Consider the following 70820-nt stretch of genomic DNA (forward strand, 5'->3'; position numbering starts at 1 on the left):
ACAACACTTGGTTTCAAGCACTAAATTCACATGTTGATTTGAAACGATTCTGTGTCTTCTCTGTGTTTTAATGATTATAATTTTTAAGTGGCTCGGGATAGGTCGAAAACCAGCTTCCTGTTTAATTTCTTGTGTCCACCATGATCGTTCTTGACTTGCTTTGCCAAGGGGAAGTTTGAATCTTCCTGTCAAGTTCTGGAAGACATCTTAATGAGATTTAGCATAGTACCGCACTGAATTTACAAATTAAGATTTAACACATCTTTACCACCCTGAATACAGGATTAATAGTTAAATACTAATTCAGTCATGTGACATTCTGCTGCAGAACCACTCCAATCAATGTTGGACTAAAGTTGAAACCCTTCGAGGGCTAAGGCTGTAGCTCAGTAACAGAGCACTTGCTTAACATTCATGAGGCTTTGGGTTCATTCTTTAACATGGCCCCAAAATAAAGGGCTCTTCGGTGTCTGATTCTCAGATCTTGCTTTCCTAGCTTTGGTTTAAAAGCTCTCCCAATTAATTTTCCTATATTTTTATTCGCAACATTTTTCAAACAAACTAGTATACATATTCTATTCTAAATAATTCTTCAGTCTCAGGGCTAAATATAGAACACAATTAGAGAGAGAAAACAGATACATCCTTTCTCCATATAACTCAGTCTGAAGCACCAACATTTTGTGTCTTCACAAGATCTACTATTAACCCTTGACAAAGCAGGAATGAATATGATTTCTTTACTAATTTGTGGGGGGGTGCAGGTCATTCTATGATTATATAACTTATGGTAATAAGCTGTCTCCCCCCATCCCCCAAGATTCCTAAGAGAGAGAAACTTACACGGGGTTTGAAATATAAAGAAACCTTGCTGGGTCCGAACTCGGCATGCATCTATGCTGCATACATCTCTGACAGGTAAGGGGCATGGTAGAGAGGGACGAAGAATGCTAAAGTGTCTGAGTTATTAATAATAACCCCAGAGGAGAAGACAAACTGCAAGGGACTTCACATCCCATCAGTGTTTAAAACTCAGAGGAGCTGAGGCAAAGAAGGATTCCGAGATGCCGGGAACCGCACTGCATTACAGCAGAGCGGCCACATCGAGGGGGCAGAGGATCAGGAATGGCGAGGGGTCAGGGTGGCCACATGAGGGTAGCAGAGAGCAGGCTATGTTGCGATCAAGCAAGTGACCTGGGTAAAAGTGAAGACATTGGAACTGTGAATCCAGGTGCACATGCAGTGCTTTATATTAAGACAATGGGTACAAGACAAGACTCCGTGCAAGACAAACACAAAGCAACAGCCCTCAGGCAGCTGCTCCAAGGTGAAGGAGTCAGAGAGGGAAGTAATGAGTGTGTGCTCAGTTTCATGCTAGTGTTACGTGAATGCGCTCACTTCATAATCTTCAGAGTGAAGCTGTGAGATTGACTGTAGTAGAGCCTAATGTTTAGCAAACGAAAAAGACCAAATGCAAACACAACAGCACAACATGTATTTTAGTTTGGACTGAGTCTACCCTCAACCCCATGTGTTTCCATGGGCTGTCTTCTCATCAGTCCTAAGCTTCTCCCCGAGGCTGGAGCCAGGACCCCGTGAGCTTTCCTGGGGTAGAACATGCATTCACTTCCAGGTCTGCACAATACACAGGAAATCCCCCCCCCCCCCCGCGACTTCACATGAACTTACAAGAACACTCTGAACACATCCCTCTCCATTTCTGATTTACCCATGGGAGCCATAAAGAAACGCTGAAATGAGGAAATCTGGTGGGAAACCTCAACCCGTCTCAGCTGGCAAAAGGGATACTAGTCTAGTGGTAGCAAGCTCTTGAACTTTAGGTTTTAAAAATATCTTGGAACCAAAATGGACCACAAGCTGGCCATGCATTTGAGGGAGGGAATGGCTTAAAGATAAGGAAAAAAATGTGCCAGAAGACCTAGAACAGCATTTCATGTTCAACTCATCACCATCAGCTGTGACCTTACTAACCTACTGTGGCCCATCCTGAACCCAACTATCCAAGAGAAAGGGATTAGACACCAGGTGCTGAAATGATAAAGGAACCAGCAGAAGGTTATGAATTGGGGCACTTCTTCTGTTGTACAAGAGGCTGTGGGGCAATTTAATAACAGTTTAAACCCTCCAGAGGGACATTACATAATGATCAGAAAAAAGAATGAGATGTCCTCTCTCAGGAACCAGAGGGAAGAGCCGCAAACAGCAGGCAGAGGTTTGCTTTGGACCTAAGACAAAGGTTCTTGAGGATAAACTCAAATGCCTCTTCAAATGTGACCAGGGAATACAATCTGTCCCTTGCATCTATTCAACCAGGATCTACCAGCATGCTCTAGCCATCGGTGTTACACACACCATCTTCCAGCTCTTGGCAATACTACGCTAATCAAAATTGACAAGGTTTCCTTCCTTTTGGAGCTCACACTTACTCTGAGAAAGAAGCTAAATGATGAATAAATAATAGAAGACAGATTTATCAAAATAATAAGTGATTGCAAGAAAATAAGTTATTTCCAAACGAGGCAGTACCTAAGCTGAGAAGCATATGCAAGAATAATAGCTCAGCACAGAGGACAGGAGAAGCACTCCAGTTAGGAAGGGTTTGGGATGGGCATGAGCTTGGTGTCTGCCTGTTAGGAACAAAAGACTGGAGGGCACAGCCATGAGGCTGTGTGAAGCCAGAGAGGAAGGCATGGCCATGGCCATGCTGTGAGCTCTTTTAGGAGATTTGCAGCCAGTGGAGAGAAAGCACTGAGAAACTCAATGTCAAAAGGCACTGGTGTTTCTTAGTGTGAACTGTTCTAATGAGGTATTTACATGGTTTCCTTGGGAATCAATGAACTTTGTCAGGAGATGCAGCCTGTACCAAGTAGTTTCTTAGGGTTGTCAGGGGCTAGGAACAACCCACGAGCATTTAGCATTAGAAACAGGAATTTTCATTATTAACTCACGGAACCAGAGTATCCTGAGGGTCTGAATTATTTGAGTAAGTACCTTCAAGTCAGTCTTTTTTGATCAGGTAGTGAAAGATACGCTGGAATGACCAGAGGCTTTCAAGACACTTAACATTTCTAGAACTCACCAAATTAATGAGTTCTATGTTCTAGTAAGAGACCTTGCTGCAATATAAGGTGGAGGATAGTTGGAGAAGAAATCCAGCATCAACCTCTGGCATCCACCTGCATGTGTAAGCACACACACGTGAATGTGAGCATGTATACACACATACACACCAAGATATCACCCTCACTACTTAACATAAAATTTATAGGAAACTACCAAATTGCTCAAGTCACAAATTCCTCATCTGTAAGAAGGAAATAATACTGCTTACATGCCATAAGGCTATGCATAAAGAATACATAATATAGAATATGCAAAATGCCAGGCACACAGTAGGCATCCCCTGAATGCTGGATAAATAAATGTATGTATGAATATATTAAAGCTACACATGAGCGAAAAGTGTATACATTAACTTTTCACAGTGCTTGTTGTTTGAGCCTAAAACATTCTTTACCATCAAAGAGAGCTCAGAATCTCAGAGAATGAAGATGGAATCCAGGACTAGTGACCAACCTCCCTCTTCTGTTTGCTACTTGAGTTTTCAACTCACCTTCCATTCAATTGGTCTAGCTATCACCCCTAACTCTTGTCACTGCTACTGGCCATAAACAGAAAATAATTCACTCAGTTTTCTCCTTGTCTCTCCAGTTTGCCTTTGACTTGACTCATGGTCTGGGCTACCAGTGCTGCTGAGTGCAGACTACTTCTTCCAGGAACTGAAGTAGTGACCAGACATCCCAGTTTTAGCAGCAAATGCTCTGTCCATGGCAACTGGAACAGTCAGTCTTACTACTAATTCTACTTCACAAAATGTACGTTGCTGTGAACCAATGTCCATGTGCACAAGCCTTGTCTACACCATGTATTAGCTCCAAGTCCTATTATGATGCTCTGGGTATTTTCTCTATTTTACCCATGCAATCTAAGACAAGACCACACTCAGCGGGTCTTATTTTGTGTCATGGTACTGTTTTTGTGGTACCCGGGGGGGGGGGGGGGGGGTGGTCAGGCTTTTGCAGCTCTTATCCATCTATCCAGCCCTGCCAGTGTTATCGCTCTAAAATGGAAATCTGGCTCTGACATTTCTCTGCTTAAGCCCTTCATTGACTGCTTGTGTGCAGAATAAAGAACAACCTAGCATAAATTCCCTTCGAGTGTGGCCACAACTTTGGTGTTCCCTGCTTCACCATTTCTGCATACGCTAGTCGCTCCTTTGTGTCTTTCATTACTTTGACACCTGGACCATTCCTTGTCTTGGTGCTTTTCTTACGTTTGATTTTCATCTCTCCTCTGCTCTTTCTGTACCTCATACATATATATACATTCTACCACACCATCTTGTCATGTTCAATGTGTGTTTGCAAGCTTGCCTTCTCTTTTGGATTATGAATTCCTGTAATGTGGTTTTCATGACTTACTCATTTTTGTATTTTGCTTACCAAACACTGACATTTTGCAACAGAATTTTAAAATTCGCCCTCACATAAGGATTTTCAAAAGCAACCATTTCTGTTAGAATGGTCTCAGCTATCAAGTATTGGTGTCCCCAAATAGTAACCTGTCTTTGACTCTTGTATTATTCGTCACAGTAAATATGGTTCAAAACTGGAGTGGAGCTTGGAAATGGGATAAGAAAATTGATCTACTGAGCATTTCATTTTGTAATTTAAAAAAATAAAAATCTAGCTAGGCACGGAGGCATGCGCCTGTAATCCTGGCACTTGAGAAGTAGAGGCAGGAGAATCAGGAGTTCAAGGTCATTTTCAGATAAAGAAAATATTAGAGGCCAGCTTGGGCTACTTGTAATGCAGTTTCAGAGAGGGGGAGAGAGAGAGAGAGAGACAGAGAGAGAGAGAGAGAGAGAGAGAGAGAGAGAGAGAGAGAGAAGAAAGGAAGGAAGGAAGGAAGGAAGGAAGGAAGGAAGGAAGGAAGGAAGGAAGGAATTGTTTATATAATTTTTTAAGAGGCTACAACAAAATACCCAAACTCTTTCAACCAGTATTGTTCACCGCATAGAAACTCCTCAACAAGCTTCTGGAGAGAAGTTGGAGTTGTTCTTACACAGCCTGGGCATGTTTGTTCACCAGATGTGCTTATAAAGGCTCTTGCTGTATTTAGTCTATATTTACAAATGCAAAAGAATGTAACTGTTCAGAAGTGTTCTAGAACTCTTCTTTGGGAATTCCCTTAGGAAGCAACACATAAATCAGCCAATAAGCCAGTGACTATTATTTTCAGCCAGGTCTTAGTTTTTGTATTGCTTGGAATGAACCACCAATTTATATACAAAGTGTGCATCCTTAAAGATATTGGCCTAAATTTCAAACGATGTTTAAAGGATGAGTGATTGCCACAACTACAGCAATACAAAAGAAAGTTACATGCAGCTAGAAATGTAGCTCAGTGGTAGAATGCCAGGCTAGCAAACTCAAGACTCCAGGTTAGAACGCCAGATGACAAACAGACAAGTGGTAGATAGATAGGCAAGTAGCGTGCTCTAACATCAATTATAATCATTATAAAATGTATCCTATATAGACAAAATTATTTGTGAATGTATACTAGAATCCGTCTAATCAGTTTATAAATGGAATATCCATATAACCAAATGCATGCATACCTGTGTGGAATATGCCAATGAATTATGGTTAAATGCACGTATGTACTTATGTGGAAGATGGTTTATTGAGCCTGTTTATAAATCTGTCATTTGGCTTAATTCAGAATTAAATAAAATTAGTATATTTTCAGTTTCTACACTGGGAGTAATGAATTCATGAAATATCACTCCCTCAAAGAGTACGCAGTTAGAGAAGAAAATTATTGCGAAATCATGGCAACACAGTGAGAGAATTGAAGTATATATTACTTCATACATACAATGGTAGCACCCAGAAAGATAAGCTCACCCTCGGGGGGAAGGTTTTACACAGGTGGTAGCACCTAATCAAAGTCTGGGTGGATAAACACAATTTTCATCAGGCTTGATGAGATGGGCAATCCAGGTATAGAGAGGAGTATGTGCAAAGACACTGAGGCATGAAACAACAAAGTGTGTTTGGGAAATTACAAGCAGCTTGATAATGCTGGAACACAGACTCAAGGTGAGCCATGTTTGGAAATACTTCACTGGAGAGGCTACCGATCCCCATGCAACTGAAAATGTGCATTTTTGTTTGCAGGTGATTATATATGTCTACTGTCTTTCCATAATACATCAATCAGCCTGTAGCTGGAGCAGTGGTGACACACAGATTTATTATATGATTTTATTTTTGCTTGAATTTATCACAAAACAATCTCCCCTGTCCCCGCTCATATTTGTTCTATTTCCCGTCTGCTCTCTCACCTTTTACTCACATTCCCTCTGTAATGTAGTAATCCAGGTCCCTTCCCCCTTACATAGTCGCCTCCTCTATCAATCTGAGACTATCGACAGCCTCATAGGTCATCTTCTTGTCTAATGTCAGGCACCTCCGCTTCTCTGACATTAAGAACTAAGCCCACATGACCTTCAGAGCCAAGCCCTGAGCAGCTTGTCTGGCTAAGCACAAAGTTAAGAATGTAGACTTGGAGGCCTGGTATGTCTGTTGTTCCCATCACTGTGCAAACCGGGCTTCCTCAGGCCCCCACTGTCCTCTTCTGTAATAGAGGTGACGAATACTGCACAGAGGACATGTGAATATTAAAATGTGCAATAAGTGTAGAGAATTTAGCTGACAGTCTGGCCCTTAATAGTTATTGCTAATTATAAATTCGAAGTGTCTAGTGATTGTCATGCCTAAGTCATACACATACACAGGGCGATTGAATTTGGTAGCTATTTACCTTGACTTTATCTGCTTGCCTGGAAAGCTGTGGGAGGTAGTGCTGCCATGTTACACAACTCCAATTAGAACGATGCCCCCCTGGGGTTGTGCAATATGGCTACTCCGAGAAGGCGAAGGCGAGGAGGCTTTTCTCTGCAGTTAGCTTCTTTCTATAGTCTGAATATTTTAACTTCATCAATAAATTACTTTAATGTTTCAAAGTGCCAATAGGGTCTGTGGGCAGGGACATGCAGGGATTTTGTAATTTGCTCTATCTCTAGTTTGGACTGTTACTTATTTAAAAATAAAACAAAACCAGTATTGATATGTAGAAAGAAGTCAAACCAGTGGGTATTAGTTAAGATTTTAGGAGAACCTGGGTCAGAATTACTTGTTGGCAGAGAGGAGGTGAGCACAGGGTCATGGATCAAGCAGGCCTGGCTGTGGATCCATTGGTTATGAATACAATCATGTTACACCCTGTTTTGCATTGGTAATGGAACTAATGAATTAACCACATTAGGTAGCTTCTGGTGCCCACATGAGATACTGTGTGTATAAAGCACTCAGCACGAAGGCTGTAAATGATGGCTTCTCAATCTGTGAAATCTGTGACCATTTTTTTTAATCGTATGCACGTTGCTTTCCTGGTCACCAGCTCAAACCTGGCTAGAGTGAAGCTACTAGTTAAAACTGATAGTTAAGTTGAGGGTGCTATTAGGACTGGTAGTTAGAATCGTTAATAGATTAGGGTTAGGATTAAAATTAGAATTCAATTAAGGTTAGAATTAAAATTCGTACTGAGGTTATTATTAAGGATGGTGTTAATTAAAGCTGGATAATAGAAGTAAGGGGTGGTATTGCCAAGTACTGGTTTAGCTGGGTGGAAAATTGAAGAGGAAAGCAGTGTGGGAACCTACATAGAGTCTATTGATAAAAGTCAGAGAGGAGAAGGGTCAGCGTGCAAGGAGGGATGTGGGTGACAGTGATGGCTGGCTCACACCTTTTCAAGATGTGTTTTTCCCTACAGGTGCTGCTGGTCCCTTCCAGAAGAACACAGAAAACTCACCCTCTATAAGCTGAGTCCCTTCTCTCTCCCCTTTGAGCAGAAGCTGCGTGGGGAAGGAATGCCCAGGGCCCACACAGCTGTGTCTAGCCCGGCATCAATGCCAGTATCACATTCCACACCCCCAGATACCCAGTCTGTTGCTGAGTGGACAAGGGCATGCAGGAGGCCACACTTGACCTCTCTCCACTTCCCTTTCTGTCTCTCCCCAAATTTCACTGTAGCTGCCAGCTCTGTCATCCCACAGACAATCCACCTCAGACCTTGTGCAAGTCTCTGGGAAATGCAAATTGTATGTCATAGCAGTTTCGAGTGGAGAGTAACCATAGAGATCACAATCCAACATAGATACTTACGTTCTACCTATTTTTATGAGAGGATAATCCTTGTAGGTCAGTCTTTCTTTGAAAAGCCCTTTTCCTAAGCAAATGACATGCATGTATGATGCAAAGGGCTGATGCAGACAAGGCAATAGAAGAACTGTAGAGAATGGGTTCTTCTAAGTGTCATGCATCCTCTGTAGGAGACACTACCATTCTGAAGTAAACAGGAAAAGGGAACTCTTCAAATTGGACAATGCTTTCAGTTTCTGGGTCTCATTCGCCTCATCCCTCCTGCCTTCAAAGGGTACTTACTATCTGTCCTTCCTCCAGTCCTGTCAGCCTTCACTAGCTAGCTGTTGAACACAGACAGCCACTTGGCTTCTGAGCTTCATTTTCTCATCTGTTCAACAAAGACCCCATTTAAAGGGATGATCCTAAAGGTCCTTTGCAGCTCCAATACGTTTTTATTCCATAATTCTAAAAGCCAACGGCAACTTCGCATCACCAAGAAAGACCTAAAAGGCTGCCAAACTCATGCTGATGATGCAATGCAAGGAAGAGGAGCCAGTGGAAAAAGAGCATCCCAGAGTCTCATTTGCTAGCCTTAATACTGTCTCTCCCAAACAGCTCTCCTTCTTCCCTCCCGCCCCTAGTACCCACCCCTTACAGTAGAGGGCGGGGCCAGAGCAGCAATCATCAGAGAATTAAGGACAGGCAGAAGGGGATCGCTGTGTTGCAGCAGATGGAAAAGATGGTTAATTAAAGGACTTCGGGACTTAATCCCACATCCCGCCTACCCCCACCTAACTCACCTCCACACCCCCTTACCCTGCCCTCTCTAAATCCCACTTAGTTGATAGCTAAGGCTGACGTTTCTTCTGGCTCAAATGTAATTACTCCTTATCCATCAAGAACCTTTTAAATAGAAAGGGCTGATCTTTCCCACCAAGGCTGATAGTTTGTTTTATTTCGCTTCGTTGTGTTCTGTTGTTGGGTTTTGTTTTGTTTTACCACACTCCTTCCTTTTCTTATCACAACCAACCTCATACCAACCTGGTCCCACCTCCATCAAGAAGTGTAATCTCCCTACAATCTCGCCTCACCCTGGCCAGTCTCCTCGATCTCTTAACATCCATGTCTTCATGTCCCTGCAGTACATGTTACACCATCTTCACTGCTCAGATTTCAAGATAGTAGAGATCTCAGGGAGGCAACTGATGGAGTCACCAACTCAGGTCAAATCAGACCTTGATCAATATTGTCTAGGAAAAAAATAATAACCACCCAGACAGTCAAGAAGTGTCCAAGAGGCAAGCAGATTTCTTCTTCAGAAACTATAAACTCCAGAAACAGTAAGAGAAAAATCTCAGAGCAGACTCAGACCAGCCTGCAGGGGTTCCCTGAACAGTATACTCTCAGCCCCAACCTCACCGCCTGTCATTTAGACAAGACTTTACCCGTTACAGGGTATGCTCTGCAGGCTATCCTCAAGCTCTTAGATGACAGGGACATTAACTACATCACCATCAAGAGTTAAGAAACCTTGACATGAGGAAGGAAAGATTACCCAAACGTTAAAGACTAGCCCAGGAAGGCAGCACAGAAGATGGACTGGAGGTGTTATTAGAGACACCCACTCACATCCCACTTCCTGAATGAAGCACCATACACTCTTCCACATGATGCCCTGTGCTGTGTCTTCTGCATCTAAGTGAATATGAAACCTGACTTAGATCTCCTAACTTCCTTTGGGTTAGATCAGGGTTTTTTTTTTTGTTTTTTTGTTTTTTTGTTTTTAGAACTCTTAACATACCTAAAATTGCCTGATTTTCAGGATTCTAAAATTTAGAAACTTATTCCTCAAAGCTAAATTCCGACAAAACTAACCCAGAAAGATCCTTCCTTTTCTGAAACGTACCAAAAACTCTTCCAGGGATAAACTCGAAGAACAGCAAACCCTAGGGACTTGGGACCCTTGAGTGTAGCAAGCACACTGTCTTTCTCATCCATCTTCTATATAGCCTTGGAGATAAGAGCTGCATTCCTTACAACGTTTCTTGGTCTGTAAGAGGGTTTGTGGGTCTGTCTTTCAACATGGGTTCTTACTAGCTAAAAGCTGAGAAGATAAGAGTCTCGAAAAGACTGAGAAGAAGGGGTATTGAAGGGTAGCTGGGGGTAAGGGGCCCAGGAGAGAACACTAAGTTACTTTGCAGGACGCTTCCTTGCTTTAGTGTTTGGGATGGATGATGTCTTTGAGGAAGGCTTGAGAGAGATTGAGTCCCGTGGCCTCCTTGGGTCTGCTTTGCAAAGGAGGTTACCTGGAGCCACAAATTGTTGCTGGACAGATAAGTAGAGGATCTTGAGGAAGAGGAACTAAGGAAGTTAACTCTTAGGAGAATGGCTTGAGTAAGGAGGTACCCTGGGGAGGTATCCTTGGTCACAGTGCTGATGGGCTGTCCTAGCTTTGGGGATCCCGGTTGCCTAAGGAGAAGGCGGGGCCGGAGGATCTCGGGCTAGTAGGCACGCCCTTGCCCAGGCCTGCAGTGGACGCTCTCGCCAGCTGGCCCACCGCCCTGCCCACCTCCCCTCTCTCCACCCCAAGCCTAAGAGGGGTGCGCGTGGGGTCCTACTGCTGAGCCAGCTCCCTCCCTTTGCTCCACACCCGAGTGGTGCTGGAGGAGCTCCCGGGGGAGAAGATGGAAGGCACCACAAAAGCGCGGAGGGGGTGTGGGAGGTGGGGGGGAGTAGGGAATGCGGCATCCAGGCCCCCCCGCCACCAGCCCAGCCCCCCGTCACCCCCCCTCCACCTCCAACCGAATGGTTTGCTCCGAGCGCCCTATTTAATCCCGGCGACTGCAGCAGCGCCGGCTCCCTCCCGGTACCCGCCTCGGCCCCGGGCTTCTTGGAAGCCGTTCCGGGGGCGCCCTTTTGGACAACGACGCCGTCAACCTAGTGCCCCCGGCCCCAGTCCCCGGAGATCCAGGCTCGCCAGCGCCCAGCCGGGGAGGTGGCCAGGAAGCGCGATGGGGGCCCCTTCCGCCCTGCCCCTGCTCCTGCTTCTCGCCTGCTCCTGGGCACCCGGCGGGGCCAATCTTTCCCAGGACGGTGAGTGAGGGAGGGGGCGGCGCCAGGGGAGGTGACCAGTGCCCCGAGGTGGGGGTTCAGATTGGGAGTCGGGCGCAGGGAGCCTGTTGGCTTTGTTTGGAAGCGAGGGTTCAAGTCGCCAGCCTCTTGGAATACCCTTGTGTCTGTCTCCGAGCATCGCTGTCTCTGAGGACCGTGGGGTGTGCCGGCGTGTGCACCCTCCTATGTACACGGCCGACTGTGTGTGTGTCTGTGTGTGCAGCAGGGGTCTGGATCTCGGGGGGTTGCTGTCTATTTTGAGCAGCCGGGGTCTGGATGTGTTGATGTCCGTGTGTGTCTGGGTGTGCGCGTCTATGTTGGTGTCTGGTGCTGCGTTTCTGTGTCAGAGTCTGTGTGTATGTCTGTGTCAGTGTGTGTTGGGGGCGGAGTGAGATTTGTCGCTGTTTCAGTCAGGGCGTGTGTTGGGTGTTTGTGTATGTATGTCTGTAGGGGTTGGGTGGCCAGAAGGATCCCCCAAACTGCTGTATGCAAACATTTCTGCTCCCCCGCGCGTCCCCCACCCGCCGCGGAGCTCTGAGTGGGCAGGGAAGGGGGCCTGGGTGAGGCTGTCGAGGGGGGCGTGGGCAAAGGAGAGGGGGCTTCTTGAAGCAAAACAACAACACTGGGCGGAGGGGGCCCCAGTTTGGCTCTAGTCCTGGTGGTGGCAAATCTGGGAAAGGAAACCTATACTTGGGTGCGGGGCAGCAAAAGGAGAGAGCAAGATATTTGGGGAGAAGGATCGATGGAAGCCCAGAGCTTTCCTGGGCTGAACAGCAATTTCTCCAAATTTAGGGTGGGGTAGCATATTAGCTTCTTTGCCCCAGTCTGTAACTGAACCCTTTTTGGGTTTGTAAAGGTAAAGAGGTGAAGGAAGGGAGTTGGGGGTGAAGAAAGGAGGCGGGGCCAAGGGAGAGGGGACTTGGGGAAGAGCCTCTCCCGCCCCAGGCCAGGCTATGTAGGTCAGCGCTGTGGGGGCACCTCAGCCTTCTTAAAGGCTGCTGGTGGTTAATGGGGTGGCTTGAAGAACTGTGTAGAGACGAGAAGAAGGGCGCCCCAGCTCGGAGCCTCAGGTCCCCGGAGGAGGGAGTACTGGCCGTGGAGGGACTAAAGGAATGCATCTTCCTCCTCTCTTCGTCGGCCTGTCAGAGGTGGGCTGGGTGGGGGAAGGGGAAGGGAACGGGAACCGGACCTCTGCGGAGCAAGGGGAAGTAGGGAGAGTAGAGGGAGGGTGGTGGCTATGCCCGGCCAGATGCCAACGAAAAAAACAGAAAGAACCGCAGGGGAGGAGAAAGGGAGGTGGTTCCTGGGCGATGGACCCAGTGGCCAGCAGGGATGGGCACAGGGCGGGGCGGGGTGGAGAGGGGAGGGGTTGGAACTGGGAAGGATGATGTAGAGAATTTCATCTCAGGAAAGCCGGCTGGGAGCCAGGGTGCTGGAGGAATAATAGCTCCACCTTGCCTGACCTCCTCCCCTAATCCTGTCTCCATCCTGGTGAAGGAGTTTCCCCTGGTGTGGGGACCCTGGGGATCCCCTCTCTATAGTTGGTTGACTGACTCCTTCCACTCTGTACTCCCCAAACTCCCCGAAGGGAGTTCCTACTGTCACCACAGAGATGGCAGTCTCTTCTCCTGTACATGGAATCCCCGTCCCCAGAGGACTGCACTGGTGACCCTACTCACAGAGGAGATGAGCAGTCCTGGGGCACAGTGGGTTTAGCTGTAAGGGAAAAAAAAAAGACACTGGGTGTTTGTGCCTCAATAATGAGTCTCCTATAAGGCCTTAACTTTCAGTAAAGCCCCTGGCTTCTCCATACTCACAGCTGGATCAAAGAGGCAAGTCCCCCAACTACAGTCCCTTAGCAATGGGAGCTAAGAGTGCCAGCCTAAGCTGAAAAGAGGAAAAGATCATGTCAGTAAGCCTCAGGCCTTCCTCCTCTAGAACATAAATGGATGAGACTGGAGTAAGCCTGTTCTGTGACCACATCTTCCTTCACCCAGTGCATGATGGCTCTTTCTTGGTCTTCAACTTGGGAGCCTAGCCCCTAACTGGTCTTCAAGTCCAGAGACAGAGAGTTGTTCTATTCTCAGCTAAGAGCAAAGAGGGAAAAGTAGTAACTTCTGTATGAGGAATTAAAGAGAATGGGTCAGGAGAAGGGAGAGAGAGAGTTAGAATACCCTTTTCAAAGAAAAATCCAATCAAGCCTCCTGAACTGTAGAGTGCAATACTTGCACTGATATCTGAAACATAGCCACCAGGTATCCTCTATTAAATTAATTCTGTACCTTGAATTCTGAATCTAAGAAGTGAGCCCCCCGGTGATGGGAAATAAGTGCATAATTATACACTCATGGATGCCAGTCCTGAAGGCCATTCTGATTAGCATCATGAAGGTGTGTCTAGCACCCCTGAGTTCGCTTGGGGCTCCTGAGCAGGGTACTAGGTAATACTTAACTCAACCTGTCATGTTTGACTCAGACTAGGAGAGATGAAGTATGAAGACTTCAGAATAAAATAATACAGCACACTGAAGGTTAGATGGTCAAGGGTGCTATGACTGGGAGGCTAATTCCACTGAGAATAAGAAAAGCAAACTTCATGTGCTGTTGAGGTATAAAGCTCCCTTGGGCACAGGATAAATATTTAAGACTCATAAAGATGAGCAGGATTGAGAAGCCGAAATAAGGCAGGGCCAGCAAATGCTATCTGAACCTGGCCATTAGTGCTGTGGCCACAAGCTCAGGAATTTGCCACCTGCCCGCCCTTCTGGTCTTTCTCCACTAGTACTGGCAGACGTTGGCAGCTACAGTTTGAGAAACACAAGGCCTGTGAACTTAAGGCACCCTGTGGTCATGTCTCTGGTGAGCAGTTTGACATTCAATATTGTGACCAGCCTTCTTACAGTTCTTTATTCCCCGGTTATTTTCAGTACAGTGATTTAACCCAGTGGATAGACAACCCTGCTTTGCTTCAGCCCAGGTTACAGAAACTTAACCTTTAACTGTCCCCCACACACATTTTTTTCCTTCCCAATGACCTTCTGTCCACTGCCATGCATTCTGCAGCCCCCTGGCCAGATGCCCAGTGTGGAGATCATGCCCAATGTGCCGGAGAAGCCCAACATTCTCTGTAGTGCTGCCCACGGATCTGCTTGGCAGATCTGCTCCATTGAGTTTCTGTTCCTTGTTATAGCTGTAAGAGTTCTGTCTGTTTTTATTTCTGTTCTCTTCTTGGTTCCAGCTAGAACTCTTGGGAAGGACACACTCTCCCTTAAGATTTGTACATCATCTGACACAAGGAAGCGGAGGCCATCAGAGAGACACTAAAATGACATAGTTAATTCACTGAATATTCGGTTTGTCTAATGTAGGATGCCGAATGGCTACCCAGAAATTATGACCAGACACCTTATCCTAAGTTTGGCCTAGGCCTAGATGGCACTGTTGGTTTTGATAGTTTTCTCTGGGACCCTGATTTCTCACTCATTAAGAAAAACAGGCCACAGGAGAATTACTGACATTAAGATCTGTCGCCTCTGCCCCGTTCTTGGCTTCTCTGTGTTCTTTAAGCTACACCTAGCTTTTTCTACAGTCCAAAATTCCCTGCCCTCCACTGAAAGTCAGCTGGGCCATCAGAGCACGCTTAGGCCTCCTCTCTTCCAACTGAGGAAAGAAGACCTGGTCCAATTTCAACATTGACATGTTGGAGATATTCAGCATCCACTTGAAGTGGGTGACTCATAGTTCTGCAGCCATAAAATTCCACAGATGGCATCTTTTGGGTGTTCTGGTCATTTTGAAATAGCAGACGGGACATGATGCCATTGCTCTGTGAATCCTTAGATTGGTCTTAGGCATTTCTGGCTGCTGCTCACTGTACTTTTTTTTTAAATCTAATATGTAGAATGGTGTTTAAAGCTGCTTTTTCTCAAGTCATGTGGTAGGGAAAGAATCTCACAGTTGTCAGAGAAAAGAAAACCCTTGGGGCTGTGCCTAGTCACATCCTTCACTGTTTCCTACTCTGGTGGAGCTGCCTACTGGCTCCACAATCTTTTTTTTTTTTTTTTTTATCTGAGTCTCAGTAAAGAAACGTCATCTAAGGATGGCAGTCTAGGCTCCTGATTCTCCTGGAAGCAGTCAGCTTTTTGCTGAATGAAAAATCCAGAGTATTAGAAAATTGGAGTAATTATATCTTCTTTTTTTGTTTCTTTCTCTGTAGTTTTGGGAATTTAACCTGTAGACTCGTGAATGCCAGACAAGCTCTCCACCACTAATCTCTACTCCAGCCCAAGATCTTCTTCTATTTTTAGTGTTAGAGTCTAGTGCTTCCTGTTTAACCATTGGCTATGGGCCAATATACTGGAACATTTTGCTTCCTGTATGGGGTCGTGTCCTAGATGTCCATCCATAGACTGTGAGAATAGCAATCCCCATAGGGATGCATATAAGACAGAGGGAGGGGAGGAGGGAGGGAGGGAGGGAGAGAGAGAGAGAGAGAGAGAGAGAGAGAGAGAGAGAGAGAGAAGTCTGGCAAGCCACTAGGAAAAGTTTTAAGTCTCTAAAAACACAGTCAAATTAAGGATAAATACTCTATATCATTATAAAATGGAGAAGGTTGTGTCTCCAGGGCAAAGACCCATCTCTGCTGCCGGGATCAGCAGTAGGGATTGTTCTCTATAAGGTCAGAAGCAGCTGGTGCTCAGGCTCTTACAACTATGCAAACAGAATCCCAACCCAGCACTGTTGTACATGACAAGGAGGTCCATTCATTCATTCTGATTCTGAAAAAGAAAGAAAGAAAGAAAAAAAAACCTCTCAGGAGTAGACCCCATACAACTATTGAGATACTTTTCCACACATAGTGGCTCATTAAAGCTACATACTCATCATTGAACCAGCAAGTATTACAAACTCACTTACTAATTCATCAAAATTTCCCTAAGTATAAAGCCAGTGACTAATTTCTCAAGTAAAACAGAGGGCTTTTAAGCCCTGGTGACACCATTATCATTTTGTTTTGTTTTTTTGAGACAGGATTTCTCTGTGTAACAGCTCTGGCTGGCCTGGAACTTACTTGGTAGCCCAGGCTGGCCTGGAACTTACGGCGATCCGCCTGCCTCTGCCCCCGGAGTACTGGGATTAAAGGTGTGTGTCACCACTGCCTAGCAGGCACCACTCATCTTAAAAGGCCTGGTCCCATGTCTCTTCTCCTTGTATCACCAAATATTAACTACTTAGAGAAAATTGGAGATAATCAAAACATCTGGGTATGCCGTATAACCTATCTGATGGTTACACACATTTTGGCTTTCTTGTATCCTAGTGTTTCTGGAGGTCATGGGTCACAGGAACTGTATGTTATTTCCTTCATTAGACAACAATCCTAATAACTATATTTTTAATAACTTGTAGCAAACTAAAACCTCTTCATCATCACTAACACTTATTTGCTAATGATCAAAAACTAAGTCTGCTGGTGGTCCTCTCAATCCTGGGTGCATGCAGCAAACTGGAACGAAGTCTGTTAGGAAAAAAAAGATAGATGTAGCATGATCCTAACAGAAATCGGGTGTTAAGTTCTGTGGGCACCAGAGCCTTAACTTGTGATGCCAAGTCCCAAGTGCTCTTTCAAATCAACTACCTGTGCTTTGAGCTCTCCATGGTGCTGGCCCCTCATGGTGACACTCCAGGCACTTCTTGTTGCTCTCCATGGTCCTGCTCTACCTTTCGCTTTATGATCTCTGCTCTGGCAGTGCCGTCCTCAGAACTGGCTGAACTTTCCCTCCCCCTGTCAGAAACACATGTGGCCCTGATATTTAAAGGGGAGTCCAAGCCATGTTACAGAGATATGGTGAGTCCTCATGACTAATCATCTCTAGGAAGGAGACAAAAGTAATTCTCAGGTTATAGATGTTCAGTAAACTGGGGTCTACAGTGTCCTCAGGTGGCCTTGAAATAACTGTGTGTTTTCCTGTAGCTGGAACTACAGTTTAAAGCAGAACTACAGATGTTGAGCTTTAGGTTGAGATGGCATTGCAACTGTACAATAATCATGTATACTGCACAGATGTGGAGTGTAGAATGAGTCCTCCTCAGTCATAAGCAAGCAGTCCTCAGTGGCACCATGAATCTGATGCCAGCTCTACCTGTCCCGCTATAATGCCTGCTTTTTTTTTCCTTCTGTCCTCAACCTCACCAATGCAAACACGACATGTAATAATGTTTGAAACTAGGTAATAGAGAACCCTAACATATGTGAGGCATAGAAACTAAATATCAGAACCCTGAGTCATTTATTCCACTTTCATAGCCATCTTTTATGGAGAAAAGTTGCCTTAAACATAAATATCCCATCCTGCGTTCATGTCCTTTGCCAAATCTCAGTAGCTGCATCTTTAAGATGGACTCTCCTACACATCTGCCAATAATCTGATGACATCAAGTGCCACCCACCTAGCCAGCCTGTTCATCATATTACATCAGATCAGGGCAAGCTCCTCTTCCCCTGAGTCTAAACTGTCCCATGTCAGTTTCTACACGAATGACCTAGAGAGGTGTCTAGGAAACAGGATATCCAAATGAATTTCCAGGGTGTCTCCTTCATTTCCTCACTTGAAGCAAGAAGACGCTTCATTCATCAAGGGCAGATAATGTAAGTGATTTATCTCTATGAGCCAGCCTTCTGGAAGATAGGGCTGGGGTTACAGCAACAGCTGGAGTGTCTTGCATCCACTCATTTCCCTGAGCACTCTGCTCTAGTGAAGAGCAGACCTGTTTCAAGAAGGATTCAAATGCAGAGATTCTAAGATTTTTCAGTATGCCCTTCATCCCTGTGTGAAATCTTACATCTGGGAAGGTGTCCAGGAGAAATATATATATTAGGCTGCATTTGCTAAAGACTTATGTTTCTCTTCCCCAGCTAGACTTGTACTAATTGTATATTGATTGCTAATTATAAACACCTTTAGATCATTTACTTCTAGCTCAGGGTCAAGAAGGTCAGGAGTATCACCTTGCCCTGGGGAAAAGAAAATGTGATGGAAGCCTGTGTCCCAGCCATTAATCTATAAGTTGACCACTACCTGTCTCTCTTCCTTGTCTTCAAAATTGTCTCAAACATTATAAGATGCAAGTTGGAGGGCGCACATATACTATGTTCTTTGGGAAAATGTCCAAATAAAGTAGCATGAAGAGCTAGCACTTTAAATATCAGGTAACATTCAGAATAGGCAGCACCTTGTTCCGTGTGTTTGTTTGTTTAGGTTACCTTCTATGTCTTGGCCCTTTGCTTTCCCCCAGAGCTTCACCCAGGTTAGGAAGCTCCTAAATATGAGTTTGTTTATGGAGCCTCTGATTTAAATATTTCATTCCCTCTAGAAACGCAGGACAACTCTGAGTACATCAGTGACAGGTAATGTGGAACTTACCATCATGTCCATCCTCTAAAGAACCTGAGGCCAAGTTCTTCCATTATAAAATGAAGGGCCAGTTTTGCCATCTGCTCCTAACCATTTGTCACTCAACAAATATAAAATTACAGTGGGACAGTGGCACTCGCTACTTCTTATACTTCCTAATAATGACATTTTTCCAAAGAACATAGTGTATGTGCCCCCTCCAACTGGCATCTTATAATCTCACACAAATATAAAACCCAGCACCACTAAGCCCCTGAGCCTTCCATGTTTTCATTTATCCTCAACTGCTGTTAATGCCAAGTCTTTTCTGGTTTCCAAGCCCTGGAGTCCAATGTCAGTGACAGATGGACTAAGCCTCAGCCCTGGGGAGGAGAGGATTCTGGTCCTTTCCTGGGGAGTTTGAGCAGAAGAAAGAGACTAAATTCTGCTTTGGGGGGAAGCTCTGAGGTTAAGCCATATGGTTTTCTGGAAGTAAGGGGTTCTGATTAATATGAGCATGTGAAAGGGGCTCTGTATCTGGGTCATAATAAAAGCTGTGTGTCTGTGACAGAAAATAAAAATAAAAACAGACATATGAATAATGAGAATCATAGTGTGTTGAAGGACACATGCTGAAGGAGAGAAAAAGGATGACTGAGGTGGAAAATGCAAGCATCTTAGGGAGCAAAGAGGAGACATAACCACATCAAAGCTGAGACACGCAAGGGAGGTTTAAAAAGAGGGAAGGAGGGACCTTTCTGTCAAAACAACATTATTTGCCATTTTGGAGACTGTGAGATTTGTAGACTTGGAAGAATGTGTCTGTCTCATAGAAGAGTTAAACTCCCAGAAAAGCACAAAGTAAGGCTAGCATGTACAATGAGGCACTCTTAAAAATACAGATTTTTCTTTTTCAAGTGATAAGAATGAAGGGGAGAGAGAGACTAAGTCTCATTTAGGCTTAGGGGAATCAGGGAAACTAGAGTAGTGTGAGTGGGTGTGTAGAGCGGAACACATTTTTCTTCATGTAACACTCCTAACCATTGCCCTGAACCTGTCATTCACACCCTGCCTCTGATCATCCAGTGAAGGGAAACAGTAAAAACAAGTCAGGAATATCAGAACCAGCAGAGATAAATGCTTTCCTGCCTGCCTCATAACAAATTAAGCTTTTCCACAGCATTGTTATCCTTCCGCACCAAGCCATCACCCTGAGAGATCTAAAGCACCACCTAAACAGCAAAGGATGGGCTGGAACCCTGCAAGAAAGGGAATTTGCATGTGCATGCAGACAGGTCAGGTTATCCAGGCACCAGATAGGAATGGCAGGATGGAAGAAACATGTTGGAAGCTGGACTTGAGAGATCTCTCACCCTCAGGAAATCTGTTCTTTGCATGCTCAGTCTCAATTTGTATCTCCCTATACCCTTCCAAGGCACTAAATGAGTTCCATGTTCAGTTCTGTTATGTTTTCTTTCCCAAATGCTTTCCTACTTCTTTTTTTTCTAATTTATTTATTTGTATTTTATGTACATTGGTGTTTTGCCAGCATGTATGTCTGTGTAAGGGGGTTGGATCCCCTAGAACAGAAGTTATAGACAGTTAGTTGTGAGCTGCCAGGTGGGTGCTGGGAATTGAACTCAGTCCTCTGGAAGAGCCCAAATGCTTTCCTGAAGTATGGGGGGGGTGCATATTTGCCACCATTCTATCCTGTGCATGTGTGTGTGTAAGAAATAACAAATTTTAGGAAGGGTATAAAATTCTCCTGCTCAGGTTAAGGGGGCACCCAGAACTTTAGGGAAAAAAAAAAAAAAACAGGCTCTTGGCTATTGTACCAGAATACACAGCCCACATCCAACCTGCCCTGATTTCTGAAGAATGTGACCACTGTCGCAAGGCATGAGGAGATAAGGAAACAGACCCTGAGAGACGCTGTCATCATCTCAGGTACCATCCTGTACCTACACAGAACCTGCTCTCCAGCGTTCTCGGCAATGCATTCCAGTGCTCTGCTCCCTCCCTCCTTCACAGCCTCTTGCTGCAGAAGGCTAGCTGTTTAGAATCCACACTTCCAGAGTAAAAGGGCTATGAACAAAGAGCTGTTTAGGATCCCATGCCCCTCCTTTTTGACTCCCAACTGCATTTGTCCTTGTTACAACTCAATATTGGCTACAGAGGGGCTTGTTTTGGTTGGGGGCCAGCCCAGGGCTCCCTCTCAGCACTAATGCACCAAGAACACTGACTCAGTAGCAAATCAAAGCAACAGCTGTCCCCACCTCCTTCACTGCCACCCACTTCCCAGTCTCTGCTCCTCTGAATCTTAACTAAGTCTGTGAGCATCCGCCCCCCCCCCCAGCCTACCACAAGCCCACTTCTGCCTCCAGATTTTTTTCTTTCTCGCTCAAGAATAGGACATGCTCCTCTGCTTTTTCCTCCCATCTCGTCTAACCCCTCTCTCTTCCACTTCATACTCAAGTACATGTTCCCATAGCTGTGCGAGGTGCATGCTCCAGCAGGTAGATTCAGAGGCACACACATACATACATTCGTGAGCGTGCGCGCGCGCGCGCACACACACACACACACACACACACACACACACACACATACACACACTATGCACACAGTCTTATTCTCATGACCACTCTTTTTAGCTCCTAAGAACACAGCGGTGGCTTCTGCCCTTCAAATTCCTCTTTTGTGGGAACTCAAGTGTGAAGCTGTATCAGATGAGACTTCTTTGTCTCACCTCAACTTCTCCAACCTGTCTAATGTTAGACTTACTTCCCCTGAGCTTTAGGGTCTATCCCATACGTGGGGTAAGAAGGAGAATGGATAGCACCAGACAGAAAAATCACACTCAGTGGCAAGTGAACCTCTGAATTAGCTATTCCACAAGGACTCTTATGATGTGATAATAAGTACAAAAGACCAGAGTTATAACCACAGCTCCCACTAACTGCCTGTGGGACTGCTTCGAATTCTTACACTTCTCAGGATTTCAGTTCCTTATTGTTAAAATGGGCAGCTGGACTTGGGGATGTGGTTCAGCAGTTTGTAAACATACATGCTCACATGCACACATACACTACACAGCAGTATTGGACGGACTGCTACTTAGGATTATGTCAGCTCTGAAAGGCTATACTTCTTTCTGAAAGCCATGGAGGAAAAACCATGTTGGGTGAATTAATTATAACAGAAAAAGGAGAAAAATAATTGCACTCTGGTGCCGAAGTCAGAAAGGCGTTCTTCCCATTCTGTCTGAGAGTCAACGATTTTAGGAGTAACCAGCTCTGGCCATTAGGGGTCAGTAGAAAATACTGATGGAATATGGAATCTGGCTATAGAGCTTAAGAAAGGAGCACACCTGCACACAGGCACACACACCTTCATGACATCTTAAAATTTGATAGTTTTTTAACATTTCCATATGAAAAACATTTTTGAACGGCTGTATTTTTGTTTACTTTTAATTTTAGTGAGAAAGGAGTATCAACACCAAAATAAATTTTTCAGTTTAATACCATCCTCACATCTACCCTAGACAAACCAACTATCCTCAGGATGCTTCTCCCCATTTAGCCTGGAAAACTTTTTGATTTCAAACGGTTGAGGATGGAACCCAAAATTGTCCATGAAATGCATTTTAAAACCTGTTGGAATGTAGACTGAGTAGCTCCTAATCTGACTCTCAGGATCTTCTAATAGTGTGAACATGGCACACTCCTCAACTCTTGAGTCTCTGGTCCAGGCTTTATACCAAACTAAGGGGTTAGTTAGCAAGACAGGAAGCTCCTGGGGGGAGGGAGGAGTGGAAATCTACCCTTCCCTCTGTCTGTTTCCACTCACTCTCCTGTGCCTCTTAGGAGAATCAAATCAAGCAGGGAGAGAGTAATGACTTTGGCCCCAAGAGGCTGCTTGATGAACAAGGCTCCAGAAGGGGTAAAAAAACAGACAGCAACAGAGATACTAGAGGGAGGACCAAGAAGGAGCAAAGTCTCCTCTCAGCAACCCAGTGACAAAGAGATCAGCAGGGAGGCAGGGAGGCTAAGATCGGAGGGTAGCAGCTGAGGCGTGACTGAGCTACAAGGTTCTGAAGTGAATATGAGCTAAAGAGCCCCTGAGTTATGGAAGGGGCAGGGGGAATGTCCGTGAGGACTTCCTGGTCTCTCTGAAGTACAAAAATCTCATCCCAAAGGAAAAAGAAGGAAACACATCTGAAAAGACAGAGGTGCCTAGAAATCAGAATGACCTCCACCTCCTAAGGCCCCGCCTCCCTCCGACTGTGCTGTAAGGTCCAGGTATTCATGAATGGGGATCTAAAGAAAATAGGCCAAGTGAGAGAGGAATGCTGAGCAGGAAGAGACTACAGCCATAGTTGTCAAAGTTCTAGTCTAGAAACCGAGGGACGATTTTGGTAAATGTGGCACCGTCGTGGCTGCCAAAGACCAACTGTAGGAAGTGGAGTGTAAAGAGAGTCCTTTGTGATGTCAGTGACTCCTCCAAATCTTGGAGTTATCTTCTAAGTCAGGATTCAGATGGAACTGGTCCAGTTTCCTCCAAATGCACATTCAAACATTTACTCTTAAAGAAAAATGTGGCTCTGAGGATTAAAAAAAAAAAATCCTCCAGGGGCCAAATTCCAAGCCTAATTTTGCTGTGACTGTTCTCTGCTCTCTGTGACCCGCATATGCATAGCAATTTACTCAGCAGCTGAATTGGGTGAGATTGTCAGGTCTGGGAGCCTAGCAATGAGACTCCTAATGGTGGATACTCCATTTGAAAAGAGAGTCAGTATTCTGGGCCACAGCCCCCAGTATGTTTTTTTGCTTGGAGATAACACTTCTCCACCCACCTGTCAGGGTAGTCGTGAGGAATAACAAGTAGGCTGGGCTGAACATTATTTTTAACTCTGGAGTTAGAGAAATGCTGAGTCATCACCATCATCATCACCATCATCATCAACTCCTACTCAGGGAGCTGTTTTTCTCTAGAGTCAGGGAAGTGGGGCCCCGGACACAAGCACCAGCGAGGCCAGATGCACTCATGCAGCCCGGAGCTCGTCCCCCTGTTCCACCAGTCCAAATGCGCACCTATGACACTGTTAATAGTTCTGCCAATACATCCTAGATTCCCAGAGCAAACAAGGCAGGGAGATACATAAACCAAACAGTCAAGGGTGATGCTGCCACACTCTCATAGCCTTCCCTACCAGTCACTTAAATTGTAGGCATAATACATTCTTATTCATTTGAGTAACTCACTTATTTATTCAATAAATATTTATTGAGCCCTTACTATGTGTGAGGTCCTGTGCTTGCAGTGAAAAACTGAGTCATTGGTGCCAATGTATGCTTTGAAGAGACACATTATTAAGTCTGCAGTCCCTGCCTCTGCTATTCCCAGTATGAACAATCAGAAGGAAACCAGTAGAGGGGAAAGGATTACTTTGTCCTTTAAAATGCTGAGAACTCTAAGGCTATCAGAATTTAACCCATGGGTAAAGAAAACAAGAACTAAGAAACACTCAAAGGGATTGAGAGCCAATGAGATAACCTTTTCATTTTAACCCTAGGTGCTAGAATGTGATGGAAACATGAAGAGATTTTTGTCAAAAGTTTTAAATAAGCACATCTGTTGTTGGGTTAACCAAAGAGTCCCACACTGCACAAACAATTGGGGCAGACAAAATAGATCCCGAAGTATGGTGTGAAGGCACATTATAGAATCCAGCTGAAACATACTTCACTAGACGCCAATCACAGCACCACCACCACCATAAGCATCCACTGTAGCCTGTTACTCTGAGTTTTATCATTCTTCAGGTGAGTGTCGTGAACACTGTCTAGGTAAGCCATCCCTAGCCAGAAATGTAACAAAGCCTTCCCTCATCTATTCCCAGCCCACCACCACACACATAAAACACCTGCCTCTGCCTCCTGAGGCAGGCAGTAGAGTGGGAAGATGCAGAGAGCTTGGGCTTCATGACCAGGGAGGCCTGTGACTAAAGCTTGTTCCATGCTAGCCCTTACTAGATGCTTCCCATCATTCCCTAGTTGCCTGCAGTTATGCCTGTTGTCCGCTTAACTTAAATCTTGAGATTAAAACTAGGTTGGGGTGGGGAGGTTTGTTGTTGTTTTTAATATCAAGTCTTGTCTTGTAGATATCTAGATGTCCATGTGTAGGGAGCCCTATTTGGCCGACTTCTGCCTGTGCTTTCGGATTTGCTATATTCTCCCCACTCACAGATTCTTGAGCTCTGTTCTCACAACAGAAGATACTCAGCATCTGATTCATTTAATAAATAAATATTTATTAAGCACCTTCTAGGTGCAATATGCTATATTGGAGCCGGTATTGATACGGAGGTGAATCAGATGTCAGCTGTTCCTGTAGGATCTTTACGATTTGGGAAGAAGCAGCCCAACTTGCAATGCAGGGAAGAGGGCATTGCATCATGTGAGGAAGGCAAAGAAAGCAATGCTGCTCAGAGATATGGGGAAGAATTCCCATCCAGGCCACCGAGGAAGCATTTCTTGAAAGAAAAGCTACACAAAGTAGGCTGAAAAGCTAGAGTTAAGACCTGTGAAGATGGGTGAACAGCATTAAAACTGAGTTATTAGAGAAAAGGAGATGGACCCAGGATGGCAAATGTTTTTAAATGGAGTTCTAAATAGCTCCTGTGTCTAGAATGTGGGATCAGTGAAATGGAGAAAAGACTAAGTTGACAGGTGGGTTGACATCAGGCTGTATAGGACCTTGAAGGCCAGGCTAACCAATCTGGGTATTATCTGCAGAAAATGTAAAGTCAGTGTGGATATAACTCAGTAAAGTACTTGCTATGGACTTAAATTCAGATTTCCATCACTCACATAAAAAGCCTAGCATAGTGGCATGCATCTGGACACCTAGCACCAGTGGCTGGGGTGGCTGCACACACCTCTCTAGAAAAACTTGGTAAAGAGCAAGTAAGATGGTAAAGGAGCTTACCACCAAGACTGACAACCCAAGTTCTAATCCCCGGACCCCTATGGGGAATGAGGTAACTGACTCCTGCAGGTTCTCCTCCAGCTTCCACACAGACCCTGTGGCATGTATTCCCCCCTAATAAATTTAATTTTTAAAACATAAGCTGGAGAATGAGTGAAAAAGACACACCATGTAAGCTTCTGACATCTACATGCACAGCTGCATGCATATGTAGGCATATAGTCATGAACCCACAAGCCCACATACAACTCACACACACATTCACACACACACACACACACACACACACACACACACACACAGAGAGAGAGAGAGAGAGAGAGAGAGAGAGAAAGAGAGACAGAGACAGAGACAGACAGAGAGAGAGAGAATAAAATGGAAAGTATGTGAGTAGATAACAATGTGACTAGTAAAACTGACGCTCCCCAACTCATATGATCAAGACTGGAGCTTTCCTCCATGGCTCTCCCCACGTAGGGAGGGTGTTCTTCACCAATGGCTCTGTGCCAACAGATCCTTCCAAGGTCCCTGAGTAGAATCCTTATTAACTCCACTTCAAAGTCCATATGTCCCCTTTAGAATACTCCTCGGCTTCTTCTCTTTCCTGTCCAAACATTTTGAGGGAAATCATGGTGATTTCATAAATGACTGGCACAATTTTAATCCAAAGATAGTTCAAGCTTTTCATAGAGCAGCTTATACAAATTTGTGCTACTTATCCATGCTCCTGATGATAGCGTTACAATCACTCACCTGCTCCCATAGGAATGGCCATTCAGAATGTATCACTAGAAGCCTACAATTTCATAAAATCAGGTAACTTTCAGACATATTAATGGGATTCCCAAGAGTAGAGATATAAGATCACAAGTACATTTCAGGATTAGGAGATATGTCATGCACACCCCCGATAGAAGGGGGAGCAATGCCCCAGCCACATCTTAAACTGTTTCCTAAAACACTACAAACCAAAGCGAATTCTCTGCAAACACACAGAGGCAATAAATCATGCACATCCCAAACATGTCATTTATTGAAGGTTATTTGTTGCTTCCTGCCTCTGAACAGTTCAGCTGTGTTTAAACGATGTACATCACCATTTTGCTTATTTATCCTATGCAGAAACAACAACAACCAAAAAAAAAAAACACAACGCAACATCCAGAAGTGGGAATGGGGAGATGACGGACAAGTGTGAGCAAGCAGAGAAGCCACTGAGGAAGACGCAAACAAAGCACAGATGAAAGAAGCAGGAGAGGGGAGACCAGACACAGGCTCTGCTTGGTTAGCAATGCAGACAGCCTGGTGCTGAAGTGGCAAATCACCAGACTAGTCGCATGCACCGAGAGCCCACTAGGGTGGAAGTGTTAAAGAAACGTAGGTGAAAATGATAATGTTAACCAGCCCTTAACCAGCTCGGAGTTTAGACACAGAGCCTGGTACCCAAACACATGACAGCGCAGTGTGGGCAAGTGCTCTGGAAAACAGGGGCTGTTCAAAGCCGAGAGCCCCACAAGGGGTGGAAACGGTTCTTGAGGGTTGTGCCCTCTGGGTTCCTTTAGGTGAGCCAAGGACCCCTCTTCAGATGTCAACTTTAAAAGTGATTATATCTGGCTGCCTACTGCTAGCAATTGTTTTGAGATTAAATGAAATCATGGGTGAAAATCCGCTCTGCAAACTAAGAGTCCCACACTGAAGTGTGACAAGGCTATTTCCTCGGTCCATTTGAGTAAAAGCCTGTTTAGTGGGTTTTAGATTGTGTGCTGGGTTACAGACCCCTTACCCTGCTCCTCCCTGTCCCGCAAGCACCCCATGCCTTAGTACAACCAATCCTGTTTCCTCCTTGATGTTGACGCAGCACACTCCAAAACGTATACAATAACATGAAACACTCACCAATGTCCAGTGGTCTCTATCCTTGGTGTCCACACAAAGCATCCCCAGGAGGAGAGCTCTGCACCCGGGGACTGCCTCTCTGCCTCAATTGAGAGCCCTGCCATCCTTTTTCTCTCATCCTTGCCTCTCCTCATCAATTCTCCTTTTGCCTCTCCACTCCTCTTTTCCTGTTTGAGATGTAGCTGGAACTCTCAACGCCACTCAGAACAAAGTAAATTCGCAGATCTTCTGGGAGCCCCAGGTCAGGAGCAGTGGGAAAGGGAGGCTGTTTACACTGTAGCCAGCCAGCCCCAGCAGGTCTCTCTTGGAGCTTTATCTGATGCTAGGACTCTCTCGTCCCGCCCCCCACTCCCCTCCCCCATTCTCCCTTCCCCCTTTCTTCCTTCCTCTCCCTCATCCTCTTTCTCGGCTACCCCTTCTTCTCTCTCGCTTCTCCCCTCACCGACTTGCTTTCTTCTTCTTGTGATTCATCCTTTTTCTCCCTAGTCCTATCCCTTTTTTCCTCCGGAAAAGTCCATATCCCATTTTTTTTTTCCCGTTTTGACCCACCCACCTGCCCTCTCTTAGCCCCACCTCCACCTTCTTATCCTCCCCACCCCCACCCCGGACGGTGGCGCCTGGTGGGACCATTGATAAACTTCTCCCAGTACTGCTGCTGTCCCAGGAAGAGAAGCAGCTCCAGTGTCTGCTCAGCAGCTGATGAGCTCACTGGATTTTCGCGATGTGATTGGCCACTCTAGGGCTCTGTGGCGGGAGATCTTGAAAAGGTGCTTAGCTGGTTTCTTTGTTCCTTTGCTGTTTCCGTCTGGGTTGGAACTGTGAACCCCAGACGCTATTGTATTTCACCAGAGAGTAAAACAGCGATCTAGTCCTAAGAGAGGTGGTGCCTATTGCCGGGGTAACAAGGTTTGGTTGCGTCAGAGGCAGGTACGCACACACTGAGGCAGAGTCCTGGGAACCTAGTATGCAAACTTAGAATCTGAGCAGGGAATGTAAGACAGTGGAAAGCTGTAGTCCAACTTCTAGCTCCAACTTGGATCTTTCTTCAGTGAGGAGGGTGTCTCACCTAAAGAGCATCGGATTTGAAACCAAGCATTCATTTCTAGTCTCTACTCAATTTGTATGACTTTGGGCAAGTCATTTCATTCTGCTCTCACTTGGCAAAACAGGAATGGCGATGCCACCACTTTTTATAGGTTAAGGGAAAGGATCAACTGTGAAAAATATGCTCTAATATGCTTAAGCCTGATGTCGTGTTAGTAGATAATGTGGTACAACAAAAAGAATCCTAGATAAGGAGTTTATAATGTTTTTGTTTTGTTTCAGTTTTCCATTTTTCAATAGTGAGCCCCTCTCAATCTTTTGGGGATGTCTTTGTCCTCATCTGTGAAGTGGGCAAACTGGGCTGAATGGTCTCCAAGTTCTCTTTGACTCTAACACTATGTGACTGACAGGTAAAATTGTTATCATCCTCCGGTAAAGGGCCTAGCAGAAGGAGAGCCATCTCCTTTTGCAGAACTCTTGCTAATGTCTCACTTTCTCTTAGGTATGCTGGTGAAGCTACTTTCCCTAGGGGCCTAGCCCCTCCCACACCCCCACCATGGAAGTGTAGACACAAGCTATAGTAGTGTGCACAGGGTTCATCCTTGATGCAGGTTCTCTCCCCAGGCTACTGGCAGGAGCAGGATTTGGAGCTGGGAACTCTGGCTCCACTGGACGAGGCCCTCAGCTCCACAGTCTGGAGCAGCCCTGACATGCTGGCCAGTCAAGGTGAGAAACCAGGCCCTTCCTCTCAATGTTCATCCTCACATCATCTCCCACTCATGGTACACCACCCCATGTTCTCACTCCACTCATTACCGCACAGCTTTCTCCTTCCCATTCGACATTTAGTTCTTAGTCCTGCACTACCACCACCACCACATTGCCATGCACCAACTCCCTCCCTCACTCTGGTACAGAGACCTCTGTAACCCTACACCTCTTTCCAAAAATAAAGATGCCTTCAGAGGAGTGGATTACTCAAAACAAAGAGGTCTTGGAGAGGCATTGTCAAAGAGGAATTCTTCAAAGGAGACAAGGACAGAGGGATGAGGGGTTGGAAATTGATATATGTCTATTGCAAATGAAGGGCCTCAGCCACCTTCCATTGAGAAAATTTCACTTCCATATTTGCTCAGTGGCTACACAATAATCTCAAAGTCCAATCATAGCCTTGACTCTCCTTTCAGAGGATCACTTTAGGAAGAACTCCAGTGACAACAGCTCTGTGTTGGGGACAGAACCGAGTTACAGTGTTGAGAACTAGCGGGCTGATCTTAGGTGTCACTTCGCCCCTATTGCCTCACTGCCTGTGCCTATGAGATGAGGGAATTGGATTCCTGGCCCCAGTGAGCTCCCTCACTTCCAGCTTTTACAATTCTAGGCAGTACTAACCATCAGGCTTCATACTCCAGTTTGGAAACTACCAGTCCTTAATGGTGTGTCTTGCTTGGCATAATTTCCAACATGCCTTTCCTCCTTAGGGCCTTCTCTCTGCTAAGATCACTCAGGGTGTCTTTTCAAGTCAGGTGACTAGAAAAGTAAGAAAGAAGCAGGCAGGTGGGGTCTGTGAGTCTGTGACAAAGGGAGCAGCTGATTGTTTTTCTAGCGCCCTGTGGAGAATGTGCTAAGCATGTTTCCTGGTTTCCTGTTGAGCCGTGGACATTGCTGGTTGAGGAATTCTGTGTCATCGAGCAGACTTTTGGATGTTCCTGAAGCAGAGAAGGGAGATGATTATTTCAGATTAGTTCTGAGGAGGTCACTGCTGTTGGGTCACTAAAAGAGATTCTGAAGATGAGAGAATCAATATTAGGAATCAGAATCCATGCTGTGGGAACTTAGCACAACGTGTGGTGGGGGAAACAGATGTCGGTATTGGAGAGGTTCACAGCTAGGCCTGAGGAAAAGGTTCATTTGGCATTCAATTGATTTGTCCAAAAGATATCTGGATTTCTTCCTCCCTTCTTTCTTTCCTTCCTTCCTTCCATCCTTCTCTCTATCTATCTCTTCATCTACTTATCTATCTTTCTATCTATCTATCTATCTATCTATCTATCTATCTATCTATCTATCTATGTGTGCATGTGTGTGTGAGAGAGAGCGAGAGTGTTTGTGTGTGAATGTGTGTGTGTATGTGTGTGTGTGTGTGTGTGTGTGTGTGTGTGTTATTTTTGATGGGTGTGTGCAGCCTAAGTTGGCCTCAAACTCAAACTCAGTATATAGACAAGGATAACCTACAATTTTTGTTCCATCTGTCTCTACTTCCTGAGTAATGGGATAACTTATTTTCTCCATCACAGCCAGTCATTACGGTGCTGTGGAGATCCAGTCTAGGGCTTCCTGAATGCTAGGCAAGGACTCTATCAACTGAGCTTGTGTTTTGTTTAATTTCTCTAAGGAGAGAGGAGTTAGAAAATATGCTTTCAGCACATTGAGGGGGAAACTTCAGTCTTTTACTCTTTAAATAATATCAGGGTGGTGACTTGGGTTTGTATTTTGGGGAGACAGGAAGACTACCAGGATAGAGAAAAAAGAATTGGATGTGGTTGTGCATGCTTATAATCCCAGCACTTAGAAAGCAGGGGCAAAAGGACTTTGATAGGACTTTGATAAATTCAAGACCATCATGAATACATAGTAAGTACCAGGCCAGCCAGGACTGTTTAGTAAGACCTTGTCTCAACAGCAGCTACAACAACTAATAATAATAGTAAAAACTGATGATGGATTTGATGATTGGATTGAAGTTATTGCTAGAAAAAAAATTTAAAGTACTCTAAAATGTTTCTGTTCTTAATTTCTATTTTGTTTATTTTGCTCTTTTTGTATAGATGTTATAGATGAATGGGCACACCAAGAGCTGGTTTAGGCTTTTCCCCATTTCAGTTTTTGATCAGTAGTCATAATTGCCCATAATGGTTTTGTTCTTACAATAGGTGACAGGAAGGTAACACATAGGGTGGCAGATATGTATGTGTGTTCTCAACCATGAGTGGTAGAACCATATCTAAAAAGACACATGTGGAGTAGTATATTTAGATCGGGTGCCTTTATCCTTTTAGTGTTTGTGACCCTGACCGTTCATCCAACATTCAATAAATGATGCTTTCTGTGTATCCAAAGTGAGAGAAGATCAGGTCTGTCTCCCCTCTACTGCCACAACCACCTCTCTGTCCTTCACTTATGAAGCTTCAAGAGTATACAGAGACCAGAACCTTGAATAGCCTGAATTAGATGGAATGGAATGTGGCCCAGTAATGGGTAGACAGACATCCTCAGCAATCCTCATGAAACTAATCATACTCTACCCCTGCAGATAGCCAGCCCTGGACATCTGATGAAACTGTGGTGGCTGGTGGCACCGTGGTGCTCAAGTGTCAAGTGAAAGACCATGAAGACTCCTCCCTGCAGTGGTCTAATCCTGCCCAGCAGACTCTATACTTTGGGGAGAAGAGAGGTAGTGTCTCATGAGTGACCTTTCTCCATGGGAATCATGGGCTAGGAGAAAGGGACAGCAGAGGCTGAGGGGAATTGTCTTTGTAGTCCAGAGGCTGAGAAACACAAGGTATGTTATTTGAAAATGCAATCAACTGTGGGCTCCTCATTTGTTTACAGAGAAAAATCAGCACTACAGCTCTGACCTTAGCCACGTGTAGTCTTATCGGTCTTATAGTCTTATAAGGTCCTGGAGTAGTATCACCCTGAAGAAGCCTTATGAAAGCTGATACCAGACAGCCCCAGGCCTTCCTAAGTAATTACACATGATACAGACTATACTGGCCTATTAAGCTACTGTGTCCAGTGACTCATGAAAGTCACTGAATGAATCTTTCCTAATTTAGGAGGGTTTTTGTTTTGGTTTGGTTTGGTTTGGTTTGGTTTGTCCTCCACCCACACCACTCTGCTCATCCCTTCCTCTCAATGATGGTAGCCCAGGAATGGAAGGTAAACATGTAAGGAAGGTCCTTGTAGAATCCTGACTCTCAGTTCTGATTTCCCCAGCCCTTCGAGATAACCGGATTCAGCTGGTTAGCTCCACTCCCCATGAGCTCAGTATCAGCATCAGCAACGTGGCGCTGGCAGATGAGGGGGAGTACACATGCTCCATCTTCACCATGCCTGTGCGAACCGCCAAGTCCCTCGTCACTGTGCTCGGTGAGGCTCCCAGACCTCTGTGTGCCCACAGCATGCTGCTCTGCAAACAAGTCTCCCTCAGTTGGTCCCCAGAGCTTCCCAGAACCAGGCAGGCCGCCAATAATATCAGAAAAGTTCTGCACATTTCCCCTTAAATACAAGGAAAGCGGAGTTCTGATCTGCTGTACTTACTGTTTGATCTGGACTAAATCTCTTTAAGCATAAACTTCATAATTTATAGCAAAGAACGGCCATTCCATTTCACTCCAAAAGTTATATGTGGAAATGCAAGATCTATATAAACTGTCTAATTCTAATTTCCAAGAAAAGGTCTTCAGTTGTTTGAATACAGTTATCTTCATCCTATATTCTAATTCCCATCTCCACTCTCTTGAGCCTTTCACTGTGTATCTGCATGGCCACCTAACTGGACGCTGGGGTATCCATTCTCTATCATGCTTTAGGCACTGCATCCCGCTCCTCCTACACTATCCTTCTTCCTCCCCTTAGTCTTCCCATCTCGTCCTCAGGAAGTAGATCCAGGAGAATGTTGATCCTTCATGCTTCCACCCATCTTTCTAAACCAAAATAGAGCTCAGATATCCTGTCCCTCGTAGAGGACATGTCTACAGGGAGAGCTTGAAGTGTGATTTCACGGTGCCTCTCCTTCCTATCCTGGCCATCCCCTCTCTATGGCAGGAATCCCACAGAAGCCCATAATCACTGGTTATAAGTCATCCTTACGGGAAAAGGAGACAGCCACTCTAAACTGTCAGTCTTCTGGGAGCAAACCTGCAGCCCAGCTCACCTGGAGGAAAGGTGACCAAGAACTCCACGGTGAGTAGCTCCTGCCATGGGGTAACAGGAGTGAGGTGGTGCAGGGAAGGGGTGTAGGTGTGTGTGTGTGTGTGTGTGTGTGTGTGTGTGTGTGTGTGTGTGTGTGAAGTATGTCTATATAGGGCACATAAGAAACAGTGGAGATGAAGAAAATGAATGACAGATACATTGTGGACACGTATATGTCAGGGTCTACATTCTCTTTATACATTCATATCCATTTCAAAAATTTTCTAAATTTGTCCAAGATAGAATCTGTGGAGCCCAGACTATCTGTATGTTAAGATACAGTCTGTCTGTATATACTGACAGGGTGTCTCCTGTGTGTGTGTGTGTGTGTGTGTGTGTGTGTGTGTGTGTGTGTGTTCTGTCTATCTCTTTCTGCATTCCAGGAGAACAAACACGCGTCCAGGAAGATCCCAATGGAAAAACCTTCACTGTGAGCAGCTCAGTGTCATTCCAGGTTACCCGGGAGGATGATGGCGCAAGCATCGTGTGCTCTGTGAACCATGAATCTCTAAAGGGAGCTGACAGATCCACCTCTCAGCGCATTGAAGTTTTATGTATGTCATGGGCTTTGGGGTGAGAAGGACCAGATTTGAGGTAGGGAGTAAGGAAAAGAAAAGTGTTGCTGGCTACACATGAGGCAACATGCACAGTTGAAGTAGCAAGGCTTGAGAAAAAAAAATGCCCTGTGGTAAACATTACAGGCTTTGTCTCAGTGAGTTGACTCTGCTTGTGCTGCGGGAGAGCAGCCACAGACAGAGGGTAAACAAATGAGTTGGGCTACATTCCAATAAAACTTTATTTACAAAAGCTCGCAGCTGGCAAGGATTTGGCCCATGGGCCAAGTTTACCAGCCCTTGGGCTACACTTGTGAAATGGAACTAGGCTGTAACCTATGGTGGTAAGTATAGCAAACCCAGAGTCTTGGGATGTAGCTACTACTCTGTACTCCACTACATGCTGGTTGTGTGGCGTGAAGACAGCTCTCCCCTGCTGATCTTGGTTGTTTCTTGGTGAAATGAGAGAGGTGAGCATGGCCATCATGACGGCCTCTTATCACTCTAACATTCTATGACACAAGAGGTGTGGGTGGAAGAGAAGCCCAATTCTCTCCAGTGTTGAAACGTTCCAAGGACTTTCTTCTCCCAGTCATTTCTCTATTTGCCCCAGTTTCATGCTTTTACTCGGGATTCCGATCTAAAGTGGCCAGTTGTCAAAATTGCTGTTCACACTTCTGCCACACCTCTTCATCCTCTTCGTGGACTCTGCCTTTATAGTACCCATAGGGAATGTCTGAAGAAGCTGGAATATTTGCAGATTTTCATCTGAGGAAATCTGGAAACTTTTCAAAGCAACTCTCCTGTATGGAAAGGAAAAGGAATAATTGAAGTGTAGAAGCTGAGTATGGAGGCGTGTACAACAATGCATTTCTTTTCCTAATTTACCAAAAGGTTGGGGAATTTTCAAAAATAGCTAGAGCTTTTAATCTCCTTATGGAAGACACAAGCTGATTAATTTCCTAACTTCAGTGCCATTTAACCAGTGGCTAGACCCTTCATTCAGACTTTAACATTAGTTAATTTTGGACAGAACCATAGTCCATTTGGATGACACTCAATGGACAGGCAGATGACTAGCCTTCTAGCCAGTACTGACACCTACTAGCTGTATGGCCTTGACCAAAGCATTTAATCTCGCTGTGAATCTAGCTTCCTATCCTGAAATACACTGAGAATGAATGGAATAATATACAAGAAAGAACTCTACAAACTTCCAAGTTCTAAACTGCTATAAAGTACCTCTGTGTTTACTAGTTCCAAGTGTGAGGCCCTGGGCGTTGGGCAGTTCTCTTGAGCCCTGGTTCCCAGCCATAACCAAAGAGTACTTAAAGTCCCCAGAGTCCTCTCTTAGATACCAGGCCACTTGGCTATTGCTCTGCAAGGGTTCCCTTTAGCCTGTGATCAGCAGTTAGCCAACAAATGCTCCATTCCAGGTGCTATGCTAGAGATCTCTTTAGCTGTGAAGCCTCAGGATGCCCGCTTCTCTCACCTGACCTGGCTCTCCTTGCCCTGTATGATTTAACTGAAGCATGTTCATTAACTGCTTACTAAGGTTGGCTCTGTCCTTAGGGATAGTGCATCCTCTTTTATCTGTGGTTCCAAACCAGCATCTGCTCACATTGTTCTAAGCCGCCATCTGGACCCAGCCTCCTAAGCAGCCTTTTGGCATCAGTGACAGATGTCATTATTTCCTCACAGAGCCATCCATATTGTCTCAGGCCTTTTTTTTTTTTTCCAGCCAAAATCTGACCCCCGCCCCTTGCTGTTTCTATGTTCTCCGTCCATGTTTGGACTGGCCATTCAAAGGGATGTTTTGTGTTCACGCATGGCTTTCGCTCCTAAGCTCCCTCGCAGAGCAGACAGAATGGAGAGGTTACGACTCAGTCAGTGTCAAGTTCACTTTTTTTGTTCCATTAAAGATATGTATTAGGTACTGTCTATGTGCCAGGCAGTTTGCTAGGCATGAATAAACCATGGGTTCTCCTCGACTGCTAAGACATCTTGTAGGCCCCACCCAGGACAGGCCTGCTGGAAGGCCATCACTCAGAGGTTGAGATACACCAGGTTGCTCTCAGTCAGGGGCACTCATAGTCTGTGTCCACAAGAGCCAAGAGGAAAAAGGGCTTGTTCACAGCCTCTCAGACTTCTGAGACTTCGGGAGATAGAATCTATAGCATGTAACTAGATGATTTCAAGGTTTTAGGGATCTCCTATGCAGAGTGGGGAGTGGGGTGCTGACATCATGTACTTCTCCGCAGACACGCCGACAGCCATGATTAGGCCAGAACCTGCACATCCCCGTGAAGGCCAGAAGCTGTTGTTACATTGTGAGGGGCGTGGCAATCCAGTGTAAGAAGAGCAGACTGCAGTCTCTGATACCCCTCTACACTCTCAGATAACCCCCCACCCCTGGGTACCCGCCCAGCCATACCTCCTACTCCCCTAACTGTACAACAGCACCTCTCCTTTCTTTCTACTGCAAAGCAGCAGAAATGAGGTTGGAACACTCCCTAGTTCAGCTCCTTTGGTTCCCCTAAGGAACAAAGTTACAGTAAGATATGGATCAAAACATCTCTACCTTCTTTAAATTGTACCTAAGACTGATACCCCCCCACCCCCCACCAATACCCACCCTGTGGCCCATTCAGCATCTTAAGCTTCACCATGCAGTTTCTGACTTCCCTGTTCCCAGTTTGTTTTTAATTCCTCTAGCCCTTTGGTCCAGGCCATCCTGAACACTTCTCATCTTTCCATCTCAACAGCCCCCAGCAGTACCTGTGGGTAAAGGAAGGCAGCGAGCCACCCCTGAAGATGACCCAAGAGAGCGCACTCATCTTCCCCTTCCTGAACAAGAGTGACAGCGGTACCTATGGCTGTACAGCCACCAGCAACATGGGCAGCTACACGGCCTACTTCACCCTCAATGTCAATGGTGAGTCTCTTGGACTTCTCTCCTCCAACATCTCCCTTCTTTGGCCATCTCTTGCTCTCCTGATGGCAACCCCCTACCCTGAGTGGTCGTAGGGTGGATGGAAAATGTCCACTGCAGGAAAGCACTGCACTTACGCCCTAGGAATGTGTACCAATGGTCAAGCAATATAAAGATGGGCTCCCGTTGTCTCTGTCTGCAGGCAGTGGCTCCTCTGGAATCATCTCTCTCACCTGATGGGGAGAACATCAACTTCATTTAGAGGCCCCTCCTGAGTGCATGTGTGCTTGCTGAAGAGCTCCTCCTCCTAGGGCTAGATACAGCATGCACGCCACTGCACCACTTCCCTTCCTAAGGACCCTGTGTACATGATGGTTGGGCAAAGAATAAAAGAAACCAGCATGCACTGTGCCTAGAGATAGTCAGAATCTCTCCTCTAACGCTTCCAAAGGGACAAGAGATTGCTTCTTTCTAAAATTCTTCTCAAAAACTGGAACCACCAGACACCTAGAATGTTTAGGTTGGTCAGTAAAGTATCTGCCAGTTGGAGCAAAATAAAAATCGGTGTGGTAGCTCACATTTGTAATCCCAGTGCTGGGAGGCAGAGACAGCCAATCCTGGCTTGCTGAGCTCTTGGCTAGTGAGAGTTGACTGAAGTGACCCTGTCTCAAAGAGTCAGGATGGAATTCCTCTGGCCTTTACACCTAGTACGTAGACATACATGCACACTCACACACATTTGCATGCATATACAAACAAACACAAAAAGGTACAGTCAAACCCAGCTTCAAGGGAAGTGGCAGGCTAGGACAGAGGTGGCTTTAGAGGGAGCTGGTAGGGAAAAAAATTTTTTTTCTTGTTTTGAAGACACCAATGGCATTGAAGTCCTTCTAGAAAGTCTTAAAATCTTTCTGCAGAATAGGGGAAATGTTGAAGAAACTTCAGGGTCTTTCTTCATTTGAAATACCCAGTAAGGCAGGGAATGGGGTGCCTAACACCCAGGGTCCCAGGGTTGAGGAAGAGCCCTAAGTGCTTGGGACCAGAAAGTCTACATTGGTGATTAGCAGTCCTAAGCCAAGCTCGCACCCCCATGGGCAGCTCTAAAGCACAACCGAGCTAGTGCAAGATTCTGAGAGCTACAGCAAGGCACTGAGATCTAGGCTCAGCCCCCGGATCTCTCCAGACCATTTCTGATGGTGACTAGCAGTGGAAGAAAGTCTATGTGCCCCGCAGCTGGTATCTTGTTGATCCTTCTGCTCTGGGATTAAAAAGCTAAGCAAGAGTGAGTTGACTGTTTGCTGCCAGTGCTGACGCCTGGTGGTGGAAAGAGTTACTGCAGCCTCTTCAGGAATCTTTTTTTTTTTTTTTTTCCCAGTGAAGACTTGCTCGGAATGAAATGAAAGGAACTTCTACCTGGAGACAGGGGGTGGTTATTGACAACCCCAGAGGTCAATTTTGACCGTGAAAGACTGTGTTTTTCCAAGAACTTTTTACTTCCATAGCTTCTGGAGCAAATATCCAGTATTGATTTCCATGGTGGACCATGTCTCATGTTTCTTCACTCATCTTCCCCTACGTGCACATACATGCACACTCACACACATTTGCATGCATATACAAACACACACAAAAAGATACAGTCAAACCCAGCTTCAAGGGAAGTGACAGGCTAGGACAGAGGTGGCTGTCTGTCATGTCAACACATCTGTCCCATCATGGAACTCCTGGGCCATCCCCCACAGCCCTCCCAAGCAGAACATTTTTTTTTTTTTAAAGAAGCATAGATGTTTTTCTTTTCAAACAAGGCATGGGAAATCAAGGAACTAAAAAGCTGGCCCAGTCAAGCCCGAGGAAACATAAGGTAGGGAAGAAAAAAAGTATAGGAGTCAATGAGGCTGTAAGACTCAAGCTGAGTCCAAGGGAAAACAGGAGTTCTCCCATGGATGGGGGAGATATAGTTGTGGCTAATGTAACTGTAGAGACATCAGAACTGTCCTGGACTTGTGCATTCATCCTCAGACATTTGGGTTTCTGACCAAGGTTCAGATTTTATTGACATTCTTGGTCCAGGTTGTACTGAGATTGGTCCACACCTATTACAGAGGGTGGATTTCGTATAGCTAATGGAGGGAACACTAGCCATCATGGGAGAAATCAAACAAGTCTTGTGCACAAACCTTTAGACAATGTCAGCATAGAGATGAAGTCCTAGGCCTCCTTCCTTGGATGGGTCAGAAGATTGGGTTTTACTGAATCACTAATCTTCCTTTCCAAGAAGGAATTACTGAAGAAAAAGGCCAGCTATATTCAAGAGCATGTAGACTGGAGAGCTAAAGGAAAAAAGAAATACCTGGGATCAGAGACACCAAATACTAAGTGATGTGATAAGACAGTTGTATAGGTCACAGCCCATGCTGCGATAAGGATGCTGGGATAGAACCTGAGGTCTTGGGTTCATCTTAGAGAAGGTGGATGATTTTCTAATTCACATCAGACTGTAACTTTGCTCTCTAGGAGAATTTACAAGTCTTATACAGGATGGCACAGTCTAGCATTTTCTTTGCAAGGTGCTTTCCAACTACTTAATTCCTGGATCCATCAGTTTTCACTGTTTCTTCTCCATCTGATCTTAAGACTGGAAAAGCAGCAAAGAAACCCCTAAAGGAACTAGTACAGAATACCAGACAAGATGTGAGAAGACATGGGAGACAGTCAAGGAACAAGAAAACACAGATGTATCTGTATGTGTATGTGTGAGAGAGAGAGAGTTGGAGGGGCAGAGTGGAGGATGGAGAAGAGGGAGGAAGAGGAGAGAATTTTGATATTGATCACAGGCATTAAAGTAATTATCTCTGATTAAGGTTAAGCTTTGATGCCAAGGAAGCAACTTGGATAGTGGTGTGAGAGCTGGTCTGTTTATTGCCTGTTGAATACATCAATTTTCTTTAACAGTTACTGCATTGCCAGCATGGTGATACTCACTTGAGCACAGACTAAGGCATGTCCCCTTGCATACACCTCCTGAGTTCTCTTGATGTTGATATCTCTCCTGTGGAATTATCCAGGGCCAAATCAGCATGTAAGTTAAAAGTCCTCCCCTCCCCAGTTCTAACTGTAAGCCTGTCCTCCTTGCAGATCCCAGTCCGGTTCCCTCCTCCTCCAGTACCTACCACGCCATCATCGGAGGGATTGTGGCTTTCATCGTCTTCCTGCTGCTCATTCTGCTCATCTTCCTTGGACACTATTTGATCCGGCACAAAGGTCAGAGGCATCAGGAGGACTTGGATGTGTGGGGAGATCAGTTAGGGAAGGACAGACAGTAAGAGGGCTTCAGACAGGGCCCTGTCTGAGAAAGAAATACAGCCAACCCATACAATGCCAAGGCTGTGATCACTGAGCAGCAACAGCAACCCCACAGTCAAGCCTGATCACTTGGTTAACATCCAAGTACAATTAGACCTGCCCACTCAGTCAGCTGCTTCTTGCTGCTCTACATTCGGCCGAGCCCCTTCCTTCTTGCCCTCGTCTTCTTTTCCATCTGTTTGGCTTCCTTTCCTCTCTTTGGTCTCCTTCCTCTTCATACTCATTCATAGCTTTTCTTTTCTCATTGTTTTACTTTCCCTTATATTCTGGTACTACATGCAGCCAGCAGCCTAGCTGTCCAGCTAAGACTGGTCATGCTTAAGTCATATCTCCACTACATGTACACACACACACACACACACACACACACACACACACACACACACACACGCATCTCTTTTATCCCTTGCCTACATTATAGATGAGATTTTAGTTAAAGGTAGAATTCATTATTCATGGGGGTGTGGTCAGGTGAGGGATGTTGGCAGCAAAATGCAAATTAGAGAAGGCGGGGTGGAAGAGAGCGCTAGGCAAGAGAGAGATGAGATGAGCAATGTGTGAGTGGGTGGGCAGGAAAGTGGGCAGGGTGGACTCTGGAGGCTGAGAAGCTTCTGAAAAGAGGAGCTTCTATCTCCACACAGGAACCTACCTGACACACGAAGCCAAGGGCTCTGACGACGCTCCAGATGCAGATACGGCCATCATCAACGCAGAAGGCGGGCAGTCAGGCGGGGATGACAAGAAGGAATATTTCATCTAGGGGCACCCACTCATCTCCTGCGCCCCCCCCCAAGGGGCCCCATGGGGACTGCTGGGCTGTCACCAACCTGGACTTGTACAGAGCGACCCCAGGGCCGCCCCTCCCGCTTGCTCCCCAGCCCACCCAGCCCCCTGTACAGAATGTCTGCTTTGGGTGCGGTTTTGTACTCGGTTTGGAATGGGGGGGGAGGAGGGCGGGGGGAGGGGTGGGCCGCCCTCAGCCCTTTCCGTGGCTTCTCTGCGTTTGGGTTATTATTATTTTTGTAACAATCCCAAATCAAATCCGTCTCCAAGGCTGGAGAGGCAGGGGCCATGGGGGTGAGGAGAGCAGCAGATCTGCCATGTTCGGAGAAGGAAAGTTGGAGGCTGAGAAACAACTGAGGAACAGGGCTGGTTTGCAGGTGGGGGCTTAACACGGCCCTCCTTCCATGTTCACGGCCGATCTGCCTCCCAGGTGTCTCCAAGGAGCTTGGGAATATGGCGGCAGGGGCTAGTGGTGGCTCTCTCTACCTCTGCCAGCCATGCCTTGTAAGCTAAAGGCAGGGAGACAGGTGTGACACCACCGACACCCCTCTTTCATTACATAAGAAAGGAATGAGTAGGAGAATCCTCAAGAAGACATGAACTGAAGATGGCATGCAGCCACACAGGGACCCAGGGCTTCAACACGTCCCTCCCAGAGAGAGTAGATTTCCAGAGAGAGAGGTCGGAGGAAATGGCCCTGTCCGTCCATTGCCCCCACACGATGAATGAAGCTAGGCTCTTTTCACAGAATCGGCCCTGGGGGGTGGGGGGAGGACAGCGGAGCTCAGCTTTCTCTCCTTGCTCCAGCATTTGTGGGAGAGGCACTGTTTCTGGGCCTGGACAGCGTCTGCTTCCCGCACCTCGGAGGGGGCCCCTCACTCTTACCCAAGACCCTGGACTGTTGCACGGCAACCGCTCCTCTCATGGCATTGCTCAGCAACGACTCCTCCACCCCGTGCCACCCCATGCCCTCTCCGGTTCCCTGTGCCAGCCCTCAGTCCCTCCTCCCTCAGCAGCCAGGCAGACATGACAACAAAATTACTAAAAGGAGCTTCGCTGCAGTGAGCTGTTTCCTGCCCAAACCGAGGGAATAATGTGAACTCTGTGCATGTGTGTGTGCGCGCGCGCGCGTGTCTGTGTGTTAGTGTAAGTGTGCGTAAGTATGCATGGGTGTGTGTACATGTGTGTTTGTGTGAAGAACAAGAAGCAAAGGGATTGAGGAGAAGGACCAGGGGTCTCGGGTGGGTGACAGGGCATGGAACATGTGAGGCATGAGGTGGGCTTTGGGAGTGGGTGGTTCCTAGTCAGGGTTTGTACCTCACCTAGGGGGCGCTGCTCTGTCCTAGTCGTTTCCAAGTCACTCGCTGCCTCTCTGAGAGAGAGGGAAGTTCCAGGATGCCGTTTGCCCAGCTGTGCATTTTGCCCCTCTCTGAAACACCCCTCACTCGCCATCCTTCCCTGGACCTCCCACCTCTGAGCCACGGAGCCAGGGCCACAGCCTCTGCTATGCACCTCTCAAAGCCTCTCTCCCTGGCACTGACTCTGGATTCCCATCCTTTGGACCCAGTGGCTAGAGGACTGGGTCCCCATCTCAGCTTTTGGTTTACTGTCTTCCTTCTATGGCCAAGCTGGTTGCTGTGGAGATGAGATTGCTCACCCTCTCCATCCAGGCTGGCCCGTCCCTCAGACCCGGGATGCCCTTGGCATCACTCCCCGCCCCCTCCTCCAGCATGTCCTCCCTGCTCTGACAACAGGTGTGCAAAATGGGGCGGCTGCAATCCAGCAGGCCTGCCTACTCCTTCAGTTCAGGTAACACTTTTGTGAATCTTCCAGCCCCTGGTTAGGGTCCTGGGTACCCCAGGCAGCCCCTCGCTTAAGCCAGGGATTCTCCTCTTATAGCAGCAAGGGAAGCCCTGGGCCCCAGGCCTGTCCAGGCTCCTCATCTCCCTCCCAGCACCCGCTTTTGGGAAAACGACTTTTTCTCCTTGAGCTGAACCACTCTGTCCATATTACACAGAAGCCATATTTGTACTGGGCGGGCGGGCGGGGGGCCAGAGGGGGCCGTTGTGCTGTGTGTGTCTGTCTGTGGGTGGGGGCGGGGGAAGGGGGCAGGAAGGGGATCGTGTATCTTTATAATCTTTCTAACTCTCCTGTGCTAATCTCAGAGGGGCCACCCTCAATATATCTGGATTATCCGTGTGGTCAGGCTGCCTCCTTTCTGCTGCTTGCACTGCTGGCTGGGCTGCATGTCAATCAGGGCTGCCCTCATGTCCCTGGCACCCGGCACTCAAAGGGTATGGCATCATTGCTATGCCGCTCTTTGGAGCTCCTGTGTATGGGATCAAGGGAGAGAGTGTCTGAGTCACCTGCTTCCCAGAGAACATTTGGATTTTAAGCATGTCATCCGACTGCTACCCTGTCACCCTCTGCCCAGCGATGCTGGCCAACACCGTTATGGAGGTGAAGGCCCCACCAACACATCACCCAGGATGGAGAGCATCACCAGTTTTTGCCAAACTCCCTTTCTAGCTCTCTCCTGTTAAACCTGAAACTCGACCTGTGTACTCATCCTTTTGCACCTCAGGTTGAGGGGATTAATGAGAATCCACCTACTAAATATGTATTCCGCATTTTTTTTTTCCTGGCCAGAGAAATAACAATTCTACCTCCCATCAGAAACTTCACTTATTGCTAAAATGACAAGCCAATGAACCATTCCCACAGTGTGTATGTGTTACAACAATATGAATAGAGATTACCCAGTGGGCTATAGTCTCACATTAAAGTATGCTGTCCCACGGTCCCCCAGAGCCTATTTTGATGTGTCAGACCATGTGTTCTGCTTGGTGTGAGAGATGCATTCATTGAGTCCATAGGTGGTAAGGCAAACGCCCAATTGCTCCCTGAAGGAGACTCATTACACAGCCTTGACAGGCCTCCAATGTTCTGTCCCTCTCACCCTGCAGCGCCTGTACCTCTAGATAGCAAAGCACACACCCAGGCCAGGCACCACCCAGCAGCTAGCACTCAGATGGAGACACACTGATACCCAGCACAGGGACGCAGATAAATAGGTGCATTCCCCTGCTCATTCTATCACACACAAAAGACCTCCGTTTAAATGCATAGTCTCAGTCTGGACAGAGCCAACAGCAAATGCCCTTAGCACAACTTCCCTGCGAACAGGGGAACTTTTGAACTCTTTCCTTGGATCTCATTCAAAGGAATAGAGAACAGAGAGAGTTAGCAGACGCCTGGTCACTCCAACTTCCCAGCACCTCTTTCTTATCTCTGCTTCCTGTGTAACCCCTGGCCCCCTCATCCTTCCTTGTTCCTGAAGGGTCCTCCCTTGCTGGAAAGCTCACTGACTTCTTCCTTGCCACTTTTGGGAAAATCCCCCCTTTTGTGGCCTTCACGTTGTTTTCCTGAGGTCATTCTGACCAGCCAAACCCAACTTCAAAACAGGAAGCTCCAGGACAGTACCCTGTGTTAGCCTAAGGTTTAAGTAGGCAGTCCTGAGTGTGACCCCCACACATATCCCGGCTCTGCCCAGAACCAGAGAGCATTCATTAGCCCTGGGCACTTATCTTGGAGCCACAGCTGCTGACCGAGAGTCCTGGCCCTGTACTCTGCCTGCCCTGAACCTGCAGTGCCATGGGGAACTGTCTGCACCCGGTGAGTGTGGGGGCCGTGCTCCGTGACCCTTGCCGCTGTCCCGTTGTCCCATTCCTTCTACCTCCTTCTCTGAATTCCATGCCCTTCCCTCTTTTGACCATCCCTTAACCCTGCATTTCTTTCTTTCTTCTTAGTTTCAAAACTCTTTTCCCTTTCTTTCCATACCTCAGTTTCCTATCCCCACCCCGTTTGTTCTCTCCCTCTCTCTCTCTCTCTCTCTCTCTCTCTCTCTCTCTCTCTCTCTCTCTCTCTCTCTCTGCCAGTCCTGTGCAGGTTTCTCCTCACTTCCCTCCCCATCCTACTCTTCTAAGTCTCCACACAGCTCTGACCAGGCTCCTCTGTGGCTCTGACCATGCTGGTTCCGCAGCGTCCCTTATCACCCTGCCCACTGTACCCACCTCCTGTAGGCAGATCCCCTATTCTCCAAATCCAAGCTCCAAATCCAAAGTGCACCCCAGCCTCTTCACTGAGGTTCCAGATGCCCTCCCTGACTGACTGTCCCTTCTGGGTATACCCTGTAGGTGGAAACCTCCTTTTCACTAGACAAGAATGAAACTGAGTGGCTTATGGATCTTTTGAATTATTCATATGAAGAAAACGACTATGACTTTCCCAGTAACTACAGCGTTGGGGCAGCCGCTCCCTGCCGCTCCTGTAATCTACTGGACAGTTCTTCACTGCCCTTCTTCATCCTCACCAGTGTCCTGGGCATGCTGGCAAGTGGTGCCGTCCTCTTCGCCATTCTCAAGCCTCTCTTCCACTGGCAGATCTGCCCCAGCTGGCCTGTTCTGGCACAGTTGGCAGTAGGCAGTGCCCTCTTCAGCATGGCGGTGCCTATCCTGGCACCAGGGTTCAACACTGTCCATAGCACAGGCCTGTGTTACCTGGGCTACTGGGTCTGGTATACTTCAGCTTTTGCCCAGGCTCTGCTCATAGGTTGCTATGCCTGCCTAAACCCCAGAGTGAATATAGGTCAAATCCGTGGCCTCACCTTGGGACTCACTGTGGCACTTTGGGGAGCAGCTGGCCTGTTAGGGCTGCCAGTCACTTTGGCCAGTGATGTTTACAATGACCTCTGCACCCTTGCATCCGACAAGGACCTGGAAGTTTTGAAGTCCGCCCACTCTGCAATCTGTTTTACCATCTTCACCGTGTTCCCACTGGCTCTCTTGGCAGCCAACGGGCTGAAGAAAGCATTGAGCAAGGAGTCAGGCCCCTGGGTTAGTGTCCTGTGGGTCTGGTTCATTTTCTGGTGGCCTCATGGGATGGTTCTCCTATTCGATGCCTTGGTGAGGTCCAAAATCGTGCTTTTGCCATCCTGTCCATCCCAGCAGATTCTAGATGTGATGCTGAACCTGGCGGAAGTCCTGGCTGTGCTGCATTGTGTGGCTACACCCCTGGTCCTGGCCCTGTTCTGCCACCAGACCACCCGTAGATCCTTGGTCTCTCTGTCCCCCCCTGCAAGACAGTCTTCTCCTACAGATGCCTTTGCAGGCAAATGCTAGTTCTTTCCCCACGTATCAACCTAAATTAAAGTCTATACTGCTTTTATGAAGCGGGTGTTTTCTTATTTCATCTGGAGAAGGAGAATGACCATGGAGAGACAGGAGGGCAATACGAAGCCTGCCTTTCCTGTTTCTAGAGTTGCCCTGGAAGAAAGAGGATGGTGGATAAACATCCCCAGGGCATAGAGATGTTCTCTTGAGGTGAGTGATGACTGTCTTCTTGTGGGGATAGAAAAGAGAAACAAGGGCGTGAGTGGAGGAGATGAACTCTCTAAATAAGAAGGCAAGGCTCGATGAGCAAAAGAAGAGAAGCCATTTCAGAAAGTAAGTGAATAGGTATAGAAACCAAGTTGCGGGAGCAGGGGCGGGGGCAGGGAGGGGGAGACGAGACAGAGATGAAGAGATGAGTGGCAGAAAGTGAAGCACAAAGCAGTGGTGCTCCCCTCCTGTCCAACCCATCCAGACAATCCTTGTCTCCTTGGTGGGAGGAAATGAAAGAAGTATGTTCAGGGACATTGGGGAATGGCTACCCTGTTAAGGTTGCCAGTCACTTTGACCAAAGATGTTACCATAGCCTAGTCTAGGGCATGTGTCGGGAGTGTAAAATGCTGCTTCCTAGGAGCTGTCTTTTGCAAGTTAACTCTTCATCATGACCTGGACACCCCTGCCCAATCTCTCTCTCTCTCTCTCTCTCTCTCTCTCTCTCTCTCTCTCTCTCTCTCTCTCCTTCTCCCTCTCTCCACCACTTCCCCCTCCCCTCTCCCCTTCTCTCTGCATGCACGTATGCACACTTGAGTTTTTCATTACCATGACCTTGATTCCTCTGTATGCTCATTTCTCTCTGTATGTGAATGCATGCATGCTTGGGTGACTGTGAATCTGTGTGTGTGTGTTCTTGCAGGTTTATTCTTCATCATGACCCTTATTCCTCCTCCCCCTTCTTCCTCTCTCTCTCTCTCTCTCTCTCTCTCTCTCTCTCTCTCTCTCTCTCTCTCTCTCTCTCTGGTGTGTCTATACATCTGTCTCTCAATCTGTTAGGACCTGTAGTATCCATGTTATAATAGAGGCATGCACGCAGTGAAACATGTCTATGCATGAGCTTACACTCAGTCAGTATCTGCAGTACACACACCCATGTGTGTGCACAAACCTCTTGCAGAGCCCCCTTCCTAACTTAAATCTGTTGCACCTGTTCAGGGTGTAAGGGCAGAAATCTCTATTCGGTAAGTTCATTTACCTTGCTGTTTATGTCCAGCATTTCTGTATGTGGTGTATAGAAGAAAGAGATCGTGAAGGAAGAAACGGTGAAGCGACTCAAAGGGAGACACCCCTACTCAATCCATCTTGGGGCTCAAACTGCCCAAGTTTCCCTTTCAAAGCCCAGCTCTCAAAAGAAGCCTTTACCTCACACTAGTCTTTGTGTCCTTCTCTTATCCACCCCCAGCATCCTAGGACATCTGTCCCCCCCACATTTGCCTGCTTCTCTGTCTGTTTCTTGTGACTTTGGAGGGTTGTCTTCATGCCCTGCCCAGCAAAGCTTGGGTAGTGTTTAGGAGGACAACAAGTAAGACACGCTTCATATGGAGCACAGCTGTCAACAACAATCTCACCCTCTACCTGGAAAGACCACAGATTTCTTCCAGCAACCCACCTCAAGCCCACCCCGGAAAACTTGAGTGGCTACTTCACATCGATCTCAATCTACTTACAGTCTTTCCATACTTTCAAAAAGGCTCTCTACTGTCCTCTTCCCTAACGTATCGATGCAAGACATTCTGGTTTTAAGGATTGAGAGGAAAGTGCAGGAGAGGGCCAGGGATGACTTAAAACATCCTAGGCTGGAGGGTGCAGAAGGATCAGGGAATTTTCCTGGGTGGGTGCTTTGACAAGACTCTAAATCTCCCTCCTCTGGTCTCTTAGCAACCACCAGGTTTAGTTCCTGATTGGTGCACCATAAATTGAAAGGCGGGGTTGTGGGACCGATTGAGACGCGGGAGACATTCTGAAACATAAAGGAAGAGAAAGAAAATGAGGAAAAAGGAAATAATTTACAAGCCTAAATTATGCTCAGGTCTCCAACCATAGTGATGGTGAATGTGTCCTGGTGTTTTTGTTTTCTATTTCCTTTTCTGTTGCCAACTACCACCCCTCCCTCCCCACACCCTTGAATCTCCAACTGCTCTCGAAATCATTCCAGATGTTGCTTTCCTCTCTTACAAGGCACTGGATTTAGATGCTGACCTAGTTTAAGGGGTGGTAAGGCTGTTTGGGCTCCCTGATTCTTCCCATGCTCAGGGGAAACTTGGCCTAATACCACTCGGGCTGTCTCTTCTACCTGGATCCTACACTCCCAGCTAGATCTCCCTCCTTGTCCAGTCTGGGTTGAGTCCTGGTGATAGCTGACAGCTATCACATCTCTTGCAAAAGGAAGGCAGAAACAGAAGCCAGAAACTGATAAGAGGTCACCGCAGATTGGAAACAAGAACGCTTAAGCTGTCTGCTCCCCCTCCCCCTCCCCTCCCTCACCCCTGCCTTCTTGCTCCAGGCCCTTTGGGACTGCTCTCCCCCACCCACCCCCACCCTCACCATTATGTATACTGCAGCTGGACAGTTCATCCTTATGTCTAACTCTGACCTCAGCCAATTCTAGAAGCTTTCCATGGGGACCTGCTACCCAAACCTATTTAACCCAATGGGTACCACTAACCACTCTAAATTGGGTTGGAATTTGGCATCTTCTGTGCAACCCTTCAGGAATACAAATTCTGTTCCCTTAGAATTTAATCTACGGGTTGGCAGGGATTTTAGCTGCGTATGAGTTATTGGGCCTCCTGGCTAAGAGGAAAAAAAAAAAAAAAAAACTTCTCTCAGAAAGATCAGAGTCAGGGAAACAAGCTCTCGGGGATGCATAACGCCCCGGGGAGGGTCAATTTACATTAAGGGCAAAATTTTTTTCTTCAGGAAAGTTTGAACATCACATTGATGCTTGTAATTCATTTATTTTTGGCTGAGCCCCACCACCCTAGAGGATTTAGGAAACAAACGCACGTTTCCTAAATCCTTTCATCCACCACCATACCTCTACCCTCCTTCCCTGTCTCCCAATACCTTTCTTCTGCAGCCTCCTAGGAATTCTCACTGAGAACTTCACTGGGATTTCAAACCCAATTCGTTGCCAACTCTAATTGTCAGGAATTTGCATGAAAACCATCCTATGCTATCTAATTATTCTGACAACAGCAGTCCTCCGTCTGGGCACAAGGAGAAGCGCAGTTTTAATTAACAATAATGCACCTTGCAGATGAATGTGACGGTTTAGGTTAATTAACAAGTCCAAGCGTCTCCAAATCATCATCTAGACATTTAGGCGATTTGGATAGGAGAGGTATGGAGCGTATAAGGGGTGGGGATAGCTTTCAAAAATCAGTTCAGAAAAACATTCCGGTTGGTTTTTAATCTCTTCTATAACCATTGGATGGAGGGAAGAGGAAATCTCAAAACAGAATTCCCAAATATTTGGGTTAGGAGGTTTGGGGACAGCACATTGTTTCAGGCCAGACATCTTTGTGCCACTTTTACATTTAGAATATGTTTCCCATACTTCTAAATACACAACAGGGTTAAATCCCTATAATTCGCAGGTATCTCTAATTTCTTGTCTGTTTGTTTGCGAATTTGATTTTCAGCATGAAAGCACCACCTTTCCCAATCACTGACATTACCTGCTGCTTTCCTTTGTGTGTCCTGAGCACATGTAGGGCGGGCACCTCAAGTTGCCTACACCCGAAGACACTGCACACAGCAGCTCCAGTCACTCCCCTGTCTCTCCCATCAAGAACGATTATTTGCATATGTAGCTAGAGTTTTCCAGCCTGGCCCACAGTCAGGACAAACCTTTGTCACCCGCCAGTCCCACAGCCGCTCAGACCCAGCCAAGTAAACACAGAGACTTATATTGCTTACAAACTGTATGGCCGTGGCAGGCTTCTTGCTAACTGTTTTTATATCTTAAATTAACCCATTTCCATAAATCTACACCTTGCCACGTGGCTCGTGGCTTACCAGCATTTTCACATGCTGCTTGTCCTGACAGGCGGCTGGCAGTGACTCCTTCTGCCTTCCTGTTCTTTTATTTCTCCTCTCTGTTAGTCCCGCCTATACTTCCTGCCTAGCCACGGGCCAATCAGGTTTTATTTATTGACCAACCAGAGCAACACATTTGCCATACAGACCATCCCCCAGCACAGCCAAGTGCAGACCATCTCAGACACCTGCACTCAGGCCCATGGTCCTAATCATCCTCTATGCGGACCTGCTGGGTAAAGCCACGAGGAACCCGAGTACGGGCTCCCACAGGACGTATAGAACATCCCACAGCATGCATAGATTTTGTAAGTAGTTTTCAGGGTGCTAGGATAAAAACATTCCACATAGCCTTAAGCTGCACCCTTTGTCTCTCTAGTCCTGCTGATAGCATGTGCCTTGTGTTCCCCTTGAAATCAAGTCATGTTTAGGGGAGAGAAGAAGTACACGTCTTGGAAAGTCTTGTGGAAGTCACAGAGTCTGTCTTTAAGAACTATACTATCATACCTTAGAGTTGGGATTCAGTTCCCCATACTGCTCTTGTAGTTCATGGCTAGTACTGTGCTCACTGTCTCAGAACATTGGCTGCTGGTCTGGGACTTGGCTTTTCCTCTTGTTCTTGAAGTTTTATTCCTAATGGCAGTTTCTCAGTTCTCTGGATGAGAAAGTCCCTTCTCTGTACCAGTCTTTACATTCGCTCTACATATATTGCCAGAACTCTCTTTCCTGTGTTCTTTGTGTGAATGACAGCTCCTAATCCTTGGGGTCTCAGAACAAACATTAATTCCTTCAAATCTGACCTGGCATCCAAAAGGGATACAGCTCTAGCTTCCTCATGGAAATCATTTTCCATACCAATTCTATTGGGTTATGCCTTGTCCGCCCCCCCCCCCCCGCCTCAAATGTATTTTGTGTATATGTGCACATGTGTGAGTGTGTGGATGTGGATACATGCACAGATGGAGGACAGAAGAGGGTGGCAGATACCCTGGAGCTGGAGTTACAATTGGTTGTAAGCTATGACCTAACTGTGGGTCCTCTACAAAAGCAGCAAGTACTCATGGAAATGCCCCTGCCTCAGGCTCCCAAGCCTTTAATCACTCTGCTTTCTCGGCCATTCTTCTCCTCCAGAGTCAGTTACAAAGCCATGGTCATCGACTGCCACTCTCTCTTCACCTCCAGAAATGTTTTCCTGGGCAAATTAAGAGAAAGACATGTTGGGATTCTAGGCATGAGCCACCACACCCAGCTGATGCTGTTTCCATAGCAGCAAGAATCCCACACCAACATTGTCTTGGTTATTCACTTACTGTCTGACCAGTTTATTTCCCATCCAGCCCTTCCTTCCACTAGTAGATACTGAGCTTTAAGAGTACAGGGCCTGGGCATGAGCACAATCAGAGATCAATAAATACATAAGCGAATTAGTTCATTTTATGTATCTGAATAAAGCATAGTTTCCCACACACTGGAGGGTTCATAGCCATCTAGTCCTGACAGGAACAGAAACAAACAAGCAAACAATTGGTGGAGAAATCTGTAAAAGTAAAACAAAAACAATCATCAACAACAATAAACCCTTTCTTCCTCTGAGTCACGCAAGGTGTTATTTAATTATTTCAGGGTCTTGTTATTTAGTTATTTCAGGGTCTATGCCTCCCTTTCTGTGCCACTTCATGGCTAACAGAACTAGAGGATTTCACCACGTAATGAACAAATACATTTGTTCTTCCTTTGGGGCACTGCTAGGCTTGGGACAGTCAGAAAAAGGAGGGAAAGGCTGTCATATTTCATCTGTCCCTGAGGAAAAGAGAATCATGGGACACTCCCTGAAGTTCTTGCACATTGAGTCTTCCATTGGCTCCAAATCATGTTCAGAGTCCAGCTACCGCCTCAGTTCTCATTATAGTCCAGGGAAGGGCCCACATTTCCCAGAAAAGAAGTCATTTTGTTCTATGTGGTAACCTTCACCTAGTTTTCTCTACTAACTAATTTTAATTTAGCATTCCCATCAGCCTTATCCTACCCTCTCTCTACCTCTAAACTCTACTTCCTTCCCTTGCATTTTGTTCTCGGTAACCCTCATTCTCTGGGGGCAATTTATCTTTCTTATGTTCTAGGTACTTGGTCACGTTAACTTTTTAAAGCATATAATGGGTATAATTAATGCCATGAGAGCAATTGGGAGAAACAGAAAGAAACTTTGCAGTCATAAACAATGTTGTCTTGTCTGACCCATCTGGTCCTTTCCTCCCTTCCTTCTTGATCAGGGTTTCTCAGTCTTCCAATGAAAAACATTGGGCTTATTTGGATTCCAGAACACACATCTCCAGATATTCTCAGCTAGGCTGCTTCTTCACAGCCAACCTCAGAGCCCTTGCCTGTCTCACCGGTATTTTTTCCTGAGCAGACCCAGAGATGGACATTTACCGTCATACACTTTTGCAAGGTGGTTGTGGTAGATTCTGGAAGCCAACACACAGAAAACCAATTACCCAGAACAGAAAGGACGGGTGTGGAGCTTGGAGCAAAAGCTTGCTGAAAATGAGTTGGCTCACTCTGTCTGTAGCCTGAGAAATAGGTGGGGTGATTGTATTTTTATCAACCTAGAAACTTCCCAAACCACAGCCACGGTTCCCTTGTTCTGGCCGCCCCTTTCACTCCTTTCCAGTTTTAGCGAGAGATGCTTCTTCCTTCCCAGATTTAGTTGATTGATGGGAGAAGACTCACAGAAAGTACTAGAGAATGTAAAAGGAGCAGACAGAAGGAAGGATACCATGTTAGCAAAACTTGAAAGAATGCAATAAAATTTAATAGAGATGAATAGAAAACCTGCAACTCAAACAGCAAGTGCACAGAATAGAATGGAAGAGACCTAGCTCAACAGACAAAAGTCTTTATATTAGAAACAACAACTAAAAGAAAAAAAAAAAAAAACCTTAGAGGTTTTACTTGGCTACAAGCTAAGGATGATTCAATCGTGTGTGTGGCAGCCAAAACGCTAATGCAGTCTCCAACTGCATTAGGAGATGCAGCATCCAGGACAAGGGAGGGCATCATGCCACTCTTGCCCTGACAGGGTGTGTACAGAATGGAGGGCTCAGATCCAGGTTCCATGTGCTCAAAGGACCACTAGCAAAGTAAGCCTCTTAAAAGATGTTGACCAGGGGTTTGGGGATTTAGCTCAGTGGTAGAGCAGTTGCCTAGCAATCGGAAGGCCCTGGGTTCAGTCCTCAGCCCTGAAATTAAAAAAAAAAAAAATGTTGACTAGAATGATGATGACCTAAGAGACCATGCTTTGGCTGCAAGGATGATCTGAAGGAATGCCCTGGTGGGTGTGGGAGAACTGCACTGGAAAACTGGAGAAATTGCCTATCTGTGTTGAAGTAAGTGGAAAGTGGGGCTGTGGGGAAAATCTAAGATGGGCGAGCAGCTTCAGAACTGGAAATAGTGAATGAGATGAAGTAACAGCGAGAATGACGAGGTATGAACTTGAGGAAATGCCATCGATGGTGGAATCTCTGCCACAGAGAGGGGCTGTCACACTCTCACCGATGGAAGAAAGAAGGGGGAAAGAGAAGGAGAGGACGGACAGGATGAGAGGAGTCTCCCCCGCCAAGTCACACACATATGTGAGCAGACAATGGCTCTATATTGCTTCAGGTTCCTTTCATTGATTAGCTGATCAGGTATGAGCTGTGACCTTATGGTGTCTAGAGACCAAAATGAAAGGCAGAGATTAAGTGCATAAACACACAAATAAATTACAAATGTTACAAGATGAAAGGACTGGTGAATTAGAAAAATAAATAAAAGGGGAAGAAATAATTAATGCTATAGGGGTTTTGTTTTGTTTTTTGTCCAGAAAGAGCTCAAGCTGAGGTTGGGCAAGAGAAAATTCAGAAGGTAGCACAGAGTGTCCTGTCCTTAGGGTGGAGCTGAGAATGCCATAACAACTACCTCACACTCTAGGAGAGCTTTTTCAACCATGGCATTCTTCGCTCAACCAAAGATGTTCTGATTCAGGTTACTTGGCACAAAAGAGCCCCAGGTCCCTCTGATAATACGTTAAATGACATAGCCAGATGAAGATGCATATTTTTTTAAATTCAGATTCCCAGGTCTCACATTGATTTTAATCTCTGTTTGGATTCTGGAATTACACATCTGATCCAAAGCTCAAACAGGTTTGTTTTCTCTGCACCTGGCTTATAGAACAATGAAGGAATCCTTAGCCAGATGTGGACCTGACCTGAATTTTTCCAAAAGGTGGGGACCAATCCTGGCACAAATGACTGCGGAAAGTGTGTTGCTGGTGCCGGGGAGCCCTCTAGTGTTCAGATGTTGTCACTTCAACTCCCACTTCTCCCAGACCCAGGGTGGGTCCTAAAATCTACTGTTAAAAGGTCTAAAAGGAGTCTTATAAAAAAATAAATAAATAAATAAATAAATAAAATAAAATAAAATAAAGTAAAGAAGCCTAAAGATGTGCTTCTGAAAGTTCTTCTCTGTAATTAATGTTAATAATAGAGATGGGAAAGCACAAGAATTGCTTTCCAAATTCCCTTTGCCTCCTTTTGCCTTGAATTGGGTATTCTAAATTTAAACAAGGAGATTGAGAGATACACAAGCCTTACAGACTTAATAAACAATTCTCTAAGGATACCAGACACTAATTGGGAATTACAAAGGTCAGTCTTTTTCTATGAGAAAATACATAATGTACTAGTGTTAGGTGGCTGAGTTGAAACACTGGGCAGAGGTGTGGGGTATGGGTCCTGTGTTCTGTATCACCTACCTTCTGAATTCTCATTTTCTTATCTGGGAAAAATAATGACACTTGCCCTACTTAGCTCACAGGTCTGATGTCAAGATTAAATGGGCTGACAGATGTTGAAGATATAAAATCAGTTACAGCTGGGAGGAAATATGCCATAATTAGTATTAAAAAAGAGTTTGCCCTGCAGGTGACTGGGGAAATGCCCATTGTCTTCTGGGATCATTCCATCTAACCACACATTTTTCTAAATACATGAGCATATGGGAAATGAACTTTTGGAAGTTATCCCTCCACTGCTGTCCTTGGGTTTCCTCTCATGACCACAGGGCTACAGGTCTATCTGGGACAATGTTTAATAGCAAACTACAAGGAAGATTTTAAATGGGAGCCAACGGGTGTGGGAAGGTGGTAGTGGTGGCTAGTTGGAACTGGGCATGTTGCTGCCTTTGGGCTGGCTTGGACTATGTTATAGCATTATTTAGAGCAAATCGTAAAATGTTGCTCTTCTGACAAACAGCAATGATCCCTCTGCAATTCCCTTCATCATACTAACCATATTTAAAGATCTTAAAATGATCCTATTCTGACTTGCCCCAAAGTCCTGGGGTTCCCATCCCTTTCAGGGCATTTAGTGTAGGAAGGAGGGGTCAGGGTCACTAGAAGAATGTTCTGGCTCAGTAGCTGAACTTGACCCAACTCAGCCAAAAGAATGTAAATGCCTCATGACCTACTTCAAGCGCGGGACTAACGCTGCTTCAAGTATGGGCTGTGAGTCATGACAGGGGAGTCACCTAGAAACTTGCAGGGAATACAGACTCGTAGACCCCCACCTCAGATGTGCTGCTGAATCAGAATCTGCCCCTTGATAAGATCCTGTGTGATGTCTTCACATAGTAGACTTCCACCATTGCTTGAATGAATTCTAGCAACTTCTCCGGGGCAGAGAGGGAAGCACATCCAGTCTTCTGGAGGCCTCCCAGGCTCTAGCTCGACCCACTCTAAAACAATTCCACATGCAGACAAAGAGATTCTTATAACATGTCAACCAATTCATAAGAATCCATGAGGATCATCATAGAGTAAAAACCAAATTAATCATAGGGCCCAAGGTCCCCCCTGCCCCCCGCAAACTCCTGGACCCACCCCTCTCACCTTGCCATTCATGCTAATATCCAGACATATGGATGAAAACCATCCCTTGAAAGCAAGCTTCCTTCTTGATGGAACCTCTGTGTCTTCACATAGTATGGTACCATGGTCCCACTGTCCCTCAACAGCTCTCTTTATCTGGACAAGGCCTACTTGTTCCTCAAGACTTAGCTTAGGTTATCCTCTTTACCTACAGCCACCCCCTGTGCCCTGCTAGTTGGATTGGTGAACTAGGTGTGCTTGCTTGCCATGTGCTCCCAGAGCAACTTCGGCATTCGGATGTAACCACTGTCCTTGTGGACTGCTCCCTCAAGTCTTAGGCAGAGTCTGTGGCTTTCTTGTCTTTTGATTTCTAGAAGCCAGCCTAGTGCTAGACAGGGCACACATTTTAAACATTGCATGTATATTAATATTAAGAGTATATTAATATCATATACTCCTATAGTAAATAAAATGGGCCATTCCAATCAGAAGTGAAGCAGTTTTCCCAAGGATAAGCTGCTAGAAATCTTCAAAATCTAAGATCTGAACCCACGTCTGTGTTCCAAAAAGACTTCCAATCTCTTGCTCTTTCTTTCTCTCGCTTTCAGATGGTAGTGAGTCATAACACACACAGCCTCGATGCTCTGGTTCACATTATAAATTCAGATGCGACCTTCTGGGAGAGAGCTTTGAGTGAATCAGGTTCATTCTTGTACAGAAGATGGCTGAGGCCCAGAAACATGGAAGGTTCCCCTTTGTGTTCCTCAAAGCATCCGATTCCGTCTTTATCACACTGTGATCGGGACAGGATGAGATGACAGCCCATGGGGATGGGGCAGGCAAAGGGAGTCTGCCTTCTCCACATGAGAGTCAAGCCGATCTGTACGCACCATCAGGAACTACCGAGGTAAGCAAAAGATGGACAGAAGGACAAAGAAGCTCCCCCCTCCCCTCGGCCCCAGGGGAAGACTGGACAGAATCCCTCACTCAGAGCCCATTTGCTTCTGGCCTCACCACAAGGGGCCACATCCAGATGGAGAAAATGGCTAAGAGGGTCTAGCATTTACATACATTTGCATATGTTTACATACTCGCATAAGAACAAGTAGTTCATTCTCCAGCAATTTTCCAGTAAATGTGATTATTGCCACCTTCAGGTTGTCACGGATAGGCTTTGCTCTTCTCAATTGCCTTCTTGCCCGCCCACAGTCCCTGAGCCCTGATTCTGGACATGCTGAGTGTGTGCCAGTGCCGTGGGCAGGGCACTGTTTTAAAAGAATGCAGGAGGGCAGCGCACAAGCAAAGAGGTGACAGGGACAGCTTGCAGTCAGGGCAGCTCTGGCAAGCACACTTGCACTCCATCTCCACAACACACCGTGGGGGCTGTTCGCTGCTCACATCTGTCCTGTTCATGCTAGAATAACAGCTGCACTGATTGGATGTTCTCAGCAGGAGACATGCTTTTTCACTGTGAAGGTGGCAGTGTTAACAGGGAAAAACCTTTCTGACTCAAAGATGGCGGGCAGATGAGGAGCATTACATGAACATAAGCTCTGATGCCAAACCTCAGATTCCTGGGCCCTTTAGAATAATTTCCTCATCGCCATTATGCTAAATCCACTTACCTTTTCCCATGAAATTAGCTTTCCCTACTATTTGGCTCATGCTGGATTCTTCCCAACAGACTTTTAATGTGGCTGAAGAAGACCCAGAGGGGAAGCCCTTTCAATCCTTTAGGCCCTCAGATAGTCCACAGGCCCTGCTGGATGTTTAGAGAACACAGGAAACAAAGCACCAGGCAATTCTTTGCAGCTCTTCTTGGCTCTGAGAGGAGACTGGGGCAAGGTCATCAGGCTCTTCCCCACAGCGATCAATGAGTGAACAATTTAAATGAGAGCGCCATTTTTATCAGCTTCACAGATTCAAAATCCTCCTGTTTAAATTTGTGAAACTACAAGTGGATGGGTATCTTCTGTGCACCGCGCTGCAGTCAGCCCTGAGCCTGCTGTGCGGGCATGTGCATTACCATGTGAGTTACCACGGGCATCCAGGGGACACTCCATTATTATTGCCTGTGCTGCTGCTGAGAGCTTCAGAAACTGAAAAAGAAAATAATAATAGGAGACCCACCATCTAGGAATGCAGAGTCTATAAAGAAACTTGAAATGTTGGTTAATATTTAATAGCAGAAGTCATGCACTCAGTGGTTCTCTTAGTTTGGACTGACTGCAATAAAAAAATACTGTACCCTTAATGGTTTATAGACAACAACTCGGAAATCTCTGGTGTCTCTTCTATAGGGGAACTAATCCCACACCTTTACATCCTAGTTACTTCCTGAACGCCTCGCTTGCTAAACACTCATATAGAAGGGTGGACGTTCAGTACGCGTGTGGGAATGGAAGGAAGCAGGCAGGGTACAGAGACCCCGTCTAGGACAGTCATTGACAACAAAGACATCACAGCTAGAGATTAAAGTTCAGTTCTTTTGAGATGGGGCACAAAACTTCCCTGAGTCTCTGCTGAAAGTAGAATCAGAAGCATCTATTGCATAGAGTTACATAGAAGGTCAAGTTAGCTAACAGGAAAAGAACCCAGCACATTATTCGGCAATAAGTAAGATTCTAAGATGTTAACCAAAATAAATAAATAAATAAATATAGAAAGAAAGGAAGGAAGAAAGAAAGAAAAAAAGGCATAAGTACTGAAATACTTAGTGATTTAGAGTTGTACAATTGTCAAAATTACAACAACAACAAAACCTGCCTTTGAAACTCTCCAATCCAATGTTTCTCAAATAATTTTGTGTGGATTGTTGCCAGTTTTTAATTTCCTTCTTTAACCTGGGTACAACAAAATGTAAAATCAGAATATAATGTAGTGATAAACCATTTTTCCTCTGGTGTGGACATCTAGGTAGTAAGATCACTAGCCCATTTATAATGATTAAATTGTTCATACAATTAAAGAATTTAAGAATCCTTTCATCAGCAGAGCAACCTTATATGTCATCATCTTAGCTCCATTTGAACCATGGTTCTAGAAATTTCCATGGGCTCTAGAGCTCAGATATGGACAAGCAAACACACCTCACCCTTCTTGTGCAGGATTGCTCTTCTAGTCTTTGAAGAGAGAAACTAGAAGGGAGCTTGGTACCCAGGGTAGAGCCTTTGATTTGAAGCAATTACACCTCTGCTAGTGTGCTCGTTTCCATCTAAACTTCTATCAAGTGGGTGAAGAACATTTACCTCTGAAGAATGTTGTGGGGACCAAGGAAGACACAGATGAGGTGAGAACATCCTAGATGATGAAGTGCTGTACACATGCTGTGTCTATTAGTAAGACTCAACCCCATATCCATCGAGAGGCTTTCAGAAAGCACAACCTCCATTATACATCGTCAGTTTTGACTTCTCTGAACACAGGTTGAATATGATTATCCAACACTATCTACTAAACATTTTACCCAGAACTGAGCATAATCTTCCAACCTAGCTGACTATATGGATCAAATGAACCACATTGGATGTCTTTTGGGGACCTAGAAACTATAACTGCTTGTTCTATGCACCTTTTAAACTGGGTGCTCTAGTTTGGTACAGCAAGCTGAGCACAAATGGATCTTGTTTTTTTTCTTATCAGCTGGTATTCCTAAGATCCCAAAGAAGCTAGTATCTTGAGAAAACTAGTTTAATTCTGTATTCTTTTGCTTCAAGATATCAAAAGTTTCAAACCTATCCCTCGCAAGTTAAAAAGCCTTCTTTTTGGAGAAAATGGCAACAAAATAGGAGTTTAATAGATCTGCCTTCTTTGATATCTGTTTCCACTTTGCCACCTTTATAACCTCTCATTAGTGCTTCTTCATTTTACTTGGAATATCCTTTTAAAATCTATTTGAAACTATTGCTCCCACCCCCAATCTATGCATTCTACCCTACCTGCAACATGGTGTCCTGGGAGGTAGGGGAGAAGTAGAACACAGGGATTATGAACAACCACTCCCAGCTGGGCGGTGGTAGTGCACACCTTTAATCTCAGCACTTGGGAGGCAGAGGCAGGCAGATCTCTGAGACTTCAAGGGTTGGCCTACTCTACAGAGCTAGTTCCAGGACAGCCAGGGCTACACAGAGAAACCCTGTCTCAAAAAAAGCGCCCCCCACAAAGAATGTCAACTTCCAGCCCAGTTTATTTAGATTCAAGTTTCAAGTTTGCTACATATTGGTTCTGTTGATCTTGGGACAGTGACCACTTTATTTCTTAGAACCTTCATCAGAAAAATAAAGACTAAATATTATATCTGCTTTGTGTTTCTCTGAGGAATCAATGAGTTCATATATATAATGGTGCTAAGAGAAGCACTCAGCACACAGTAGATACCTACTGAATGTTAGCACTTCATTGACATTCCAAGACCTTGTGGACCTTTGGATTTCTTCTAAGTTATGCTCCCTCCTTATACCTTTTGTACAAGTCTTTATTCAATCTGAGTTCATCAAAGAGATTTTTATGGATCCCCGTGGGTTTTGTTAGCTGCCTTCTCCTTTCTTTATCAGGATAACTCATGATTATTTTATTTGAACTTCAGCTCTTAGAAGTGCCCATCCCATTAAAGAATTCCATTATTATTTTGAATCACAGGTTACAAGGTCTTTTAATTCTTTGTTCTGGACTTCCAGAAAGCTGCTTTCTTAGTGTCTGGGGTCCACCAAAGGGAATAACTCATTCATTTATCCATATCACACCCATTTACAAAAAGGAATTGAGATTCTTGTCATGTTCTATTTTAGCAAGGGCCATCCTATCACTTAGTATTAACTTTGGGAAACAACATAACCACTGTCCCTTTGGTTGAATATCATATACATATCCTTATCTGGGTCCTCTTTACTGGTCATAATTAAATCTTGAGTAGCAGTTCCCCCTCACTGCTTTCTCTACCTACTGAGAGATGAAGCTGTCAGCAAGACCAGGCAAGAATCATCAGCTCTTCCGCATGAGCATTCTAGCAGATGCCAGGCAGGCTGAAGTTCCCTGTCCCCAGTAGATCTTGCCTCTCTGCCAACTTTTGCAATTCAGAGAAAAGAGATTAGAAAGATATCTATGTGCCAATTTGCACATGAGCCTGTCTTATCTCCTCTGTGACAATGAAAGTTACAAGAAGGCTCCCTGTTCCAAATAGTCTTCATAAAGGTCTAACATTCTACTATTAGTCACTGCTATCTAGCCTGTAGTATCAGTTTTTTAAGAGATGAAGCTGGAAAGAAACATGTTTAAGGCTCCTTGGGCACTTAACTGTACTCATCGTGAGTCAGGGTATCTGCCACACCTCCACCAAAATCTACCCCTTTTCCAGAATGCCCGAGGAAACTACAAAGTGCTTGGGTTCCTGGGGGACTTCCCATGCCTCTGGCTGATGCTGGACCCTCACACCCCTGGGTGATCATTCAGCTTAACTGAGCTATTGGCTGTTGGTTTGTTAGAAACATTTCTACATATCTTCCATCTTCAGAGTATTTTTTGGCACCCCAATTAGGCCCCATGTCAGTTAAATATGGTTATTTGCAGTTGTAATAATTGTGCTCGAATTAAACATAACTTTCCTGAGGGCAGAGGGCAGCTTTCTGAATTACTCCGGGCATCAATGGAAATTAGTAAAAGAAGCACAAATGTATTGAATATCTATTATGTGTCAGACTCTGTTGTTAGGGTAAAGAATACAAAGATGAACAGAACAATGGAAGCTCTTAGAAACGTCTTACAGATGGTTGATAGAGGCATAAAAAAGGATCATAGCAGCGTAGTGTGGTGAATATAATCCTGCAAGTTGCAGAACACAGAGGAATGGCCTCAACTCAGCCAGGGAGCAGGAAGGACAGAAATCCTGCTGGCCAAGGTTGCTTCCAGTCAGCCCCAATTCAGAACTTCACCCAAAGATTAGTAAGAACAGACAATGTGGGGGGTCAAGATCATGATGGGGAAATCTACAGAGACAACTGAACCAAGCTCAAAGTGCCCCGGCCAGCAGGTTCTTCAATGGGGACCTGAAGGGAGGGCCAGCGAATGAGAGGGACAAGAGACACAAAGAATGAGAGGAAGACAGGATGTCTGATCAAGCTCCAAAATTTTATTTTCCTCTTAAGGCATTTACAGGCAGGGGCCGGGGGGGGGGGGGGGGAGTTGCAAGGGGGGGGATTGGGGGGAGGGGGACTTGTTAGGCCAGCAGGGAATGTCACTATGTGGATTATCTATCTACTCTTGCCTAACTGCAGCACGGTCACCTGATTTCTGAGAAGAGGTTCTGGTATTTGTGAGAAGAGGTTCTGGTGCTATGGAGATCTAAGCAAGGCCTAGATCTAGGAAAAGAGGAGAGAAGCCCAAATATGGCAGCATGTGTGTCAAGGGTCACTTAGGCTTATGGCTCCCATCATAAAACAACTGATGAACTTTAGACCAACAGCTGTGGAACCTGCATGGGACTGGACTAGAAGCTCTGCATATGGGGGAAAGTTGTGTAGCTGGGTCTGTTTGAGGGGCCCCTGGCAGTGTGATCAGAATCTATCCCTGGTTCATGAGCTGGCTTTCTGGATCCCATTACCTATGGTCAGACACCTTGTTCACCCTTGATGCAGGGGGGAGGGGCTTGGTCCTGCCTCAACTGAATGTACCAGGCTTAGCTGTCCTCCCCCCCAATGAGAGAACTTACTCTGTTGTAGGAGGGGATGAGGGGTGGGTTGGGGGGGCAGGTGCGGAGGAGAATGGGAGGAGGGAGGAGGGGAGATCTGTGGTTGATATACAATGAATAAAAAATTATAAATATATATAATTAAAAAAAGAACAGATGATAACTTCTCACTTATTAGAAGATTATCTTTGCCATGCATGATTAACTTTTGGCTTCAAACTGGCCAGAAGAAATTGCCTGTCTACAATCTATGGATGCCCCCAGGCAAGAGCCTGTAAGAAGAAGTGATCAGTCTTTGTTGGGGAAAAGTCTAAAAGAAAAGGTGAGGGGACTTGAAGAAGACAGATAAAGGAAGAGCTTTATGTCCCTGGCTGAATCTGTGAGATAGCCATGTACCAAGTCAAGCACTGAAAAGGCCTGGGTTGGTTGGTAGGAGAGTGAGGAGGCTGCCGGAAGTGATGGCTCTTAGAGAGGCTATCCCAGCAGAACTTTCTGCTTGCTGTAGATTCTTTCAGCAATGTCTTCTTTAGCTGGCCAATCTACATTTGAATCCCTGATCATTCTTGTTCCTTGGCAACTTGGAGTCAGTGCAAGCAATCTGGTTTCTACTTTGAAATTCTATCAACCATTCTTTTTTTTTTTCCTTTCAGTTTTACATGGTTTATTTATTTTAATCAGAGCTTCCATAATATGCAAAAGTCTTCACGATTAAGGGTGTTGATTTCATGGAGTATGGCTCAAGACATGACATTCCTTACCCGGTTGCTCCAGATTGCTTATGAAGAATCCTCTTTATTATTTTTCATTTAGTATATATTTTAAATTAAAATACAATTACATCTTTTTATTAAGGAATTGACTCCATTAATATTGAGATATTAGTGATCAATGATTTGTTGTTGTTCTAACTTTTTCTTGATTCTTTGTGGATTTGACACCATTCATTCTGATCCCATTCATCTCCCTAGCCCCTTGCCTCTGCCCTCTGCCCTTGTGACCTTCCCCAAAAACAAAATAAAATTGAAAAGTATAGCCTAAAAATAAAAATAAATAAAAAGAAAGAAAAGAAAAGGAAAGAAAATGTCTGCATGGAAGCTGTAGTGTGACTCAGTGAGTCAGACAGTACACCCCTTAATCCATACATTGTTACTTGTAAGCGTTCTTTGAAATGGATTGTTGGCCTGTTTTGAGGACTCTGCCTTCTGCTACCCTATCGATACTGGGTCCTCACTGGGACTCCTCCTGGGTATCCTGTTGTCCTGCATCATGGATGTTGATTAAATCGGCACTGCCAGTGACTGGCTGCCACTCGAGGCGGCCATGCTGGCGGAGGAGAGTGCTGGTTGGGAGAATCACCAGCCATGGTTACCTTTTTAGAGCTTTATTGGGAGGGAGAGAGAGAGAGAGAGAGAGAGAGAGAGAGAGAGAGAGAGAGAGAGAGAGAGAGAGAGCATGGAGGGGGGAGGACAGACGGAAGGAGAGAGAGTGCAGAAAGAGAACACACAGAAGGCACACCGGCTTTTTAGGCTGGGACGCCATTGCAGGCTGGTGATGTAATTAAGGACATAATCCTTACATCCCAGACTTTCACTTACTATTAAAAAAAATCAGGTAGATAGGAATAGGGGCATTGTTCCTCTCAAAAACTGCTTCCAGCTGACTTTTAGATGTCAGTTGGCTCTTAGGGGAATGGAGAAGGGGAGTCTTCCAAGGTAGACAGGCATTGTGGGATGCTGTCTGTCATCTGTTTTCTCTAGAGACATGTATCTCTCTTGGCTGTGGCTGGGAACTTTCTCTTTGACAAGATGCTGGTGACACTGTTGTGCCCAGATCGTGACCCCCAGAGAGACCACCAAAGACGAGCATGCCGGAATGCAAAAGCAAGGTTTAATCGTGGATATCCAAAAGCAATACAAGCCTAGGCAGGGACTTCGTCCAATGCATCCAACACAGTGGAGGCTGGAGGAAGCGCCCATCTGTCTGCAAGCTCAGTTTTTAAAGGGAAAAGTCACAAGGTTACATCATTTAGGGGTGCTAGTACAGGTACAATTCTGATTGGCTCGCTTGTAGGAATTCCATAAATCACAATTCAGTTTTCCTTCTAAAGAAGTAGTTGCCCACCACCATTTTTCATTGGCTGCCCCCAGATGGGGGCATCTGGTGATTACACAGTCACTATGGAAACTAGGGTTGGGACATTCTATGGTCAAGCAGTTGCCTAGGGGGCCAGGGAGAGGACATTCCATAGTCCGGCAGCCATTACCTCCTGACTACCTTGTGACTCTGTATTTTTACACTTCCTGGTTTCTGGAATCTGAACTGACTGGTCTCAGTAACTTCTGGCCTGTTCTCAAAAGGAGAAATCTTAGGCCTTAATTTTAGGGTGAAAGCATTTTGGTCTTATTTCTAAGATGGCTCATTTTGGTCTCACAACACAGAAAAAAGTTGATGATCTCTGGACTCTGTTTTTGTGGTGGCCCTGTACCATTAGCTGAACAGTGATTTCGAACAAGGAACTGGGAAGAGAAAAGCTTAGGTACATGAGAATTTATTTTCTTTGAACTAGGGACAAGGCAAAGATCAGGGCCCTGTCTGCATACATGTGAGAAACACAAGCAGTAACTCTGAAAGTGCAATAAAATCTGGTGAGGTGGGTAAGGCTGTCCTCTGTACCCAACAATAAGGGAGAGGTGATATCCCAAAACTCCCAGGACTGAGTCAGTGGCTCTGGTGTCCAGAAGGAAAGAAACAGATCGCTTCCCTGCTGCATTCCGGGTTCCCTGTCATGGCTGTAGCCAAGTCTAGGTCTTAGCTTGATGTACCCATGAATCTTGGTGCCTGGGGGCAGTCAGCTGACTGGTTGTCTTTCTAGGCAGCACTTTTAACAAGGCTGTTGATGGCTTGGCAGGGCATTTGCTAGCCCGTGGCCTTTTTCTCACTTAAAACAGGAACCCAACAGCTTTTGGGAGTCATTGAGTGCCAGTACTTGGCAATTTTGTTTTCGGGCTTTTATCTCTTCCCTGGCTCACCTTAAATGCCACAGATGACTCTTTTGCCTGTGGGGTCAGGAACCTTGCTCTCCAGATGCTTAGGTTTTAGTCTGGAAGGTCTGGGGAACAAGAGATGGATCTTATTCTGTGTCCTAAAATTTTTTTCCTGATGATTGATGGCTTAAGGACAGCTTTTGGAAGATCTGCCAGGAGGCAGACTATAAACCTATCCTTTTGGAAGACTTGTCTGAGGCTATAAGCTGATTTTTGGCTTAGGAGCCATCCTGACTACTGTAAACTTATTTGTATGGATCTTAGCTGCTTCCAGATCCATCCGTGCTTCTCAAGGCAGTTTGAAAATTAGTGGGTGGAGTTAAGGTGAGTTAGGTGAGTCGTAGAAACCGCCCAAGCCTGTCCATTTGAGCCCACCCACTACTGGCAGAAGTCAGACAGAAAAAGTTGACACAGAAGTGGGGAAGAAGAAGGGTTTAGAGCTTTAGCAGAAAGCTTGGGGACAAAGTAACTCTTATTTGTCTGTTCGCTGGCAGAAGTTCCCGTGACACTGTTATGTGGCCAGGTTTACTGGTGCCCGCCCCATCCGCCAATGTAGGTGGAAAATGTATCAGCCCCTTTGTCCCATGGCTGTAGCTGAGAGAAAAATAAAAAATCAAAATAACAAACCGGGATAGACTCCAATCTCAGGCGTCCCCGAGAGTGAAGAGAGATCTAAGAATCAGCTGAAGTTCGCCATCCTCTTTGTCAAGGGATGGGAAGGGCTGCGGCTGCACTGCAGTTGGTACACGGTGGACCCGAGACAGCATTGACCCCCTCGTCAGGAGTGAAAATGTGTCTGCCATAGCCAGCACAGCCTGAGGACAACCCCCAGGGTGTCTGTCACAAAGAATATAGCTCAGACTACAGCTGCGAGAACTGCGGACTCACTCACTGTGAAGAATCATGGCAGTAGCAGTAGTGGAAGCTGTGTAGGGTTCCAGTGGAGGTGAGGGACACATGCACACTCACAGTCTCGCAGTCTCGCTGGATGGGGGAGAAGGCGGCAAGCGGCAACAGTTAGCAGGTCCTCAGTGCTCAGTGGTGTATCTGAGTCTGATACCAAATCTTGGTTAAATTGGCGCTGCCAATGCCAGCGGAGGAGAGTGCTGATTGAAAGAATCACAAAAGCCATGGTTACCTTTAGAGCTTTATTGGGGGGGGGGGAGAGAGGGAGAGAGAGAAACTGCGAGGAGGGGGGAGGACAGATGGAAGGAGAGAGTGCGAGGAAAGAGAACACACAGAGGGCACACCCACTTTTTAGGCTGGTGACATAATTAAGGACATAATCCTTACAATGGAGATCCTGTAGCTTTGGATCTGCAGGTCTGGTCCCTTCACATACTCCAGCAGTTCATAGATGAGGTGGATGTTGGGGTGGGCTAACTCATAGTTCTGGTTCTGGGCCTGGGTGTGTGAAGGGGCCCCCAAATAGCTTGACCACATAGTAGCCAGGGCAGGCTTAGGGGCCTAGACACAGCTTCTGAGACAGGCTTACTGGCAGGCAACACCCAGATCCAGGAAAAGCCTCAAGCTGATATTATCCAGGGATGAGGAAATACCTAACATTCCAACCATTAGATAAGGTCGCCATATGTCCTTGAGTCTAGCACACAACTATTTTTGTTTTACAGATACCTCTAGACAATTGTCAGCCAATCAGGGTCCTGGACCCTGGAAACCCCCTCACCCCAACCTCTGCTATGATAAAAATCCCACCCTGCCTGGGCTCAGGGCTCTCTGCTCTCACCACTGAGTGGGACAGACAAAGGGACAGAGCCCTGGAGTTTGAAATAAAGACTCTTTGCGTTTACATATGGGATTCGGTCTCTGTAGTGGTCTTTTGGGGGTCCCCGCGATCTGGGCATAACAGGTGGTAGCTGGGTTCGTCATCCCACCAGCTTTCCTTCATCATTACTGAAAGGGTATATGGCACTGATTTGGTCAGCGGCGAGCCATAGTTACCAGAGTTAGAATGGGCTTTATTACAGAGAAGAGGGGATAGGACAGAGAGACACAGACAAAGAGAGAGACAGAGAGAGACTGAGCAGAGAGAGAGAGCATGGAGAGAGACCGAAAGAGCATGTGGGGGTGCACATCTGGCTTTTAGGCTGGGACACAGTCACCCACTAATAATGTAGTAAGGCATCAGATGAGATCCCCGAGCTGTGCATATACAGAATCCTTACAATCATCACCAGGGCGAGCTCTTCAGCACTGCCCCAGCTAGCTCAACCAATGCAAAGGGCCCCTAAGAGCAGGACAGTTCTGCTCTCACACACTCCAGGCTGGTTCACCTGCACAAACACGAAACCCACCCCCATCCCTTCACCCCAACCCCAGTCAAGAGGCTCAGCTCTACTGTATGGAATATCCAGGGTCTGGGGATGTCGCTAAGTCCGATGTGGGATAGCTGAGGGAAAAAAAATCTACATAAACTATGATCTTATGTCTGTTAACTTTATTCCTCTAAGACAAAACTCCATCTATTCAGCTACAGCTCCATCAGGCATTCAGGACAAGAATAAACCTAGAAACACCAAGCTCTTATCCATCTGCTTTATTTCTCTGGGATGAAATCCTGTCTCCACAGCTTCATTTCCATCCTGACATTCAGTTCTTCTTTGTCCTCTCTTTTACTGTTCCCTCAAAGTCCTGCTAACAACTAAACTCTTGTGATTCCCACCTCATCTTCATCCTCTGTTTTTTCTCCCTCCTTTTTTACTTGCTCTCTACTCCTGGCTCAAGAGTTCTGCCTTACCATCTATATCACCTCTGTGTTCTTCTCTTCTCCCTGGTCATGCCTTTCTGTCTGTCTCTACAGAAATGTCTGTTTCTTCTCCCCCCAGGCCACATAGTTCTCTGCCTCCTCAGGAATGTTGCTCCACCTTCTACCTTGATATGTAAAAACCTCTTTTGTTCTCAGTCAATTGCTCTGGAGAGCCACTAGGCCTCAAGGTGAGGAGATGGTCTGAGCTTCATTAGCACAAGAAACAAAGTTGTGTGTCTACAGCCAGCTTGTCTCCTAGGCTCAGTGGGGGAGTTAGTTACCTAGAAGTTCAGCAGGTCTGAAGAGCTGAACTGTTAGCCAAATGGTCTGGAAATATTTGGGCACACAAGAATTTCATAGCAGAAGACAGCAGAAATATTAAAAGCTGGATAACATCAAATATTCATAATAAATGGCTTGCCTTTTGACAGACCCTTGGCTGGTCAAAGTATAGCTTTAATACACAGTTGAATCTCTGTAATATATTCTTGCGGCCTGCAAGACTACTGTGCTGCCCAGGTGAGGTGCAGTGGAAATTCTGCCACTCTCATTATCCCAGGGCCAGCTGTTTCACCCACCCGCAGAGGCAGGCAGCAAGAGAGGCAGGTGATGGGGCTGTTCTTCTCTCCCTGGCCCACTCCACCTTATGGCAGATGAGGGGTTGTGGCCAGATCTCCCATCCACTTTCTCAGGGGTGGATCACTTGCATCCCTGTCTACTGTGTTGCCTGAGCAAGGTGCAGGGCCTGCTCTTCCGAGTGTTGCAGCCAGTGAGGGGCAGTGGCCAATGATTGCTAATTCCTGTTATTTTGTTGTTGTTGGAGGTAGTGGTTTCGTGTGTGTGTGTGTGTGTGTGTGTGTGTGTGTGTGTGTTTTGTTAAGTCTCTGGGATTTGTTTGTTTGTGTTGTAGACCTGTGGTGATATTGTGTTCCCCAAAATATTGTGCACCCTAATAAACTTATCTGGATCAGAGGACAGAACAGCCACTAGATAGACATAGAGGCCAGAAAATGGTGGCACACACGCCTTTAATCCTATCACTTGGGAGGCAGAGATCCATCCAGATCTCTGTGAGTTTAAAGCCACACTGGCAACAGCCAGGCATGGTGATTCACACCTTTAATCCCAGGAAGTGAGTCTTTAATCCCAGGAAGTGATGGCAGAAAGCAGAAAGGTATATAAAGCGTGAAAACCAGGAATTAGAGCCAGGTTAAGCTTTTAGGCTTTTGATTAGCACAGTTCAGCTGAGAGGCATCCAGTCTGAGGAAACAGGATCAGCTGACGAACTGGCAAGGTGAGGTGGCTGTGGCTTGTTCTGCTTCTCTGATCTTCCAGTGTTCACCCCAATATCTGGCTCCTGGGTTTGTTTTTATTAATAAGACTTTCTAAGATTCGTGCTACATAGACCTTCTGTTTTGACTCACTTGGGCAATGCTTCTGCTCCTACAAAGACTAGGGAATTTCACATTCTGTAATAAAGTAATAGAAAGGTTCTGTTGAATTTTCTTCTGTCATCATATGGTAGACAAAGAATTCAAGAACCTATTTTTAAGAGTATGAAGTGAGCAATCTAGAGGCAGATGGAAGTGGATACATCTGTCACCAAAGATCAGGACCTAGCCTGGTAAGCAGAATGGAGTTAAGGACTCTGGAAAAGGCAAGAAAAGGAGCCTTTACAGGGAGGGATGCTATCATGGTCTAGACAGAGAGTAAGCAGGCCTATACCTAGAGTGGGAGGCAGAGGATTGAAGGAGAAGTAGGGGGCTCTTGGAGCAGTGAGAACTTGGTGAAACAAGTAAGGGTTTTATTCAGT

General features: G+C 45.9%; 2 protein-coding genes and 1 long non-coding RNA gene across 7 annotated transcripts; 2 read left to right on the top strand and 1 right to left on the bottom strand.

Moving 5' to 3' along the window:
• Positions 1-11106: 11106 nt before the first annotated feature.
• Cadm3 (cell adhesion molecule 3) lies at positions 11107-43545 on the top strand. Of its 2 annotated transcripts, XM_028865556.2 has the most exons (10): positions 11118-11387; positions 29356-29457; positions 32045-32185; positions 32731-32883; positions 33562-33699; positions 34092-34262; positions 36524-36614; positions 37028-37197; positions 40330-40455; positions 41199-42410. In XM_028865556.2, exons 1-10 carry the CDS (start codon positions 11306-11308, stop codon positions 41315-41317), a joined length of 1293 nt encoding a protein of 430 aa, XP_028721389.1. In that variant the 5' UTR covers positions 11118-11305; the 3' UTR covers positions 41318-42410. The 2 variants fall into 2 exon arrangements, with proteins under 2 accessions (XP_028721390.1, XP_028721389.1); XM_028865557.2 differs by lacking the exon at positions 29356-29457 and having other exon boundaries at positions 11107-11387; positions 41199-43545.
• On the bottom strand, positions 34531-40323 carry LOC119089152. Of its 2 annotated transcripts, XR_005092999.1 has the most exons (4): positions 40177-40323; positions 39372-39524; positions 37332-37427; positions 34531-35065 (listed from the first exon to the last, which is right to left on the bottom strand). It is a non-coding gene; the product is annotated as an uncharacterized LOC119089152 (long non-coding RNA). The 2 variants fall into 2 exon arrangements; XR_005092998.1 differs by lacking the exon at positions 40177-40323 and having other exon boundaries at positions 39372-39702.
• Positions 43546-44244: 699 nt separating the features above from the next.
• Ackr1 (atypical chemokine receptor 1 (Duffy blood group)) lies at positions 44245-46570 on the top strand. 3 transcript variants are annotated; one of them, XM_037211216.1, is made up of 3 exons: positions 44245-45015; positions 45537-46235; positions 46347-46570. In XM_037211216.1, the coding sequence occupies exons 1-3, from the start codon at positions 44995-44997 to the stop codon at positions 46518-46520; spliced, it is 894 nt and encodes a 297-aa protein (XP_037067111.1). In that variant the 5' UTR covers positions 44245-44994; the 3' UTR covers positions 46521-46570. The 3 variants fall into 3 exon arrangements, with proteins under 3 accessions (XP_037067111.1, XP_037067112.1, XP_028721391.1); XM_037211217.1 differs by having other exon boundaries at positions 46350-46570; XM_028865558.1 differs by having other exon boundaries at positions 45537-46570.
• The last annotated feature ends 24250 nt before the right edge of the window (positions 46571-70820 follow it).

The sequence above is a fragment of the Peromyscus leucopus genome, chromosome 15 (assembly GCF_004664715.2).
Source record: "Peromyscus leucopus breed LL Stock chromosome 15, UCI_PerLeu_2.1, whole genome shotgun sequence".
NCBI classification, from domain to species: Eukaryota; Metazoa; Chordata; class Mammalia; order Rodentia; family Cricetidae; genus Peromyscus; species Peromyscus leucopus.

What these genes read in the sequence shown, in the direction of transcription:
- Ackr1 (XM_028865558.1), top strand. Translation starts at nt 44,995, where the DNA reads ATGGGGAACTGTCTGCACCCG. An exon ending in TGGGGAACTGTCTGCACCCG is followed by an intron (nt 45,016 to 45,536) that starts GTGAGTGTGGGG and finishes TATACCCTGTAG; the next exon opens with GTGGAAACCTCCTTTTCACT.
- Cadm3 (XM_028865556.2), top strand. Translation starts at nt 11,306, where the DNA reads ATGGGGGCCCCTTCCGCCCTGCCCCTGCTCCTGCTTCTCGCCTGCTCC. An exon ending in AGGTGACCAAGAACTCCACG is followed by an intron (nt 33,700 to 34,091) that starts GTGAGTAGCTCC and finishes TCTGCATTCCAG; the next exon opens with GAGAACAAACACGCGTCCAG. An exon ending in GAGGGGCGTGGCAATCCAGT is followed by an intron (nt 36,615 to 37,027) that starts GTAAGAAGAGCA and finishes CCATCTCAACAG; the next exon opens with CCCCCAGCAGTACCTGTGGG.